This window comes from Papaver somniferum, chromosome 9 (assembly GCF_003573695.1).
Source record: "Papaver somniferum cultivar HN1 chromosome 9, ASM357369v1, whole genome shotgun sequence".
NCBI classification, from domain to species: Eukaryota; Viridiplantae; Streptophyta; class Magnoliopsida; order Ranunculales; family Papaveraceae; genus Papaver; species Papaver somniferum.
This window is the reverse complement of record NC_039366.1, coordinates 68001400-68062347: the sequence shown is the minus strand read 5'-3', so window position 1 is coordinate 68062347 and position 60948 is coordinate 68001400. Positions and strand designations below refer to the sequence as shown.

General features: G+C 40.7%; 3 protein-coding genes and 1 non-coding gene across 4 annotated transcripts; 2 read left to right on the top strand and 2 right to left on the bottom strand.

The window, feature by feature from the left end:
* Positions 1-4099: 4099 nt before the first annotated feature.
* LOC113312082 (heat shock factor protein HSF8-like) lies at positions 4100-5554 on the top strand. The gene is made up of 2 exons (XM_026560848.1): positions 4100-4324; positions 4460-5554. The coding sequence occupies exons 1-2, from the start codon at positions 4100-4102 to the stop codon at positions 5552-5554; spliced, it is 1320 nt and encodes a 439-aa protein (XP_026416633.1).
* Positions 5555-5974: 420 nt separating this feature from the next.
* On the bottom strand, positions 5975-8681 carry LOC113314199 (polyubiquitin-like). The gene is made up of 2 exons (XM_026562978.1): positions 8438-8681; positions 5975-7776 (listed from the first exon to the last, which is right to left on the bottom strand). The coding sequence occupies exon 2, from the start codon at positions 7774-7776 to the stop codon at positions 6175-6177; it is 1602 nt and encodes a 533-aa protein (XP_026418763.1). The 5' UTR covers positions 8438-8681; the 3' UTR covers positions 5975-6174.
* Positions 8682-12002: 3321 nt separating this feature from the next.
* On the top strand, positions 12003-12683 carry LOC113312080. Its single transcript, XM_026560847.1, has one exon. The coding sequence runs from the start codon at positions 12003-12005 to the stop codon at positions 12681-12683; it is 681 nt and encodes a 226-aa protein (XP_026416632.1).
* A 15810-nt stretch (positions 12684-28493) lies between these two features.
* Positions 28494-28710, bottom strand: LOC113314673. Its single transcript, XR_003342551.1, has one exon. It is a non-coding gene; the product is annotated as a small nucleolar RNA U3 (small nucleolar RNA).
* Positions 28711-60948: the final 32238 nt, after the last annotated feature.

The following is a 60948-nucleotide window of genomic DNA, read 5'->3' as shown; positions in this document are numbered from 1 at the left end:
GACACTTTGGTTGTGATATGATGTTTTGTTTTGAAAGAACTCAAATGGACATCCTTTTATTTGAGTTAACAAGAAAATGGGAATCACAAAGATTGAAAGAATGCAAACGGCATCTCTCACAAGCAACTCTTTTTAAAGTACCTGAAACACCACCTCCCCTTGCATTATGCTTTTAAATTAATGAAGCATGTAACTTATTTTATAAACTCATTCTTTAGTAAAAAGGATTGAGACCATCCTAAGATGCAAATGGTAAACAACCCATTTTTTCAAAAGAAACAAGGTTATATTTGTGGACATATCCATAAAGAATGCGGTCCATTCAAGTGATTTATGGCTCTGGTGGATAATTCGAAGTGTTGAATTAATTATTGTTCACAAGAAATTATGCATTCTTGAAACAATTCTAGCACATATTATACAATTTAAGGTCTCACCAACCTTGTTATTGTTAGATATTTTACATCAAAAGGACTTGATGGATATTGCATGTTTAATAGGATCATTGTAGAGTATCATATACCCATGGTTTCGCAGAGGCTACCATCATAGGTTATATATGGTGTCTAAGGATAGGTTATGCGCAACAACCTTCCTACAAATGCTTGGGGGATATGCAATATTATACGCATATTCACTTATTCGTTTTAGAACCCATAATTAGTCAACCATTTTTCCGTACCAGTTGGTAACTGGTTATAAGCATGACATTTGTGTTCTTACGCATTTTTGGTTGCACTATATATGTGCCATTACGAGTCCACATCGTACTATGATGGGTCAAAAAAATGATTAAGTAATTTTGTTGGATATTTATTCTCAACAATTATCCGCATTTTAAAACCTTTGGCAGGAGATCTCTTACCGCTAGATTTGCGGGTTATCAATTTAATGAGACAGTCTTCCCATCGTTAGGGGGAGATAAGAAAAAGTATTTTATAAGGGAACGACATGAATTGTCGTGGTGTGTTCCCACTGTGTCTCATATTAATTCATGTACTCCACAAATGTAAATGTGAAGTGATAAAGAATATTCGATTTTCAGAATGTACACTGATGTTGCTAAAGTAATGAGATCACACATACCAGCTGCAAACCTACCTGCAAAGTTACAAATCCTCAATACGGGATATACACCATAGACTAAGGTCGTGGCTCCATAAAGGAAGTTGGAGAGACCACTTGGTTCGATCAATCCTCACCTAGAAAGGAAGTAGGTAAGTAAGACACAATTTATTTATATCATCAGAAATCATCTCATAAGATTGTCTCTGAATATGTCCATGAATCAAACTGGAGGACGCTCCGAAGTTTTAAATGATTCTAGAGAACAATGAAATCCTGACGGATTATGAGAATGCATATGAGTCAATGGAACGATCATACGTGCACAATGATAATATAATCCATAAATAGTTGCTCCAGAAGTAGAGTACAATGAGATCAAACTATGCTTTATTTTGATTAATTTCAAATAAATAACATATTTGGCCTACGCAATCCAGGTAGAACTTAGTTCTTTGACAAATATATAGGTATTTGGTGTGGTAGTGCTAACCAACCTAGTGTAAAGCCTGTGGGACATATGTGGTTATTTGTCACAATGAGAAGAATGAGGTCTTAAAGTATAAAGAATCACCTTGTGGCGCGAGGTTTCAAAAGAACATCATAATGTTCAGTTAATTAGTTTGCTTGGTAGTTTCAAAAGAACTTGAAACATAGTAGATGTGGTTATATCTCTGGAGATTTAGACTCAAAGATATTTGCAAAAGTGCATGATGGCCTTTAGCTTCCCAAGTCGAATGACTCTAAACCACGGAGTGTGTTTGCAGTTATACTAGGAACACTCACTTATTGATTTAAACAATTAGGCGGATGTGGTATACCCGTCTAAATGACTATTTGATTGGGAATGGATAAACAAGTAAGGTTTTGTACCATGCGTATTAAATAAGTTCCTGATTCAGAATTATAGCTATCTATGTCGACGGTATGGACATGATAAGTACTCTTAATGGAATAAGAGATCTTATAAGCTATTTAAAATCTGAATTTGAGATGAAAATCCCGGGAAATATCGATCTTATCTATGTTCTAAACTAGAAGACCGAGTTTGTGGTATATTATTCCACCAGTTTGCATATGTCCATTGTCAGGCAATTTAACAAGGACGTGCATGCTTCTAGCACTCTCATGATTAGTCGAGTTTCAAATGTACATAAATGACCAATTCGACTAAAGGAAGATGACGAAGTTGTGTCGGGAGATGGACTTTCCTTATCTAAGCATAATAGATACATTATTGTACTTAGCATAATGTACTCGACCAAATGTTACATCCTCAATTAACTTGTTAGCTAGATATAGCTCAGCACCAATGCAACGTCATTGGAATGGTATAGTGAATGTAATCATGTGCTTAAAAGTAACCATTGATATAAATTTGTTTTATCCATACAAAGACATAAAAAGGAATGCTAATGAAAGTGCAATCCAAAGGTTGTTGATTATAAAGGAACAATAATCTCTTCTCCAACGAAAGTAATCAGGGGGAGATACGGTAGACTATTTTCTAGGTCATTACCAATATTCAGTTTCGAAAAGTACATGACTAAAGGAATAGCCTGGAACAACTCTGAAAGTAATCAGGGGGATATGCCGACATCATGGGTCGGGAGGATCCAAGGATATGATGTCGACATAATATACTTTGGAATTGAATCTGTGTTGTACTCTTTTTACCTTCGATCGAGAATAGTTTTTCCCAAAGGGTTTTGTTACTCGACAAGGTTTTTAGCGAGACAATACTAAAAACATCTAATGGTGTGTAAAACTCTTTTCCTTCACCGATTACTTTTTCCTACAGGGCTTTGTTGCTCGACAAGGTTTTTAATGAGACAACAACAAACACCGGCAAGTAATTTCCCAACTAAGGTTATTGTCTTTCCCAAGAGGATTTTCTGCCTTAAGAGTTATGTAGCAACTAGTCAACTTCAACGGAGCAAAGTGATCATCTGCAACGGATCACCTTTACTTGGATCTGTCACGTTGTACTATTTTTCCTTCATCAAGGTTTTATCCCAATGGGTTTCCTTGTCAAGGTTTTAATGAGGCAACATATATGCATCCAACTATGTTCTAAGTTTACTTAATATTGTACTCTTTTTCTTTAGTTCAGGTTTTGTCCCTTTGGGTTAGCCTGACGAAGTTTTAACGAGACAATTAACTTAGACTCGTAGATCTTTGAAGATCGTATTGCATGTGATGAACTACATGCAAAGTACGAGACAACATGTGAAGTGCTACATGTGAAGAGTTGTACCAAGGTTTTCCCCACTTGGATTTTCCTTATCAAAGTTTTAATGAGGCGGCACAAGTCACCAAGGAGAGGACAACATTTGAAGAACTATATTCGAAGCACTTTATGTAAAGCACTGTATACAGAGTTGTAGGGCTTACAACCCACGATGTGCGGCCCAACTAGGAACCTAGGGTTTCCCTTTACATATGTATAAAGGATATTGTATCCATGTAACCCTATTATTCTGATCAATAGAAACCTCTCTTTGTCTCTTTACTTTCTCCATATTTTCCACTGCAACATATTCAAAGATATCTAAGTAATTTATTACCTATAAGTTACCCCTTATCACCCCATCCTAGGTATGATAATCAATTTGTATGTCTCAAATTTTTGGAATATGCTTCAAAATACGATTCATGAAAAATAGGTTTTCCAAATTTTGACCCTAACTTAAGCCAGGGGAAGCATGTGCATAGATCCTCCCATGGATGTCTGCTCTCCTTACGTGAAACGTTGAGACTTGAGAGATCCTATAAAACTTGGTCTGATAAGCCACAAGTTAGTTGCTCAAATTTTGGTCACGAGACCTAAGGGGCCATCGAATTGGCCAAACTTGCAGATCTTTTATAACGGGCCCGGGCCACTACCCGCTAACCGCCTAAGTATTAACACATTCCTTAATCATACAATTTCCTAATCGGGGGAAGAGGATTCCTGTACATATAAAAGAATATATATATATATATATAGGTAATACTTGGGTTTGATTTGATGGAAGGATTTCAAAATAATACAATGATGCCACAAATTTCAGATAAACTGAATCAGAATTCACCAATAGAATTTGTGAGTAAAACATATGATATTGTGGATGATCCATCTACAGATGCTATTATTTCTTGGACTGAAAGTAACAACAGTTTTGTTATTTGGCAACCTTCGGAGTTAGAAAAGCATATTTTGCGTATGCGTTTTAAGCATAAAAATCTTTCCAGCTTTGTCAGGCAGTTGAATAATTATGTAAGCCTCTTTCTCTCTTTCCTATTAATCTCCCCTTATTTCCCTAGCGTTTTTTGTTCTAATTATTGATTTTTAGGTTTTAATTTTTTTTCTCTGCATACATTAATTGTGTCAAACAAACCTTCGTTGGGGCAGGGGTTCAAAAAGGTTGACCATGACAGGTGTGAGTATGCACACAAAGATTTTTTAAGAGGTCAAAAACACTTGTTGACGAGAATCAGGAGGCAAGAATCCGGCAAAGTGGAGAAGCAGCAACAACAACCTCAAGGACAGAGTTCATCGGTTAGCGCATGTGTTGAAGTGGGGAAATTTGGACTAGAAGAAGAGATAGAGAGACTTCAGAGGGACAAAAATGTTCTTATGCAGGAAGTTGTTAGGCTGAGGCAGCAACAACAATCAACTGATCTTCAGTTGCAAACTTTAGGGCAGCGGCTGCAAGGTATGGAGCAGCAGCAACAACAAATGATGTCGTTTTTCGTGAAGGCCGTGCAGAGTCCAGGTTTCTTAGCCCAGTTGGTGCAGCAACATAATGAAAATAACAGACGGATTGCTGGAGTTAATAAGAAGCGAAGATTTCCTAACCTTGAGGACGGTCATTCTACTCCTGCTTCTGATGGACAGATCATTAAATATCAGCCGATATTGAATGAGGCAACACAAGCAATGTTGACGCAGCCGAACCTTGCTTCGCCATCTCACAGATTAGATGAAGATACCAATGGAGATAGTATTTCCATCGATGATATACCTTCACCATCCAGTACACAATTAGACAGCGTGAGTACATCAAATCTGATATCTAATGTCACCCTTTTGGGGGTCGCTCCAACCTCTGGACATTCACTTTTATCAGTCCCATCAGGGTATTCAGGAATGCGTCTCTCAGCGGAGTTTCAATCTTCTGGTGATGTAACAGATACGTTAATAACAACAACAGCAAGTCCGTTGCCAGACATGAGTTTCTTTGACGCACTGGAAAAGGACCTCATGCAGGACATGGGACTGGAAAACGAAGGCACTGAAATTCCTGGTGCAGGTTTTGTGGGTCATGGGACAGGAAACGGGGATGTGTATAATGATTCATTGGGGGCAGATGACACGATCTCCCCGTTCGGAAGTGGACAGTTCTCACCTGATATTGATGTGGATATGTTGGTCGACGGGTACACCACTAAGCCTCCTGGCACAAATGGTTCTTTTTGGGAACAATTTCTGACGGCATCAGCATAATATGGATCCGTTTACACAACAAATGGGGCTTCTTACTTCGGAAATTGATGTTGCAGCCTGAATAATTAACTGAGCTCGCTACCACTGAAATGTTAAATTGTCAATTGTATTCTTTTTAGTTACAGTCATGTCTTCTGAAGGTGGAGAGCTACTAACTTACAAATTCTGATTTTTTTTTTTTTTTTTTTTTACAATAGATCTAATATTCATGTCTTCTGAATTTGCTTATAAGTGATCTATTAATACTGTGGTTGAAATTGTATGATTACAAGAAGTCTTGCTTTTTTTCTTTTCAACTTTCTGAATTTTAACCATCTCCCTACAGTTGGGCAGACTTGAATGCATTTTTTCACTTAAAACCAAGAGCCAGAACCAGACATAAATCTGGACAAAGAAATATACTAGTGTAAAGATGACTGGAGGAAGGACAAGTTAAGGTAATATAAGCAATATACTTTCTTCTCAAATTTATTCATGCACTGATAAGATAAGATGACAACTGCATAAAGCAAAAGATGACTGGAGGAACAAAAGATAAGTTTCTCACAGACAGAAAACAGAAAACACACCAACAGATGCTAAACAATCTTCTCCGAAACCAATGACATCAACAGAAACGTTCAATTACCACCACGGAGACGAAGGACAAGGTGAAGGGTAGATTCCTTCTGAATGTTGTAATCAGCAAGAGTGCGACCATCCTCGAGCTGCTTTCCGGCGAAAATCAACCTTTGCTGATCTGGAGGAATTCCCTCCTTGTCCTGGATTTTGGCCTTGACATTATCGATAGTGTCAGAGCTCTCCACCTCCAAGGTGATTGTCTTCCCAGTCAAGGTCTTCACGAAGATTTGCATACCACCACGAAGACGCAAGACAAGGTGAAGTGTGGATTCCTTTTGTATGTTGTAGTCAGCGAGGGTACGCCCATCTTCCAATTGTTTCCCTGCAAAAATCAACCTCTGCTGATCTGGTGGAATACCTTCTTTGTCCTGAATCTTAGCTTTAACATTGTCAATGGTATCTGAACTCTCAACTTCTAAAGTGATGGTCTTCCCAGTAAGGGTCTTCACAAAAATTTGCATACCACCTCTGAGACGAAGCACCAAATGGAGAGTGGACTCCTTCTGGATATTGTAGTCGGCAAGGGTCCGACCATCTTCCAATTGCTTTCCGGCGAAGATCAAACGTTGCTGGTCCGGAGGAATACCTTCCTTGTCCTGAATCTTGGCTTTTACATTGTCAATGGTATCTGAACTCTCAACTTCCAAGGTAATCGTCTTTCCAGTAAGGGTTTTCACGAAGATCTGCATACCACCTCTGAGTCGAAGAACCAAATGGAGAGTGGATTCCTTCTGGATGTTATAGTCAGCGAGAGTACGGCCATCTTCCAATTGCTTTCCAGCAAAGATCAACCTCTGCTGGTCTGGAGGAATACCTTCCTTGTCCTGAATCTTGGCTTTTACATTGTCAATGGTATCTGAACTCTCAACTTCCAAGGTAATCGTCTTTCCAGTAAGGGTTTTCACGAAGATCTGCATACCACCTCTGAGTCGAAGAACCAAATGGAGAGTGGATTCCTTCTGGATGTTATAGTCAGCAAGAGTACGGCCATCTTCCAATTGCTTTCCAGCAAAGATCAACCTCTGCTGGTCTGGAGGAATACCTTCCTTGTCCTGAATCTTGGCTTTTACATTATCAATAGTATCGGAACTCTCAACTTCCAATGTAATGGTCTTGCCAGTCAGGGTTTTGACAAAAATCTGCATACCACCTCTGAGTCGAAGAACCAAATGGAGAGTGGATTCTTTCTGAATGTTATAGTCGGCAAGAGTACGCCCATCTTCCAATTGTTTTCCAGCAAATATCAACCTCTGCTGGTCTGGAGGAATACCTTCCTTGTCTTGGATCTTGGCCTTGACATTATCAATAGGATCGGAACTCTCCACTTCCAAAGTAATGGTCTTGCCAGTCAGGGTTTTGACAAAGATTTGCATGCCACCTCGTAGACGAAGGACAAGATGGAGAGTGGATTCCTTCTGAATATTGTAGTCAGCTAGAGTTCTTCCATCTTCCAACTGTTTCCCAGCAAATATTAAACGTTGTTGGTCTGGGGGGATTCCTTCCTTATCTTGAATCTTGGCCTTCACATTGTCAATGGTGTCTGAACTTTCAACCTCAAGGGTGATGGTCTTGCCAGTGAGGGTTTTCACAAAGATCTGCATCTGTAAATCAATTATAACAACAAACTCATCAGACGATGATAACTAGAAGTACAATAAACAGATAGGCATTCTAGAATTACATAAAAACCCAAGACAAAAGGCGCCCAACTGTCTTGTATGAGTAATATAAGCTTACACACAAGACCACAACAGAAGGGCATCCAAATTGACATTATTTCAAGCTCAGAATAGTTGAGCAACATCAAGCTTAACATACAGCATACTAGTCTATATATAACTCTTATGATACCATAAATTGAAGCAGCAGCAGATCCATAACCATTTAAAACCTAAATTAGCAGGAATTGACATACGGATGATCAAATAAGAATCCCAAGCCATACCAATCCAAGATTCCTAACAAACAATATACAAAAAAACAAAGATCCAACTAATTTGAAACATAAAAACACAATTCAAAATCTCCAAACTAATGTCGTCAAATATATACCCAAAACAACACAGTAACGACTAACCCAATCAAATCAAGACGATAAAAAAAAAAACCATTAACCACAGACACAGTCTAAGTCTATGCAGAATGATCTCATAAAAAAACATATCGACAAGAACAATCACTAACCCCTTAAAAAATCTTCATAACATAATTAAATCAAAGAGAAAATTGAGTAACAGGATCAAAGTTTAGAGATAAGATTACCTTGAGAGAGGAGGGTATTGAAGATACTTAGGTTAGATCACCGAATATGAATATTAAGATTGATTTTTCCGAAGAGATGAGATTGAGATTGGGAAAGACCGGAAGAGTCTATTTATGATCGTACCTAATACTCAAGACATCCTCGGTTCTACGCGGAAGAGGATAAATCACGAACCGCCTAAAGATAGTATTATTAAATTCTAGAATCGTCTCTTTTCTTCTTTTTAGCAAAGAAAAATAATAATTCTGGAATCTTCGCGATACCGATGGAAACGCAAGGACGAAAGACGTACAAAAGAGCATCTCCAACGTGGGTGCTACTAATCCTACGTGGAGTTTTTATTTAGATCCTTAGGTGCCACTTAGGAGCGGGTCGACTACGGATCACAATATCAAAATCCACCGTATGGTGGGTCGATTGTGGGTGACAGCTTCCCTCACCCGACCCAACCCACCCACCCACCTAAATATTTCTAAGTTAATTCTAGCCCTTAGATTACCTATCCTAGATGAACCACAACCGTTGAGGTAATGATATATAATGCTTATAAATGCTTTTCTGGCAGTAAGAGTCAGCTTATGGTGTTAATTTTCTACACTTTTAAGTAACTTCTTATGATGTTAATTGCCTACACTTGACTTGGAGTCAGCTTTTTGATAAAAGTTATTACATCCAATCTGTAAGAGTCTTTTTTTTTTCTTTTTTTCTGAAAGTTAAATAGATTTAAAGAGCAGAAAAAATTCACAGAGAGTTACTCAATCTGTAAGAGTCTTAGTTATTTGTATACAGGTATGCTTAACAGTAAACTGTAAGTCTGTAACTGTAATGTAATGTTCATTGTATTTTATTGAGGGTAACCACGACCCACCCGATCCAACCCGTCGTAATATGGATCGGGTGAAAACCGACCCATTGTAATATTGGGTTGATTGTGGGTGACAACTTCTGTTATCCACCATCAGTGGGTTGGGTGGTGGGTGAAGCCAAAACCGCCCCAGTCCAACCCATGTGCACCCCTAGAGATGACTTATGGTTAGTGTCTTGACTCCTGCGTGGGCAGATGATTCACCGGGCCGATCTAATTGTGGCTAATGTAATGGTTGGTTGCATGACTCTGACCATACGAATCTTCTTGAGGTTGCTAACAATATGTTAAATCAAAATGTGTGCAGATAATGAAAAGCAAAAATATGAGCACAAAGATTCGTAAGTATATAAAAGTACAACAGAAAATACATTAATCGATTGCATAGTTATACATACATAGAAATATTAAACTCAAGCATGCTTCAGAATCTTCAGATAACCCAAATACATACTACTGTGATACTCAAGAATTTGGGTGTCTCACTTGAGCTAATATTATTCTAGTACATGTAAGATAAACGAAAACTGCATAGTGTAGTACTGTGGTTGGCTTTTATTTTAATACATATAGATAGTTCAGCAGGTAAAATGCTTACAGTCGGGGCTATGTTCCAGTTCTAAATAATGGGATTGCGGTTGTGGGCACACGAACCACGAGGGTGTCCGAACGCTCACAATCAATCTTTAACATCTAAGGAGATTATGATGATGGTACCCTGGTGTTGATTCATTGGCTCAAAACCTTCGGGTTTATCATGGCCTCCTCCAACCACTCCAGGCGTGGCGTTTGTGCATGGGATATAAGTATTAAGGAAAACGAAACATATAAGCAAACACGTGCGGAGCTAAATGAATGTAAAGTGCTGAAATGTAAATAAGACCAAGGTTTACGTGGTTCAGCACTAAGGGCTACATCCACGGGATTTGTTGTTCTACTATGTTCTTCACGGTTACACGAATAGTTGAATGATTTCTGGGGTTTACATGTTTCTCTCCTCTAAGGGATTAACTTACCTTTACTATTTCTCTCTCTCTCTCTCTCTCCTTCCATTCCTGATGTTTTCGATCCTCTTTCCTCTTGGTGGAGATTGGGTATTTATAAGGTTAGAACGTGGGACCCATCTCTGAAGACCGTTGGAACCTTATCTTCTTGTGTCCTTGCGTCCATCACGCGGAGGTCTGCGTTTCCCCCTTGATCCCGCAGAGTCATCCTCGCTCGTTCCACAGGTTGGTCGACACGTACACTGCTCAGAGTGTTTAATGTGGGTAGTTGAGGGGTCTGCTCGTGTCAGACAAGTGTCTTCTGCCCCTGTCAGTCCGTGTCAGCTAACTTTCTCTCCACCGTTGATCTTAGCTCCTCTTTTGGGGATGAGATAAAGTAACTCCTCGAGGTTTATTTGGTGTTTCGTGACCCATCATGTTTTGATGTTTTTGGCCTGCATGCTTTCCACGTACCTCTTTATATACACGTGTCTGATAGTGAGATATATGTGTACACAATTTGCCCCTTTTCTTCAGGCTTGAATGACTAATGGGTGCCTTGAAGAAAAACTATCGTCGCATATTCTTCTCACTCCTAATAACTTCTCCTAGATACTTGGGCACGTCTTTTATTCGTGCATTAACTGCTTATGTAACGGGGTGTCCGAACGCTCACAATCAAGCGCCAAATTGTGGGCACACGAACCACGAGGGTGTCCGAACGCTCACAATCAATCTTTAACATCTAAGGAGATTATGATGATGGTACCCTGGTGTTGATTCATTGGCTCAAAACCTTCGGGTTTATCATGGCCTCCTCCAACCACTCCAGGCGTGGCGTTTGTGCATGGGATATAAGTATTAAGGAAAACGAAACATATAAGCAAACACGTGCGGAGCTAAATGAATGTAAAGTGCTGAAATGTAAATAAGACCAAGGTTTACGTGGTTCAGCACTAAGGCCTACATCCACGGGATTTGTTGTTCTACTATGTTCTTCACGGTTACACGAATAGTTGAATGATTTCTGGGGTTTACATGTTTCTCTCCTCTAAGGGATTAACTTACCTTTACTATTTCTCTCTCTCTCTCTCTCCTTCCCTTCCTGATGTTTTCGATCCTCTTTCCTCTTGGTGGAGATTGGGTATTTATAAGGTTAGAACGTGGGACCCATCTCTGAAGACCGTTGGAACCTTATCTTCTTGTGTCCTTGCGTCCATCACGCGGAGGTCTGCGTTTCCCCCTTGATCCCGCAGAGTCATCCTCGCTCGTTACACAGGTTGGTCGACACGTACACTGCTCAGAGTGTTTAATGTGGGTAGTTGAGGGGTCTGCTCGTGTCAGACAAGTGTCTTCTGCCCCTGTCAGTCCGTGTCAGCTAACTTTCTCTCCACCGTTGATCTTAGCTCCTCTTTTGGGGATGAGATAAAGTAACTCCTCGAGGTTTATTTGGTGTTTCGTGACCCATCATGTTTTGATGTTTTTGGCCTGCATGCTTTCCACGTACCTCTTTATATACACGTGTCTGATAGTGAGATATATGTGTACACAGCGGTGAAGTCAAATATTAAACGGTTTGTGAACCATATACAATCTTACTGCACCTTTTGTTGTGTTGCCGAGGAGTCCATTCTACACTTGTTGTTTGAATGTCCAAAAGCTATCTTGGTTTTCAATCAGGCAGGTTTAGAAATTAACGCTCAGTTATCTTTAGACATGGATAATAGTTTCATAATGAGAGTCTGCATCATTTGGAATTTGTGGAAATTAAGGAACGGGATGGTTTTCTCTAATGAAGTCTTTTCAGTTAACAATGTTCTGCACAAAGCATATCAGGACTTCAAGCTATGTTTGGACAATTCCGCAACAGATGATCATCAAATCAATGAATTATCGTCTTCAAATATTTTCTGGAGTCCACCGGAACCTCATTATGTAAAGATAAGTGTTGATGCAGCGTTTATACCAAACAATGGCGCAGCGGGAGCTGTTGCTCAGGATCACAATGGAAATTTTTTGGGATGTGCTACAATCACCTTTGATGCAACGTCATCATTACTTGCTGAAGCAATCGCTTGCAAATTGGGAATAGAAGCGGGAATCAAATTTGGCTTCAATAAAGTGGTGATTGAAGGTGATGCTTCAAATGTCACAAATGCAATTCTTGGAGCATCTAGAGATATCTCATGGAGCATCAGATCTGTTATTCTGAAAGTTAAAGATGCAATTCCTTCTTTTGTTGATATTAAATTTCAACGTGTTCCAAAAAATGCTAATTACTTGGCATACGAGTTGTGTCAGTATGCAATGCATGAAAATGTAAATAACTGGTGGAATGCTAATTCTCCACCCCTTTGTATCTCTGCAAACCTCAATCTTACCGAGGTAGTTGAATAAATTGGGAGCTCTGTTGAGCTCCTTTCTCCCTTCAAAAAAAAAAGTTACCCTTGATGCAGACACTAGTGCAAGAGTTGGCACAGCCGTGGAATTCCTCTCCTCCTATGGCTGAAACATCATTTTGAATACTATTACACTTAGTAGTCATGCAACTAGAGATGCAACCCCTTTCGGTAGCAGAACTGGCGGTGAAAAGAGCTGGAGATGGTTTCCCTTTGCATTGCGCCAAACAAACCCCTTTCTTGATTCCTGAACATACGATGTAAGCCACTTTAGGTTTAACACCCTTACAATTTTTCAGAAGGCAGTTGACGTAACACTTAGACTTCCCCGGTGGCTTGACGCTCGGAGGTTTGATGCCTGGAGGTTTGACACCTGATGGCTTGATGCCCGGTGGCTTGACAGGAAGCTTGCCTGGAGGCTTGACAAGCTTGGATGCAGCATGCTCAGCTAACAAGGCAATCACTATGACCATCACAACAAGTAAAGCTTTTCCCTTCATACAGTAAAACTTCTTTAAAATAATAGCCTTGGGACCGAGAAAAAATATTATTTTAGAGATATTATTATTTTGGCGAGAAGAATTTTAACCTGCGCAAGCGTAGTTGGGACTAAAGAATTTTATTATTTTAGAAAGATTATTATTTTAACGAGTATTATTTTAAGAAAGTTTTACTGTACTTTCTTCTTGACTTGTTTCAAAAAATTGAACTCTTGTGTTTTTTTTTGTGCCGATTAAGTCTAGCGAGCTGCCAAATTTATAGGAGAAAAATAATCCAAATATCCAAGAAGTTTGAATATGTGTTTATTGCACAAAACTGATCAAACTACACAACAAGGTCGATCAACGGACATGATGTATCTACTGGTCATGCATATGCAAGGTCCCAGAATTTGTGTAGTATGTACGAGTCAACATGACTTATACGTACAGTTATAAATGAAAGGGCCTGCACTTGTGACATGTATGTGTAACCATAAGCAAAACATATTTGGATGAACACCCTAAGTTTTTATGCTATCTTTTGATGGCTTCGATTCTTTTACACTTTTTTTGCTTGGCGATCCATAAGGTTTGAAAGAGGGTGTGTTAACTTTTACTCTCATCCCTCCCATCCCTCTCATTTCTACGATAATCTACTAGAACAGCAGAAGCCCTAATGCATAAAACAGGTGAATTAGGTTAAATTTTAAATTTACACATGTAAATATATAGAGTTGCCGAATTTAGAGGTTCGCAAAACTTGTTCCGAAAGTTGTGCAAAAAAAAATGGAAATAAATGAGATTGGACCTACTGGTTAAAGGCTTTATAGCTGCGTCCAACCAAAGAACAAGAGCACTCTTTTTGCTCCTTTTGAAAAGAAGGGATCATGAATAGAAAAACAATCTGCCATTACTCTAGTGGCAGAAATATACACAAACCTTTCATGTACGAACACGGACACCCGAGTCTTAACGACCATCTGCACAAACAGAAATACCATGTAGCTTCAGAGTAAAGCTTTTGTGTACTGACCCAAAACCTTCTTGGCGTAACTTATCCTTGAAATTCCAGGGATTCTATAAGTTTAGGTCGGGGCACGCTCACCTAAGGAAAGCGACTACAAGAGCTGTGAACACATAAATCTCGAAGCCATCCACGTGTTCACAAACAATATTCGCATACATTCTAATTCTGAAATTGTACGTCGTATATGTAAAGGGGATGATTATATCGATTCATCGACTCTAAGCCTTGGGGCTTGTCATTGTCTAGTTGAATATTATCATAAATAATGTTCGTATAAAAGGGGTAAACAGAGAATCAAACATAAATGTAAAGCACATGACGTTCAATGCAGAATGTAAAGTGCTGAAATATAAATGAGACAAAGATTTACGTGGTTCGGCACTAAGGCCTATATCCACGGGGCTGGTGTTTCACTATGTATTGAATGATTACAAAGATAGTCAAATGACTTTAGAGTACACATAGGTCTGCGGAAGTAGGGGGATCACTTACTCTTCCTATTTCTCTCTCATATATTCTCCTATCTTTTCTCTGGATTGGTCGACCCCTTCTCTCTTAGTGGAGAGGGGTATTTATAGGGTTGGAACGTGGGTCCTAATTCTGAGGTGCCGTTGTAATCTTATCTTCTTGTGCTTTGTGCCCATTACGCAGAGGTCTTCGGCATATGTCGCGTCATAAGCTTGAATACGAAGAGTTATCCTCGCTTCTTCCACGAGCTGATTGACACGTGTATATCTCTTTGGTATTTAATGCGGGTAGATGGATGATGCTCGTGTCAGACAAGTGTCTCTTAGTCTGGTCACATCTGTGTCAGTCAAACTCCCTCTCAGCCGTTGATCTGGGATCTTCCTCGGGATTGGGTGTACTAACACCCAAGGGGTATTATCTGGTGCTCCTCTAAGCCATCATACCTCTGTAATCCTCTGTCCCTGACCGCCAAATCTGCTGACCGGTGGCATCTTCTGATGAGATGCTTGTTTATCATGTTTTGATATCTTGTTTTGCATGCCTTCCACGTGTCTCTTCCTGTACACGTGGTGGATGATGAAAGATGTACATATAATTTGCCCCTCTTCTTCTGACTTGGGCGTATTTTGCAATTTAAAAGAAGAAAGGTCGTCCTACACGTTTTATCTCTCCTGAAATAACTTCCCCTATAAATACGGGCACGTTTCCCACTTTGCATTAACTTTCCCCATAATTGCTCCTTGGTATGAGGGACAGTTATTGTCTTCTCTAGCTTTATAAATAGGAAAGAGAATGTGAAAAAAAACTTTTATCCTCTTCTTGTCAGTGTTCATCCTTTCTTTGTTTTCTATTCTTGTTCTTTATTCATTTATTATCGTCGTTCTTGTGAGGAAGATAACAATATTCAATTTTCTGTCTCTTTCGCTCTCGACTGTTGTTTCCCTTGTATCACAGACAACTAGCTTTTGATATCTCCGGTCCTCCTATCTTTGATTGTGGTTGGTGCTTGTCGTCCTATTCTATACAGGTATGGGGTTTTTCATTAGCTGTTCATCATTGATTTATCTATGTATCTACCCGTTTGTCTCCTGCTGCTATATCCTTGGCTTTGTGATGAAGAACACACATGTCGAAGCATATATGCTTGCCCCTGTTCTTTGTTACAAAGTCTGTGAGTCTGTATCTAAGTATTATCCCTGGAGTTTGATGGGGTATTTCTGGTTATTTTTAGTTCTTAGGGTTTTTAATGTTTATCCGGATGAACCATCAATTATGGATTTTCTGATCTTTAGTGATCTCCTCGTATTCTTCTCTAAACTGTTTTTGTGTTTCCTTGTAGATATGTCTGATCGTCCGCGGGCTCCTTACCAAATCCCGCCGTTTAGTCCGCCAAGATCCCCTTCGCGTCGAGATTCTGACAGATCTCCACTTGGGGAAGGTCCTTACAAGTCTTCGCAATCAGATCATCGGGGTCATAGGGTTTCATCTTCCTCTGGTGCGAAGGATGTGCCTACTAAGAAAGGGGATTTGCCGAAGGGTCCTTCTGGATCTAGGTATGCTGTTAATCGCGCCCCTTCTCGTCCTCGTGAAGATTCTAGGAGTACGCAGGATCCTCCTCGTGATGACTCTAGGAGTACGTGGGCTCCTCCTCCTCGTACTGAAACACTGGATGTTCCGCCCCTTCGTTCAATGGCTCCTCCTTCAGTGCCTCCGCAGAAATCTTTGCCGCCTCCTCCCACGGTTTCTTTCAAAGGGAAGTACTACAAGGGTACTATGTCGAGAGCTGATACGTCTAAAAATCTTCCTTCTAAAAGGAAAGCTTCGGAATTGAGTCCTACTTCTGATTCCGCAGACGAAGAAGAAACTATCCCCGTGATATGCAGCATTTCAGTTGGTAAGGAGAAGGTCACTTTCAAGCATATTGATCTTGAGATGTTCAAGGAAAAACATGAGCTTCAAGCTTTTGAGGTTCGCTTCTATGCCCCTGACGATGATATCACTTATGAGCTCCTTGATAAGTATCAGTTTGATGAGTTTCATCTATTGACTACGGTTGGAGCCTTCGAGGCGGGTCTCATGTTTCCCCTATATAAGTTGGGTGACTCCTTTTATTATGACGTGCTGGTTAGTCGCGAAGGCTCTTCCACAAACACTCATAATCGTTCCGTGTCACAACTATCTGGGAATTATCTTCGTGCACTGAAGGAATGTTACCTGCGAAGCAAGGGAGAGACTATGATGACCTGCTATGTTCCAAATCCTGCTGAGAGTGAGTGGTACACTCCTCAGAATTTTAACAGTTCCTTTGGGGATTATGTCAACAGTAGAAACCGTAAGCCGTGGAGTGTTAGTCTTCGTAACATTGCTGCTCCTCGTGGTGAAATTCGTCTTTTGAGTGAGGTGAGTGATGCCAAGCTGAAGTATGTTCCTGGTACCGAGGGATCTGCTAAACGGAAACTCTTTCCTGCTCGTGAAAGGATTAAGCGTGACCATGATTATGAATGGCATGCTACTGTTATTGAGGTAGTTGGTCCTTGGGCTTATGGTTGGATTCCTGGTCCGCGCGGTTGGCGTCCTTCTGAAAACAGCAAGCCTCATGAAACTCCTCCAGCTCGTTATGGATATTTCTGTCCTTGGCGTCCGAATTTCGCGGGCATGAATTTTCCTTACGCTCTTGATGTCGTTGATGGAGATGAGGAGGAGGGCTCTGGTGCTACCCATCCACCGAAGAGTGCTGCTGCTGCCAAGGTATAGTTTCTTCTTATATTCTCTATTCTATTTGCCTCTTTTTCCTTGCTTGAAATAATTTTCATTTTTGAAGTGAAGGAAAAAATGAGCCTTTGTGGGGATGCGTACTGGTTTGTAGGTGTCGAAGAAGAAGAAACTTGGACCAAACAATCTTCTACTATGGTTACCGGCGAGGCTGAGGTTTATGAGGAGGTTACGAGTCCTGTAAACGAAGGGTATGCTGAGGATAAAGAAATGTCCGATGGAGAAGAGCGTACCGATACTTCTCATCCTGATGACGAAGGTAATAATGGTGAAGAAGAAGTTGCCGCGGGTGGTGATGGTGAAGAAGAAATTGCCGCGGGTGGTGATGGTGAGTTTGAGGGTAATATTCCCGTAGGTGGTACCGGCGGGGGTGGATCTGCCCCTGTTGGCGATAATATTGTTGGTGTGGGTACTCTGCCGTTATTTCCCCTGAGTTTTCTTTTGGGAGGATATATTCCGCGGGGGAATCCTTTGATGTGAATGCCGCCATGGGTCTTGCCGAAGACTTCTCATTGCTTTCCCCAAATGATGATTGGGATGTGCTTGGGGATATTGGTAAAGAAGATGCCACCGGTCAGCAGGCTGAAAACGCAGGTGGTCATACTGAGGCTGATGATGTCGAGACTTGTGCGAGTGAGGAGAGAACAACCAAAGGAAAGTCTGTGGTTGAATCTCCTTCAGAGGATTTCCCTTACTCGCTAATGCCTGAAGGCGAAGATGCCATTTTGGCTTGGATTAAGAAGAAAAATCTGATGTTCGTCCCAAACCCTTCCCCAGTGGTTCCTGGTGATAAGAATTCCGACGCTTATACTCGTCAGATGATGCAAGTGTCTTCTGAATCCCGCGTTGCTGAGATGTGGGAGAAGAATCTGAGAGCTTCGGAAGCTAACCTAGTGGTTGACCTTCCCTCCTCTGTTGTTGATATGATGACCATGGCTGATGGGTACCAATACGGTTTTCCCCAGCAGCGTGTCTTAGAGGTAAATCCTTATACTGATTCCCTCATGATATCCGAATATTGTATTCTTCGCGATATTCGATCCCTTGGGTATAATAATGTTTGTTGTTTGTGACGTAGCTGATGAGGAGCGAACATTGTAACCATGTTCTATACCAATTATTTAAAGCAAAGTCTTTAAAGTTGGAGGCTAAGCTTCGTCATAGAGAAGAAGAACTATCTGCGGCCGAAATGGAAATAAGTGAACTGAGGGGTCGCCTGAAGGAAAAGGAGCGGCTGGGTAATGCTGAGGAGAGTCTCCATTTAGAACTTTCTATAGTCCGCAATGAATTGGAGCAAGCTCGTAGAAATGTATCGTCCCTCACAGGTTCGTATTTTTTATTGGTCTTTCACTCCTCGTGATTCCCTATTTGTACTTTGGTGTTCTGTCTGAGGCTCCCCACCCTATCTTCAGTGGGTGGAGTCCCCGAGCTCATATGGCTTCGGAAAGAAAGGGAACGACAGAAATCCCGCATTGCAGAGTTGGTGGGAAAGTTGAAAAGCGAAGCCGTAAAGTGGAATGCTCGTGCTGATGAGCACAACGCCTTAACAGCTGAGTGGCGTGAAAAGCGAACACTGATGGTTGATATGCAAAATAAGTACAATCATGACCGTCGTCTGTTTAATCGTACACTGCTATGGACGCGTGGCAACCTGCGTGAAGCTCGAGGACATGCTTCGGACTTAGAGGCTAGAGTGCGCTTTTTGGAAGGAGAGTTACAACAGGATCGTTCTTTCTTAGGCCCCGGGGTTAGGGATAGTATGCTGCATCTTACCGAGGAAAGAGATAATGCTAGGGATGAGGTTGGTGCTCTTAATAAAGCCCTATCAGCGTCTCGAGCTGATGTTGCTCGCCAAGTGGAATCTGAAAGAGATCTTGAAGTGAATGTGTATCGACTCCATAAAAGGATGGGGGAGATGAATGATGAAGTCAACCATCTTCGTCACTTGGATTCAATGAAGCAGGTAGACTTAGACGCGAGTCAATTTTCTCTTACGAACCTTCAAAGGGATTATAAGAAACTATCCGACGAATATGACTTTCTTGATGAGGCTCGGGACGCAGTTGTTAATGAGTATGAAGAGGCTTCGGCTAATGTCGAAGGTATAACCTCGTTTTATCGAGTGTGATTATGTTATTTCTTCGTTTTAACCCCTTGGTATTTCTTGTTTTCAGCACTCGAGGGACAACTTCATGCAGCAAATGATGAGCTTAAAAAAGCTCAATCTGCCTTAGTGCAGCAGGAAGGACAAGCCAACTATTTCAAAGGGTTGGCCGTGTCTTGTGAGGAAGCAACAGAGATTGCCTCCAAAGAGGCGGAACTCCTATCTGCATTGTTGTCTTAGGCCAACCAGCGGACCGCTGTTATGACTTATAAAGCTCGATGTCAGTTGGCTGAAGAGACCAACAAAGTCCTATACAAGATTGAACTTGATCTTAAAGTCGAACATGGTCTTGTCAAGAATTATCCGCGTCGTCCCCTTCTCGCGCCTTTGCCCGGTTCTTCTGGGCCTTCTTCAGGTGGTAGCGTACCTTCATCTCGCAAAGACAACCCTGTTGATGGAGCTGTATCGTCCAAGTAGATTTCTTTTATTAGTCATAGAAAGTTGATCCTTGTTGATTATATAATTTCAGATCATTTTTTGATGTGTTTCTTGCTTTATCTTATTTGCTGAACTTGTAATCAACTCTTTATTAAATGGATCATCCTTTTGGCATACCTGCGTTATCAATTCATCTTTATTTTAAGTATTGTGAAGCGTTAAACTAGAAATAACTTGCTTTGTAAAAAGTTGAGAGTGTTTGGGTGCGACATCTAAGGTAAATACCTTCGTGATCGTCTTGAGACCTGTCACCCCGCTGGCGAATCCTGGGCTAGAGGATTCCCAAACGGTGGGGGCCGAGGCAGCATTCTAGGATATGTGATGCTTATTTGAAATATTTACATGCACCCATTCCGTCGACCCGCTGCCTTGAAATTGGTTGGGTATCTCTTTTTGCTGGGTGCCTTCCTCCTGGTCTTACACTCATAGACACTGATAGGGGAGCCCTGAGAGATTGTAGATTAAATACTTTCCCCAATATTGTTAATTTATTATGTAATGTACATGCGTTCACCCAGCGGGAATTTTGACCATTTCGTTTGCTTGAATATTTCCCAAAAAGTTTGTTTGATTGATAGGTTGAGGCCTGCTACTCCTCGTCGAGAGATAGAAACATGTAGAGCGGTTACGCTGCCTTCTTCTTCTGGTAGTCTTCACGCAGATGCAAAGCTACGCTGCTCCTATGGGTAGTACGGTTTGATCCATTTAGCATTCCAAGGGTGTCGGAGGACCTCGTCTTTCAGATTGCGAAGATAGTAGGAACTCCCGCAATATCGTGTATTATAAAAGGTCTTCCCCATGTAGGTGCTAACTTTCCCCATTTCTTCTCTCGTTGATACTGCGGGATTGTTCTTAACACATACTGCCCTTCTACAAAATTTCAAAGCTTAACCTTTTTGTTGTACTCTCTCGCTAATCTCCGTTGATAATTTTCCATCTTTTGCAATGCTGCTTACCTCCTTTCTTCCAGGTCGTCCAATCTCTCTAACATCATGTATGTTGTGAGATTTTTCTCCCATGCTTCAGTATTTGTGGTTGGCATGAGGATCTTTGTTGGGATGACTGCTTCAACTCCATAAGTGAGGAGAAATGGGGACTCCCCAGTGGCAAATCTTCGTGTTGTCCTGTATGCCCATAATACATTGTGTAGCTGTTCACACCATCGCCCCTTGTGTTCGTATAATAGCTTTTTGAGGATAAGGGAGAGGGTCTTGTTAGTAGATTCCGCTTGTCCGTTGCTTTGAGGGTATATGGGGGTGGACTTGTTTTTCCTTATTTTGAAAGTGTCGAAGAGCATGTCTATGTTTTTCCCCTGTAATTGTTTACCATTATCGGACACGATTTCCGCTGGTATGCGGAACCTGCAAATGATGTTTTGGAATATGAAATTAAACACGTCCACGTCTCTGATCCTGGCTAAGGCTAAGGCTTTGGCTTCCACCCATTTACTGAAGTAGTCCGTGGCTACTATCAAAAATCGTCTTTTCCTTGATCCTTCGATGAAAGGCCCAACGATATCTATGCCCCATTTTGCAAATGGCCACGGACTATCCACAGAATTCAACGTTGTTGCTGGTGCGTGTATCTTTTTGGCGAAACGCTGACATTCTTCACATCGTCGGGACATTCTTGCATCATCTTGTATCATTGTGGGCCAGTAATATCCTTGCATTTTTGCTTTGTCGGCTAGTGATCTCATGCCGCTATGATTCCATGCGTCACCATAATGGATGTCGTTTAGAATTCGATGCCCCTCTTTCCTGGATAAGCAACGTAGTAACGGTTCGAGGAAAGATTTCTTGTACAGGACCCCATCTCGAAGATCATATCTTCCTACTTTGGAGAGTATTTTCCTTGTTTTTTTTTCCGCGGGTAAGGTTCCATCCTTGAGAAACGCATGAATCATCATTCTCCAATCATCTTCGTTGCTAAAATCTTCGTCTTGATTTGCTCTTGACATGATATCTTCTTCGTCAAAATCGTTATGGATGTCTTCTCCCACCTGATCTTCGATATTTTCTTCCACTGTATCTTGATTTGTAGCAAAGGAAAATTGTGATGCAATCGAAGGCTCGTATACCCTTGTTATTTTGATAGCTTCGATATTCTTATCCTTCAGGATGGATGATATATATGCTAGGGCATCCGCGTGCCTGAGATCCCTTCTGCATAAGTGAAGGAACTTGATGTTCGGAATTTGTGATGCCAATGTTTGAACCAAGGCCATGTAAGCTGAGAGGGTGTCGTCGTACACATTGTATTCGAGCCCTATTTGCCGTATGAAAAGATGCGAATCACTTGTCAGTCTTACATCAGTTAACCCCATCTCTATTATCAAGCGGAGGGCATGTACGACTGCCTCGTATTCGACGATGTTGTTAGTATGCTCTTTGAATTCTAACCTGAGTGCTTGTACGATCCTTTCTCTAGTTGGGATGGTGATGACAATGCCTATTCCTGCCCCTTCCTTATTTTTGGAACCATCAACGAAGACTTCCCATCATCTTTGACTCGTGGGTTAGAGAACATCAACTGGATCCTTGCTTTCCTCGTCGGCTTCTGGTATGACCCTAATATCTTCATCGTTGTCCAGGGGGAGGTCTTCTAAGAAATCCGCCAATAATTTGGATTTTTGGGAGTGTTGAATTTCATGAATGATGTTGAATTGGTCCAGGTGGGTGTTCCACTTGGCTATTCTCCCTACTTTTCCCGCGCTTTTGAGGACTGCTTCCAGTGGTGCTTTGCATGGGACGCGGATGAAGTGAGTTAGGAAATAGGTTCTCAGCTTTTGAGTAGCCCATACTAATGCCAGGATGAGTTTTTCGATCTTCGTGTAATTCCTTTCCGTGGTATTGAGGGTCCTGCTGACATAATAGATAGGTTGTTCTATCTTCGTATTGGTTTTGACCAACACTGCGCTAACTGCGTCTTCTGTCGCTGCTATGTACAATGCCGAAACCTCATCAGGATCAGGCTTCTGTACGATTGGAATTGAAGCCAGGTATTCCTTGATTCTTTGGAAGGCTTCTTCGCATTCTACGGTCCATTCAAACTTACTCCCTTTTTTGAGAATATTGAAAAAATGTTTGCATTTGTCCGAGGATCGGGCAATAAATCTGCCCAAGGCTGCTAAGGATCCATTGAGCTTTTGCACTTCTTTTAAATTCTTCGGAGATGGCATTTCCACTATGGCCTGAATCTTCGCGGGGTCTACCTCAATACCCCTTTTTGTTACCAGATATCCGAGAAATTTCCCTGAGGTGACACCGAAGGTGCATTTTTCTGGATTTACTTTCATGTGATGTTTCCTCATTGCTTCAAAAATATCTCTCAGGTCCTGGTGGTGATCTTTGTGAAGCCTACTTTTGACGAGCATGTCATCAACGTACACTTCTAGGGTACTACCAATCCATGGCTTGAAGATAGCATCGACCATTCTCTGGTAAGTTGCCCCTGCGTTTCGAATCCCAAAGGGCATTCTAGTGTAGCAATAAAGGCCATGCGGGGTGTAGAATGTTGTGTGTTGTTGATCTTCTTCTGCCAGGGCTACTTGGTTGTAATCATAATATCCGTCCATGAATGACAACTCTTCGTACCCTTCCACTGCTTCAACCAGTTGATCTATGCTCGGTAGGGGATAGCTGTCTTTTGGACATGCCTTGTTGAGGTTAGTAAAGTCGATGCATATCCTAACCCCTCCATTTTTCTTAGGAACGATGACCATGTTCGAGATCCATGTAGGGTATTTGACTTCCTTGATGAAGCCTGCTTCTAGTAGTTTCCGAAGTTCTTTCTCTACTGCCTTATGATACTCTGGTGCAACCTTTCTTATTTTCTGCCTGAAAGGTGGCGTGCCTGGTTTGATGAGCAGCTCGTGTTGGATTATTTTTGGATCAATCCCCGGCATGTCTCCTAAATTCCAGGCGAATACATCCGCGTATTCTTTAAGTAATTTGGTTAAGGAATCTTCTCTTTCTTCGTCCATTATGGTCCCTACTTTGATCATCTTTGGGTTTTCTTCCGTTCTTATGTTGATTTGTTTTACGGGCTCCACTGGTGTGAACACCGGCTTCGGGTCCCCAAGGACTGAGACGTTCTTTAATTGCTATTTGGTATGTTTCTGTCCTTCGTTGGATGCTGAAGTACTTGCCCTGTGTTAAGGACATTATCATCTTTTGTCAAGCCCTTCCCTGCGGTTTCCTTGAGGAACATGTCTATGGCCTTTTCTTTCGCAGCTTCTTTATTTTTGATCCTTCGGGTTTTTCGCTGCTCTTCCTGTTCGTTGTTGATCCTGAGTGCCTGGAACTCTTTTGCAGAGACCCGGTCTCCCTTGATTTCCATTACTCCCTCGGGTGTAGGGAACCTGAGATACTGGTAGTAAGTTGCTTCCAATCCCTTGAGTTTATGTACCCACTTTCGTCCAATAATGGCGTTATAGAGGGATGGGGCGTCTACCACGCTGAATCGTGTTTCTACTTTCATGGGCCCGGCGTTCACCTGCAACACGATGTCTCCCAATGGCTTTGTGGGTACTCCTTTGAACCCGCAGATGGTGTAATAAGAGGTCATCAGCTGTTCATCATGGAGCTTCATCCGTTTGAAGGCGTCATAGAATAGAACGTTCATTGAGCTTCCCCCGTCGATGAGGATCTTTTTGAGGTTACATCCGGCCACTGGTAGTGTGAGGACTAAGGGATCGTTATGGTCTTCCATATCTTCTTCGATATCTTCAGTATCGAAGATGATAGGTGCATTCATCTACTCTTCGTGCTCGTCCACCTCTACACCATCAATCTTATATAATTCGCAGTGGTCTTCGAATTTCTTTCGTAGCCTCTTTCCTATTTGCGCTGTAAGTGAGGGCCCTACGGTTTCGGAACACGAGATGGTGTTGATTGTGCGGTTTCCCTCTGGAAGTTGGACTTGCTTGGTTCGTTTGGATCTGTCCTCGGTGACTTCCTTTCGTATGTATTGCTTGAGTTCTCCAGCATCAATCAATTTTTGGATCATTATTTTGAGGTTTTTGCATTTCTCGGTCTGGTGACCATTGAAGCAATGATACTCACAGTAATCTTTTGACTTCTCGGTCCTTGGGGGCTATTTTCCCTTAGACCACGGCCACTCCAAATTTTTCCTTCCTTTGATCTCTCGCAATATCCGAGCTTAGCTAGCATTAAGCTTCGTATAAACCTGATCTTCGAATTTTCGATCGTATTTTTGTCGTTCATCTCTTCGTTCCTTCCTATCTTCGTGCGATCGTTCCACTGAGCTATTTCTTTTGGCCCCGCTGGTTTGTTCTGCGGAATTGGTACGTTGAGACCTCTGCATTTATGCCCTCGGGTTCTCACGCTGGATTTCTTCAAGACGAGCATACTTCTCAATAATTATTCGAAGATCTCCTTCTGTTTTAGGTACACTTCAGTGGATCTCAACAAACAGTGGACTCATTTGGTCTAATCCCCACTTGTAGCAGTTGATGCTTACTACGGGATACACACTCCCTATGGCTTGGCAGATCTTATGCCATCTGTAGGTGTATTCTTTCGTGTTCTCCTTGTAACCAATTGTCAGAGAAAAAAGTTTATCCATTCCGGTGTTGACAGCTTTGTTGTACATGTAGGTTCTCAAGAATTTCTCTTCGAGTTGATCATAGGAGTTGATGGAATCAGGTGGCAGGTTGTCAAACCAATACAAAGCCGATCCCTTCAGACTTGATGGGAAATACCTACAGAGGACGGCGTCGTTTCGACTCCATCGGACTAAGATACGATTATAATACCGGATATGTGCCGCAAGATCACTGGATCCGTCATAGCATTCAAAAGTTGGGACAGGGCACATTAGCGGAATGGGGGTATTTTCCAGGCGATGAGTTAGGGGCGTGGAGTTAGCCTCTTTCATCACCTCTTCAAGCCTTCCTCAGCCTTGTCTGGATTTTAACTGCCTGATCTCAACCATCATCTCATCACGCAGCTCTTCCATTGCTCGGTAATGTCCCACTCTCTCGTGCTCAGTTGAGCGTTTCTTTCTTCGATCTTCACTGTCATAATAGTCTGAGTCTTTGGAGGCATAATCCGTATCGGATGCACTGCTTCCCCTAGCGGCATTTGCTAGGATGATTCTTCGGTCTCGATTAGGCTCTAGTGCCTTAGAATTTGCTTCGTCCAGTTGTTGGCTGGTCTTCGTGCTTTGGGAAATCCTATCTTTCAATTCTTGGTTCTCTCTGGCCAGAAGAGCTACGGCATCTGCGTAGACCTGCTGTCTCTTTTTCAATTCTTCAAGCTCTACCATCAGTCGGTGGGACTGGTTAGATCCCTGATTGGGAGTTATGGCTTGTACCCCTACGGCCATAGTTCCCCCTTCGTCTACTGTATGTATTAAGGGTGGTATAGGATCGGCTTCAATTGTTGGTATCTCCAAGTTTGGTCCCCTCGGTTGAGCTTCCACCCGCGACACTAAAACCACTGGTATAGTTTGATTCTGACCGTTGGTTGACGGCATTCCGAAGACTGGAGGATGTGCGGGCTGATGTGTCATAGATTCTGCCACCCATTCTCTTTGTTGATGGATTTGGTTTGAAACCAAAGTTTTGTTAGCTTCTGTAGCCTAGAGGGCCGCAACAGTTGCATTGTTCTTTGTGGATACTGCTTTGAGAGCCGCGGCTGCAATGGAGTTAGTGTTCATAGGTGAGGTGATTTCCGCAGCATCCTGCCTCTGAGTAGCTGTTTTAGCTTTGTCTCATTTCTGCTTGCTTCGGGTCATGACCGGGGTAGTCCTCGGTGTCTCCTTTGATGAGGCTTTGGTTTTTCATGCCTCTAGTATCTTTTCCATTTTTAGTCCTTTTCTTCATAGGGGAATAAATAAAGAGAACCAAAGATATCCACGAGGATCGGGTTAGTGCCATTCGTATCCGCATAATTTGTGGAATAAAAAGAAATGAGCTGCCCAAGGGCCTTAATAAAAGAGAAACATAAAGACTCCATCAGTATTGTTTTCGCAATCCAAATCCTCTAATAAACAATCATGGACCTTGTTTTCAGACTACTTTTGAAAAGGAAAACTCTTGAAAAGGCAGATCCGTAGCGAGAACTCATGAATCTGGATTATTAAGTCTTAGTTTTAAAAGAAAAACGCCTCACGTGCAAATCTGTGATAGATAGCCGTGGATTTGCCTGCTTTCAAATGGTATTTGTAAAAATGAAGACCATGAACCCAGAATAAAAAAGGTTTTGAAAGCACGCTGAACCCAGAATAGGGCACAACCATAATGCGCGTTTAAGGTAAAATCACAGGATAAGATAAATCTTTTACCGGGACAAAGTCCCTGTTTCTAGCGCCAGATTGTGAACACATAAATCTCGAAGCTATCCACGTGTTCACAAAAAATATTCACATACATTCTAATTCTGAAATTGTACGTCGTATATGTAAAGGGGATGATTATATCGATTCATCGACTCTAAGCCTTCGGGCTTGTCATTTTCTAGTCGAATATTATCATAAATAATGTTCGTATAAAAGGGGTAAACAGAGAATCAAACATAAATGTAAAGCACATGACGTTCAATGCAGAATGTAAAGTGCTGAAATATAAATGAGACAAAGATTTACTTGGTTCGGCACTAAGGCCTACATCCACGGGGATGGTGTTTCACTATGTATTGAATGATTACAAAGATAGTCAAATGACTTTAGAGTACACATAGGTCTGCGGAAGTAGGGGGATCACTTACTCTTCCTATTTCTCTCTCCTATATTCTCCTATCTTTTCTCTGGATTGGTCGACCCCTTCTCTTTTAGTGGAGAGGGTATTTATAGGGTTGGAACGTGGGTCCTACTTCTGAGGTGCCGTTGTAATCTTATCTTCTTGTGCTTTGTGCCCATTACGCAGAGGTCTTCGGCATATGCCACGGCCTAAGCTTGAATACGAAGGGTTATCCTCGCTTCTTCCACGAGCTGATTGACACGTGTATATCTCTTTGGTATTTAATGCGGGTAGATGGATGATACTCGTGTCAGACAAGTGTCTCTTAGTCTGGTCACATATGTGTCAGTCAAACTCCCTCTCAGCCGTTGATCTGGGATCTTCCTCGGGATTGGGTGTACTAACACCCAAGGGGTATCATCTGGTGCTCCTCTAAGCCATCATACCTCTGTAATCCTCTGTCCCTGACCGTCAGATCTGCTGACCGGTGGCATCTTCTGATGAGATGCTTGTTTATCATGTTTTGATATCTTGTTTTGCATGCCTTACACGTGTCTCTTCCTGTAAACGTGGTGGATGATGAAAGGTGTACATACAAGAGCATTACACTTTTGGGTATAGCAGCAAGGTCCAGGCCAGGGTCATTGCCATTTATAAATCTCGTTGAAATGGACAGTGACTGGAGAATAACATATAGGAACATACTATCCAAAAAAGATAAAAAAAAACTGATCTTAACAAAAATATTGTGGAGTCTGTCAGACAACCGCACGATCATCATAGCAGGCCAAGGCCAAGCTGAGAACAATCATCTACAGCTGCACGGTCTACATCATAGATCGGAAGCCATTAATCACGCTCTGATCGTGCGGTCCTGTTTCATCAACCATACTGAAGTTCCTGTATCCTTAGAACTCAAGGATACAGAGGTACGAGCCTATAGAACAGATCCTGTTCAAGTAAGGTCGTGTCCAGTTTCCAAATTCCACTCCCTATAAACCACTGTCCATTTCGCAGCCTTGTCGGTGTGGGACTAAGAAATGAAATGAGGAACTAGATGCTTCTGAATCCCCTTGGGAGGTAGAGCGAACAATATATATGCCTATACAAGGTCGCAGGTTCGAAACCTATATGAGACACGGAAATATAGATTTTAACAATGAGGGGATGAATGTATATATGTTATTCAGGTACTGAAGCTCTACTATATTCAGGTAGTAGTATTGACGAAGCTTTAGAGAAAATATTGTGTAAATCTCTACCATATATAATGATTATAAAATCTGTGTACAATACATTCATAAAAGCATAGCAGCAAAAGCCTAAAGAAAACCAGAAGAAAAATGCTGAAGATAGACACATTTCAAAATAAAACAAAGCATAGGATAGAAAAATTCTAAAACATAGCATTAGCAAAAACATACTACACTTTAGAATAGCAAAAACATCGCACAACATAAGAGGACATGGATATATACGACAAATGAACCTAAAAGCACAGCAAATTCTAAAGAAAAACAGATTGAAGAAAGCTGGAGAGGCATAACAGTGTTATTTCCTAGGTTGTTGTTTTTTTTCCACCTCATTCTTGACAAATACCAAGGACACACGAGTTTAACGAAGGGTCAAGGACATGTCCCATGAACAACACCACGCCACTAGTTTCCTCTCTTATTATGAACATGAAAGGATGATCCACAATAAAATCAACAGGAGGAGGAGTAGGTGGGGGACTACGGCGACAATATTCGCGGAGCATACTACGACTAGAAGCAGAAGTAACAGCTTGAGTTCCTTGTTCATCAACTTTGATATAGCACGCGGAAGCAAATAGAAAAAGGTAACAGAAACTAGGAGAATCCACTCCAAAGTGAAAAATCAACTCTCTAATACAAGAGAGGTCGCAAGATCATAAACTGATAATTCAAGATATAAATCAATGATAAGAGGTTTAATAACCAAAGATAAACTTACTTGACTGTTCGTTCCAAGGAACTCACGAAACAGCACCACCCTTTTGGAATGCAGGTTCTTCCGTAGCTTCGTACATATTATCTTGCATTCTCGAACCTGCTCTCGAAGTCCAACGATTTCTGGATCCATAACGATCACAACTCTCAAAGCCTCTAGTGTTGAATCTTTGTTGGTTCATATTCTGGAAACGACCATAACGTCGCCAATCTCCTTGACGATTATTCTCAGCATGGTCAGGTTTAACCAGCCTCAAATATTTCATTGACTCTTGTATATATTTCAAAACTTTTGTGTGAGATACCAACGTTTCCCCTATGCCAGCAATGATGTTGTCTTGTGCTTCAATCATCAACAACATCAGGTCTTTGGTGCCATTCTTCTCACCAACGTTTTCACCATTATTCCCATCGTTTGTCATCTTGATTGAGTAATCTATCTCAATAACTTTCATATCGAACTGTGGCTCTGAATCCACCTGATATAACACGTGGAAGCAAATAGAAAAAGGTAACAGAAACTAGGAGAATCCACTCCAAACTGAAAGATCAACTCTCTAATCCAAGAGAGGTCGCAAGATAATAAACTGATAATTCAAGATATAATCAATGATAAGAGGTTTAATAACCAAAGATAAACTTACTTGACTGTAAACTTCAATCGAGCTAATCCAAGCTACTTACAACGATAAAGCAATTGGTTATTTATAGCCCGAAGAACTGACCTGAACTACACTTTACGTGTAGTTTATCCTAGCTGACTTAAATCCCTAAATAACCTGCTGCAACAGAACAACTTCCTCTTCTTCGTACAACTTTCCATCTGTAGATTTTCATCTTCGACAAGTCCCACTGGTTGTCGCTTTGGGCATTCATTGGAGTGATGTCCAACCAGTCCACAACAATAACATTTATATCCAGAAGGTTTCACATAAGGATTGTTAACCTTTTTGATTGTAGAAGAGTCGATTGTAGGTATCTTAGTTGGCTGTGATGGTTGAAAATTAGACGGTATTGCTGACAATTCAGTTGGAGTCGCCTCAAGTGATGACTTGGTTCGCTTTGGCTCACTGGGCGTTTTTGTTCCCATCTTAGGATGCAACTCGATCCTTTGAGCTAGGCTTACAGCTTCAGTGACTGTTTGTATGGGATGGAGGTAAAGCTCCTCTTTGATTTCAGGATCCAATCCGCTTAAATAACGACTAACTTGTTGTGCCTCGGTCTCTGGAAGATTGACTCTCGAACCCAATCGGTAAAACTCCTCTGTATACTCGTTAATTTGTCTCCTTCTTTGTGAGTATTGTTGATAACTTTGGAAAAGCTTTTGTACATAGTCATTAGGGAGGAATCGATCTTTCATAAGACGTCGCATTTGACCCCAAGAAGTGACCATCGGTTCACCCCGAATTCTCCTATTGTGAACTGTTTGCCGCCACCAAGATGATGCTCCTCCTTTCTGCTTGTAAGACGCCAATTTTACCTATTGAGATTCAGGAAGCTTCATACATTCAAAGAAGTCTTCAATAGCAACAACATAATCTAAAAACCCTTCGATGTCGATCTTCCCATCATAGATCGGTATTTCCAGCTTCATCTTATAAGATGTCTTAGAATCACGTTCTTCATGTGTTGTATTGAAGTGAGAACCATCCTCGCAAAAGAATTCAGGTCTCCTCATCTTCCATCTCAAACGGGATAGTTCGTCCATGAAATTTTTATTCATGTCCAAATCTAAGACGACGTTGCACCATGTTAGGATTGTCTTGGGAAGTGTTATGGAAGTCTCTCCTTCCGTTCATCTGATCATATGTGGGCTTCTTCAGTACAACATCTTCTCCATCTTCAAAATCCATGAAACTGTCAGGAGCAAAATCAAACTCAGAAAACCCATAAAAATCATGAGTATTTTTTTTTCCGCAAACCATTATTGTTCTGTTCGTTCCAAGGAACTCTCGAAACAGCACCACCCTTTTGGAATCCAGGTTCTTGCGTAGCTTCGTACATATTAGCTTGAATTCTCGGACCTACTCTAGAAGTCCAACGATTTCTGGCTCCATAACGATCACAACTCTCAAAGCCTCTAGTGTTGAATCTTTGCTGGTTCATATTCTGGAAACAACCATAAGGTCGCCAATATCCTTGACGATTATTCTCAGCATGGTCAGGTTTAACCAGCCTCAAATCTTTCATTGACTCTTGTAGATCTTTCAAAACTTTTGTGTGAGATACCAACGTTTCCCCTATGCCAACAATGATGTTGTCTTGCGCTTCAATCATCAATAACATAAGGTCTTTGGCGCCATTCTTCTCACCAACGTTTTCACCATTATTCCCATCGTTTGTCATCTTGATTGAGTAATCTATCTCAATGACTTTCATATCGAACCGTGGCTCTGAATCCACCTGATATAGCACGCGGAAGCAAATAGAAAAAGGTAACAGAAACTAGGAGAATCCACTCCAAACTGAAAGATCAACTCTCTAATCCAAGAGAGGTCGCAAGATAATAAACTGATAACTAAAGATATAATCAATGATAAGAGGTTTAATAACCAAATATAAACTTACTTGACTGTAAACTTCAATCGAGCTAATCCAAGCTACTTACAACGATAAAGCAATTGGTTATTTATAGCCCGAAGAACTGACCTGAACTACACTTTACGTGTAGTTTATCCTAGCTGACTTAAATCCCTAAATAACCTGCTGCAACAGAATTATCACTTATCTATATATGGGGTTCCATATCTTATTTGACTCAACAAACTAACTGACTTAAGGAAATATGATCAAACTATAATAAATCCTGACTAAACATATTAAAAGAACAAAGCAATGGACCTGCACTTGACTAACAAGACTTGCATAATAAAAGGATTCAAATACATCCCGTATCAGGCTCCCCCGCCGCGATTAAACTCGCCTCGAGTTTGCCTTGAGTAGCGGTAGTGTTAATCATAACACCTTTGTTGGCAGCAAGAACAATAAGAGTCTTGTTTGGTAGCACGCATTCCTCCTCTCTGACTTGATTTTTCTTGGTTGGCAACAACAACACCTTTGTTCCCCTCCAATAAAACTCGTAGCTATTTTCCTTGCCACGGAAAAGAACATCAACATCAAATTGCCAAGGCCTTCCCAGGATGACACGACATGAATCCATGTCTATTACTTCACAAAGGATACTGTCACGGTAAACTCTTCCAAAAGCAATTGGAATTTCGCAAACCCTTTCAATTCTAGTTTCCAGCCCTGTCTTGATCCAACTAACATGATAAGGGTGTGGGTGTGGCTCTATTGGTAAACCAAGTTCAACGACACAAGATTTTCAGTACTACCACTATCAATAATAAAATCGCATACCTTTTCTAGGATAATGCCTTTGAACATGAAAAGTTTCTTCCTTTGAGATTCTTCATCTACTTTTGGAACAAGGAGTACTTTCCTATTCTTTCCTTCACACTGGACTACTTTTCTAACCATCATACAAGTTCCCTTGAAGTCATCAGCAAAAACACAATCAACAACTTCCTCTTCTTCGTACAACTTTCCATCTGTAGATTTTCATCTTCGACAAGTCCCACTGGTTGTCGCTTTGGGCATTCATTGGAGTGATGTCCAACCAGTCCACAACAATAACATTTATATCCAGAAGGTTTCACATAAGGATTGTTAACCTTTTTGATTGTAGAAGAGTCGATTGTAGGTATCTTAGTTGGCTGTGATGGTTGAAAATTAGACGGTATTGCTGACAATTCAGTTGGAGTCGCCTCAAGTGATGACTTGGTTCGCTTTGGCTCACTGGGCGTTTTTGTTCCCATCTTAGGATGCAACTCGATCCTTTGAGCTAGGCTTACAGCTTCAGTGACTGTTTGTATGGGATGGAGGTAAAGCTCCTCTTTGATTTCAGGATCCAATCCGCTTAAATAACGACTAACTTGTTGTGCCTCGGTCTCTGGAAGATTGACTCTCGAACCCAATCGGTAAAACTCCTCTGTATACTCGTTAATTTGTCTCCTTCTTTGTGAGTATTGTTGATAACTTTGGAAAAGCTTTTGTACATAGTCATTAGGGAGGAATCGATCTTTCATAAGACGTCGCATTTGACCCCAAGAAGTGACCATCGGTTCACCCCGAATTCTCCTATTGTGAACTGTTTGCCGCCACCAAGATGATGCTCCTCCTTTCTGCTTGTAAGACGCCAATTTTACCTATTGAGATTCAGGAAGCTTCATACATTCAAAGAAGTCTTCAATAGCAACAACATAATCTAAAAACCCTTCGATGTCGATCTTCCCATCATAGATCGGTATTTCCAGCTTCATCTTATAAGATGTCTTAGAATCACGTTCTTCATGTGTTGTATTGAAGTGAGAACCATCCTCGCAAAAGAATTCAGGTCTCCTCATCTTCCATCTCAAACGGGATAGTTCGTCCATGAAATTTTTATTCATGTCCAAATCTAAGACGACGTTGCACCATGTTAGGATTGTCTTGGGAAGTGTTATGGAAGTCTCTCCTTCCGTTCATCTGATCATATGTGGGCTTCTTCAGTACAACATCTTCTCCATCTTCAAAATCCATGAAACTGTCAGGAGCAAAATCAAACTCAGAAAACCCATAAAAATCATGAGTATTTTTTTTTCCGCAAACCATTATTGTTCTGTTCGTTCCAAGGAACTCTCGAAACAGCACCACCCTTTTGGAATCCAGGTTCTTGCGTAGCTTCGTACATATTAGCTTGAATTCTCGGACCTACTCTAGAAGTCCAACGATTTCTGGCTCCATAACGATCACAACTCTCAAAGCCTCTAGTGTTGAATCTTTGCTGGTTCATATTCTGGAAACAACCATAAGGTCGCCAATATCCTTGACGATTATTCTCAGCATGGTCAGGTTTAACCAGCCTCAAATCTTTCATTGACTCTTGTAGATCTTTCAAAACTTTTGTGTGAGATACCAACGTTTCCCCTATGCCAACAATGATGTTGTCTTGCGCTTCAATCATCAATAACATAAGGTCTTTGGCGCCATTCTTCTCACCAACGTTTTCACCATTATTCCCATCGTTTGTCATCTTGATTGAGTAATCTATCTCAATGACTTTCATATCGAACCGTGGCTCTGAATCCACCTGATATAGCACGCGGAAGCAAATAGAAAAAGGTAACAGAAACTAGGAGAATCCACTCCAAACTGAAAGATCAACTCTCTAATCCAAGAGAGGTCGCAAGATAATAAACTGATAACTAAAGATATAATCAATGATAAGAGGTTTAATAACCAAATATAAACTTACTTGACTGTAAACTTCAATCGAGCTAATCCAAGCTACTTACAACAATAGAGCAATCGGCTATTTATAGCCCGAAGAACTGACCTGAACTACACTTTACGTGTAGTTTATCCTAACTGACTTAAATCCGTAAATATCCTGCTGCAACAGAATTATCACTTATATATATATGGGGTTCCATATCTTATTTGACTCAACAAACTAACTGACTTAAGGAAATCTGATCAAACTATAATAAATCCTGACTAAACAGATTAAAAGAACAAAGCAATGGACCTGCACTTGACTAACAAGACTCACATAATAAAAGGCTTCAAATATGTCCCATATCAGGCTCCTCCGCCGCGACTAAACTCGCCTCGAGTTTGCCTTGAGTAGCGGCAGTGTTAAACGTAACACCTTTGTTGGCAGCAAGAACAATAAGAGTCTTGTTTGGTAGCACGCCTTTCTCCTCTCTGACTTGATTTTTCTTGGTTGGCAACAACAACACCTTTGTTCCCCTCCAATAAAACTCGTAGCTATTTTCCTTGCCACGGAAAAGAACATCAACATCAAATTGCCAAGGCCTTCCCAGGATGACACGACATGAATCCATGTCTATTACTTCACAAAGGATACTGTCACGGTAAACTCTTCCAAAAGCAATTGGAATTTCGCAAACCCTTTCAATTCTAGTTTCCAGCCCTGTCTTGATCCAACTAACACGATAAGGGTGTGGGTGTGGCTCTATTGGTAAACCAAGTTCAATGACACAAGATTTTCAGTACTACCACTATCAATAATAAAATCGCATACCTTTTCTAGGATAATGCCTTTGAACATGAAAAGTTTCTTCCTTTGAGATTCTTTATCTACTTTTGGAACAAGGAGTACTTTCCTATGATTTCCTTCACATTGGACTACTTTTCTAACCATCATACAAGTCCCCTTGAAGTCATCAGCAAAAACACAATCAACAACTTCCTCTTCTTCGTACAGCTTTCCATCTGTAGCTTTTCATCTTCGACAAGTCCCACTGGTCTTCGCTTTGGGCATTCATTGGAGTGATGTCCAACCAGTCCACAACGATAACATTTATCTCCATAAGGTTTCACATAAGGATTGTTAACCTTTTTGATTGTATAAGAGTCGATTGTAGGTATCTTAGTTGGCTGTGATGGCTGAAAATTGGACGGTGTTGCTGACAATTCAGTTGGAGTCGCCTCAAGTGATGACTTGGTTCTCTTTGGCTCACTGGGCGTTTTTGTTCCCATCTTAGGATGCAACTCGATCCTTTGAGCTAGGATTACATCTTCAGTGACTGTTTGTATGGGATGGAGGTAAAGCTCTTCTTTGATTTCAGGATCCAATCCGCTTAAATAACGACTAACTTGTTGTGCCTCGGTCTCTGGAAGATTTACTCTCGAAGCCAATCGATAAAACTCCTCTGTATGCTCGTCAATTGGTCTCCTTCTTTGTGAGCATTGTTGATAACTTTGGAAAAGCTTCTGTGCATAGTCATTAGGGAGGAATCGAGCTTTCATAAGACGTCGCATTTAACCCCAAGAAGTGACCATCGGTTCACCCCGAATTCTCCTATTGTGAACTGTCTGCCGCCACCAAGATGATTCTCCTCCTTTCATCTTGTAAGACGCCAATTTTACCTGTTGAGATTCAGGAATCTTCATATATTCAAAGAAGTCTTCAATAGCAGCAACATAATCTAAAAACCCTTCGATGTCGATCTTCCCATCATAGGTCGGTATTTCCAGCTTCATCTTATAAGATGACTTAGAATCACCTTCTTCATGTGTTGTATTGAAGTGAGAACCATCCTCGCAAAAGAATTCAGGTCCCATCTCCTCATCTTCCATCTCAAACGGGATAGTTCATCCATGAAATTTTGATTCATGTCCAAATCTAAGACGACGTTGCACCATGTTAGGATTGTCTTGGGCAGTGTTATGGAAGTCTCTCATTCCGTTCATCTGATCATGTGTGGGCTTCTTCAGTACAACATCTTCTCCATATTCAAAATCCATGAAACTGTCAGGAGCAAAATCAAACTCAGAAAACCCATAAAAATCACGAGTATTTTTTTCCCGCAAACCATTATTGTTCTGTTCGTTCCAAGGAATTCTCGAAACAACACCACCCTTTTGGAATCCAGGTTCTTCCGTAGCTTCGTACATATTAGCTTGCATTCTCGGACCTGCTCTCGAAGTCCAACGATTTCTGGCTCCATAATGATCACAACTCTCAAAGCCTCTAGTGTTGAATCTTTGCTGGTTCATATTCTGGAAACGACCATAAGGACGCCAATCTCCTTGACGATTATTCTCAGCATGGTCAGGTTTAACCAGCTTCAAATCTTTCATTGACTCTTGTAGATTTTTCAAAACTTTTGTGTGAGATACCAACGTTTCCCCTATGCCAGCAATGATGTTGTCTTGCGCTTCAATCATCAACAACATCAGGTCTTTGGCGCCATTCTTCTCACCAACATTTTCACCATTATTCCCATCGTTTGTCATCTTGATTGAGTAATCTATCTCAATGACTTTCATATCGAACCGTGGCTTTGAATCCACCTGACATAGTACGCGGAAGCAAATAAAAAAAGGTAACAGAAACTAGGAGAATCCACTTCAAACTGTAAATATCAACTCTCTAATCCAAGAGAGGTCGCAAGATAATAAACTGATAATTCAAGGTATAAATCAATGATAAGAGTTTTAATAACCAAAGATAAACTTACTTGACTGTAAACTTCAATCGAGCTAATCCAAGCTACTTACAACGATAAACAAATCGGCTATTTATAGCTCAAAGAACTGACCTGAACTACACTTTATGTGTAGTTTATCCTAACTGACTTAAATCCCTAAATATCCTGCTGCAACAGAATTATCACTTATCTATATATGGGGTTCTATATCTTATTTGACTCAGCAAACTAACTGACTTAAGGAAATCTGATCAAACTATAATAAATCCTAACTAAACAGATTAAAAGAACAAAGCAATGGACTTGTACTTGACTAACAAGACTCGCATAATAAAAAGCTTCAAATACGTCCCGTATCAAACTTCAACAAAACACTTGTGATAAACCTTTGAAACATGAAGCTTGTGTACATTACTAGGATTATCAATATTCACCATCTCAGTCAGATGTGCTTTGGATTCATCCAAAGGCAAAACCATACCTAACTCCTTGAGTACTCGTGATACTTCGAAATCAAAAAGGATATTGAACTTCGGAATCTTGAATTTCGTAGTTTGAACATACGGATGACAGACTGAGACATGTCGATCCAGAAAACCAGCTGAATCAGAACTCACCTTTTCTATAAGTTCACCAAGTCCATCTAGTTGGTCAGGTAAAATGATATACATATGAAAATGTGGATTAATATTACTCAGTTTGAACGGAAATTCAGTTTCTTGTGTTCTTTATTGGTATGGGAGTCGAAATACTTTGAAGTTATCAAAACAACTAATATATTGATAATTCTCAGTACTCGACATGAAGGGAATTTTTACTGAGCTATGGCCATCAAGGAGAAAGAACTTTGATTTCCTTGTAAGCGATGGCTCAAATTGATTGTGCTTCCATAATCCTTTGAAATAGAGTGCATTCGCTAATATAACCTTTGTATGTCCATCAACAGCTCCATTAGGAAGGATATCTTGTATTAATCCATTGGTTTCTTTCTTAACCCATCTGTTCACCCTCTTCAGCACCTTTTCGCTCTGAATACGTTACAGCAACAACAAATCAAAATAGTTGTTATAAATGATATATTATGGTCTGGTCTATATGCAGATCGAAACACAGAGAATGAATCAAAAGAGGAGTAAATGATATATTTGTATGGTATATATGCACTTACATTATTTCTGAAATCCATAGTCTTGGCTTTTGCTTTATAAATTCCCTTTGCAACTTCTTTGAACGAAGGTTTAAGAGGAGTAGATTTGTCGACCCAAACACCGCCAACGAAAGACAGCTGAGGTCCTTCAGTCTGGCCAAAAGAGTCGATAACTTCAGAAGTAACTGTATGCAGATGTTCGAGGCTTTCACAGTTGAGAAAACCTAATATTTCTTTTAGAGTTTCAGTTGTTGTTCCTGAAGCCAGTAACCCTAGAGAAGCGTCTATTGATAATGGAGAGAATACAAAGTTCTTGTTCTTCGACTCATTCAACCAGATGTCTCTTACAAGCTTTACACATGAATTGCAACTTCTATACTATCTTTTGATAGCTTCAATTTTTTTACACTTTTTCGTTTGGCGATCCATGAGTTTTGAAAGAGGGTTTGTTAACTTTCAGTTTTATTTCTCTCATATCTGCGGTCTAGAACAGCAGAAGCCCTAATGCATCAAACAGATGAATTACGTTAACTTTCAGAATTAACATGTAAATATATTGAGTATCCCAGTTTAGACGTTCGCAAAACTTGTTCCGAAATTTATGCAAAAAAGATGGAAAGGTTTGAGATTGGATCTTAGTGGAAGCTGCTTGAAGGCTTTAAAGTTGTGTCAAACATTCGTAACCTAATTGAATTGCAAAGAATAGCGTAATTGCAAACTTGGGAAGAACTTCGTAAGCCATGCCTGTTTCGTGTTTATTTTTGCTGACTCTGGGCTAGAATCTGAATCAGTCCCGAGTCAAATATGAAAGAAATGTCACGTCTGGCATTTTTACTTTTGACAAGTCTAGGTTCAGGTTTGAGTCGGATATTTAGTGTTTAATTTATGAGCCGTTCAGTTAGCTTAGAAAATATAGGTGATTCCGCCGTATGTTCCACGTTCTCCCCGGCAGCTTAAAAATCTTAATTGGTTACCCTGGCCTTGCTGCACACAATAGTGCAAGAATTGGCACAGCCGTGGAACTCCTCAGCCTACGACTGAAAGTCTGAAACATTTTTTTGTACTTTCGGTACCCCGTTCATGAACTTCTCGTATACCTCATGGGCTAAAGCCCATTTTGAATACTTCGTCACATCTAATACTCCTCAACCGTTAAATGAAATACTTATTACTAAACCAAAAACCTTCGAACAGTGAGCAAATAAAATTTTACTCCAATTAAATGACCATTGCTAAACCAAAAACCTTCGTCATAGGATATAAATGCCTACATTTAACCATCAAAAGCATTACCAAATACTGTATGGTTTAACACACTAGTAATTTAATACTGTAGTAAGTAGTGACTACTACTGACAAAATACTTTCGAGATTAGATTAGCTCAATCTCCTTAATCACGGGCGGATGGGCCTTTTATTTCAAGGAGTGAGTCACTAATAGTAGCAATTATTATATTCATGATTCTCTAGTGTACGACAGTTTCACACTAGCTTTTCTTGTTAGGGCTGTCAACGACTCTTAACGAAACGGATTTTGGCTCAGCCGCTACCGTTACGTTAAAAATTAAAGGATATCCGGTATCCGATAACTTGCAACGGAAACTCAAAAATTCCAGCCGACTCCGTTACGTTTAGATTACCGGATATCAGATTTTTTTCCGATAATTTCCGTTAAGAAACCTCACGGGCCACAGTTCCATTGCTGGAGAACTTAATTCTAATACACTACAGCCAAATTACCAATTATAAAATCAAGATTTCAAGAATTCGTAGTGCAAATTCACTACTTACCCACATAAGAAACCCCACCTCACTGTTCAATTCCAAGACCACTTCACCCTAAACATATTGCAGATCGACGACAGAACAAACGTGAAATCAATTCGATCAATTCACCCAATTTCGAATTTAGGGTTTGGTGAACTTCTTGGTAAACATTGATGTAGCTACGATTATTAAAAGGATTGATAACAGTTGTGAAAAGGAGGAGGTGGTGGTATAGATTTCTGGTATGAATATGTATATGAAACTCAAGGAGGTCTATAATGGTAGGGGGCAACGAAGGGGAAACCGGAGAGGAGCAACCGGAAAAGAGAAGAAAATTCGATGACTTTCCAAAATAAAACAATGATTAATATGTCATTGCCCTCTCGTTTACCCAATCTACCAAAATGCCATGAGCAGCCAAGCTAAAACTAAAAATCTGGGAAGGGGTATACTTGGAACGTAAAAATATGATAGGCTTATCGGTATCGGAACTTATCCTAACGGAAACTCGCTCAACCGGTTCCGTTACGGTAAGCCTAATAAGTTTCGTTAAAGTTTCCGTTGCAGTTTCCGAAAACGTTATATCGGATTCCGGATGTTCGGAAACGGATATCGGATATCCATTGAGATCCCTATTTCTCGTACTTATATCAAGTTATTATAAGTACCGTTTTCAAGGAAACTTTACTAGTACGTACTTACTTATGTATATGTACAGCTGCTTATATACTATGATGGTTCTTGCTTTCTTGACTTGTTGCACTTGGTTCGAGATTGGCACTTCTTGAACTTGGTTCGATTTAAAATATATGATTGCTGATGACCAAGGTAGTTAATATCGTGTATCGATCTCATATCGGTCGGGTCCGATACACCTATATAAAAGATAATATCGGTTTTTATCAGTGATACAACATTAGAACTAGAATTTCAAATAGTTATAAAACCATAGTAAAAAATAATAAGAATCATGCATATATCTCAAATTTTCAAAATACAAGGTTGTTTATTAGCTAGCATTGTTATTGTTGTCCTATTATGCCGGCAAATCTTTCTTATTATCCTTAACTTTTATCTTTTACATTTCCCTGCCTTGCAATCGAAAAATGGTTCCATCTTATATCCTACCATATAGTTGTTGATTTTATATCATAAATATATTAAGACTTTTTTAACTTCTACAATTGACGTTGTACTTGTCTGTAAATACTATATGCATGTTGATAGAAAATTTATTCCGTGAAACTGATATTATCGGTGTATAAGTAAAACCGATATATCGGTCCGTACCGGCCTGTATAACCGATAATATCGTTCCATCTTTGTATCGCCGATATTTTCAGTATCGTATAGGTATTTTTCGATATCCGGTAAAAACCTGTAATATCGGCCTGTACAACCGATATTAACTACCTTGTTGATGACTTATCACATGATGTGACTTGTGCATCATGTTCGCCTCAAAGGTGCTTAGAGCGTCAACAATTTTGAGAGCAAACTAAAGACTAAAATCAAAGGGTGAAACTAAATCGTTTTTTCAATTATAAAATCCTTCTGTGAAATATGTAAGATCAAAATCAGAAAGGGTTGAGATTTTATTAGTTTACAAGTTCAAACACTCCAAGTTTCTCTCTCCTCTTTTTCTCTGTATTGAATACTGATCCTCTAGAGTTTCCGGTAATCTCCTTCGACCAGCTTCTCATCTTCCTTTCCTTCTCCTCATCCCTTTAACCTCCTGACTTCTCCGTCGTCCAAGGACGGACACTGTGTAGTGTTTCCTCTCCCTTGGGGCCGGGATTTCCTGGGAGGTTAAGCTCTTGAATTCTTTGTCGTCCAAGGACGGAGCAAGTGGTGGTGGATGCTCATTCCCCTTGGGGCCGAGATTTCCAGGAAGCATGGGATCTTAGTTTCAGTCTTTCAAGTTTCTTGTGTGTGTTCTTTGAAGAAACTTGGCATTTCCAGTGAAGATTTTCCTTGTTTTGTTGGTATGGCTGCTCTAATGAGATTGAATCCTAGTCCCTTGCTACTTCTGTCATGCTTGGTGGGTATTTTTTCTCATAGGAGTTTTGATTTGAATCTGTGTTGTGGAGGCCTAGTCCCTTGCTACTTCGGTTATGCTTGGTGGGTTCTCTTCTGATTAGGTCTTGATCAGTTGTACTCAATTGGATTATCTCTCCTAAAGTTTTGCTTCGGATTGTCTTCCTTTCTGTTTTGTCTTTTCATTAATTATGAACTATGTCACAAAGAGTTTGGAGATCGAAAAGAAAATCCTTCATATGTTCAAGAATTGATGGTAATGGTTCTCGTATGAATCAAAGTTAACCTTTGAGTCTGTGTATGTGTTGATTGGATTTATGAAACACCGCCATTCAAGGAAATTTGTCAAATATGATATGGTCAGATGTGTAAAACAAGATGCTCGATGGTTCTTTGAGAGAACATCAAATGCAAAAGGAGAACTGATTAGAGAAACTAAATATCTTCACTCCAACAATAATGGTGGAAAGAAAAGCTGGTGCTTTCCAGCCGGGAAGAACAGATGAGGATGGGAGAGTCTAGCTTCTCTCCTCAGTTCTCTAGTTTCTCAAAATGCAGCTCAAAGACAAATAATACCTAAACCAAAAGAATTTCCTTGATTATTGGGAGATACAAGAGGCAGGAAATCTTCTCTGTCTTTTTCCAAAGCTCTATCTTCAACACCAGTAGTAGAAAAGGAAGAAAAACTCTCGAAGACCTTTCGAACTACTTGGAATCCTGGTTTTGAGAGACAGGAGATAATGGAGTTTGATGTCATTTGTTGTGTTTCTCCTTATAATCCAGGTTGGAGGAAGGTTGCTCAAGCTATACGTTCTAATCTCGGGTGGAATTAAAACATTAGCTTCAGGCCTACTGATCACAAACATGAAATATTTATTGCATAGAATGATTATCAAATGGATCAATTAATGAGCATTCAATGCTTTGTATCAGACAAAATCAAAATCTCATTCAAGAAGTGGTCAAAGGAAGCATTATCTCACCCAACATCTGAATTGTTCTCAAAAAAGCAATGCTGGATCAGGGTGAGAGGGCTACCCTTAGATCTTTGGACCGAAGACTCATTTATCAAGATTGGGAGAAAATGTGGTAAGCTCTTAGCAATATCCAAAGTAACTTCTTATTTTTCAACATCAGTGCAGCTACCATTTGTGTTGATGGAACAATTGAGAAAATCCCAACAACAATTCATATGAGCATTCTCGAAAGGGATCTCTTTTTTACAATCGAGATTATTCCAGCAGGAAACCTGGACAACATTCAAGTATCTTTGGTAAATAACAAAGATCAGTGCTCTCCCATAATTGATGATCCTCCATTGGTTTTTTCTTCTCCAGAGAAAGTTATCGGCAACGGAAAAGAACAACTTTGGGTGCTGGTATCAAAGTATCAAATACCATTCTCAACGGAAAAGCGTGGTGAGAATTCAAAAGGTTGGGAGGCTTCCACGTCTCAAGTACAGAAAAGTCAAGTATTTGAATTTCTTAACACTTGTAGATGAGAAAAAACGATTTGCTGGTTTTTAAGGGATTGAGGAGACGACCGTACGGAAGAGACTCCTCGAATCGAGCGAAATGTTAAACCTCACACAGATGCACCGCTGCAAAGGGGGTGCTTTAGATTCGAGAGATCAATCTGTAGTACTCCGGCCTAAATCAAGACAATGACCGTTCCAGAGTAAATTCGGTCACACGAGAGGATGGGTTGATCTGTAGGAGGGAAGCTGGAAAATATGTGGAATCAATGGTAATCATTGTGGGTGTGTGAATTCTGAATATGATAACCTCTGAATGATTGGAATTGCTTAATTGAGAGTAGTTGCTAAATCGATGAGTTGATGATCTTGTGTTGTCGATGAGACGTGAGATTGATGATAATGTTGATGCTTCAATCATGATTCAGAGACTTATTTATATTGCTGGAATTGTAGACACCATGATTCCATGAAGTGTGACAGTTGATGGAATCAAGGAGTGGGGAAGTGGAGATCGTGTTTGAAACCAGTTGCTCAACGTGTGGAGACTTGGTCGATTTTCCACCCACTACCTCGTGAATTCCTTCAACTGATTGCACGACTTGATCACATTCCATCGTGTGTTTGAACACACGTGTCGTAGACCGCCAGACCAAAACCCTAAGTGATATCCCCCCAAGTGACATGATTGACGTCTCGTGGTTTGTTAGTCAATTGATGACTTCGTGGTTTGATGGGACGATGAGTCCATGTAGTCGTTGAGTTGAACATGATGTTCTGAAACTCATGAATTGAACATGTCATGAGACAAAGGTATAGTTCTTACGATGAAGTGAGCAAGTATTTCTCATTCGATGGATCGTTGAATATTGATTGTTGAACCAATATTGAGAAAATATTCCTCATCTGAGCAAGTGCTGCTCATGTGATGAATTGTTGAATATTTGATCGTCTGAGCATGTGTTGCTCATCTGATGGATTATTGGCAGCGTACCAAAAATATTAATTAGAATATTGGTCGTTGAACCGAGCATAATTAATGAAATTAATGACCATGAGGCCGTCGTAAAATTATTAAGGTTGAAATCTGGAATGATGATCATTGGATTCAGAAACCCTAATTTGATCAATTGATGATCAATTCATGGTTGTCAGAATTTGAACCATGGGACGAAGGAGGGAGCGACTACATGGGACTGTGGATCAACCATGTAGTGTTCATATGCTCACGTGAGCAAATACGAAGAACTCCTGAAGAGTTGACGATTTGTTGGTGAAAGAATGATCAAATGTTGGTTTAATCATTTATTCGAAAATGCTCGTCTGAGCCTTAGGTGAGAAAACCTAATTAATTATGACGAGGAGAGGGACCGACCATGGAGTCATGAAACCGGCCCTGGGTTGTCACGTGACCGTCTGACGATCACTTCATGAAAATCCAAAGTGTTTGGAAGAGTTTTGGACCTAATAAGAGCAATTGTGCAAATTAGGTCAAAACTGTGAAAATTGATGGGACCGGCTTCCGTGAGCCAAAGAGCCAATCTTGGTCAGTCAAGATAGAGTGCTCATGTCCCCAAGGTGTCCGCCTCTCAGACCTGAGAATTTTGATATTTTCTGGGTGCAATTGAGCATCCATTCGAGAAAATATGCCAAAATTAGGGTTTCGACGAAACTGAGGAAAAACACCATGAGATGATGAAAAATAATTATAAAATAAGGAATGAGGAGGCGTGGGACCGCCGTGGTCAAGGCATGGTCGGCCGGTCGTGACCACGGTCCCGTTGTGCCTTTTCCTTAATTTTATAATATTTTGATGATTTTATGAAAAATTCATGAATTTTGAGAAATTTGATGAATTTTGGGAGTTTCCATGAATTGAAGGAGTTTTCATGAGTTCAAGGAAGCAAAAGATATTAAAATAATAAAACAAGGGCGTGTAGGACCGTGGAAGGCATGACTGGCCGGTCAGAGCCCGGTCCCACAAGTTTTCCTAATTTTATAATGATTTTATGAAAAATTCATGAATTTTGAGAAATTTGATGAAGGGAGTTTCCATGAACTGAATGAGTTTTCATGAGTTCAGGGAAGCAAAAATATTAAAATAATAAAAACAAGGGCGTGTGGGACCGTGGAGGCATGGCCGGCCGGTTGGACCCGGTCCCACGAGTTTTCATAATTTTTTAATATTTTTTAGGTATTTTTGATGATTTGAGGGAATTTTTCCTAATTTGAGAGAAATTACCATGAAATCAAGGAATTTGATGAATTCAAGGAAAACTAATAATAAAATAATAAAACAAAGGGGCGTGTGGGACCGGCTAGGGCATAGCCGGCCGGCCAAGGCCCGGTCCCACAAGTTTTCATAATTTATATTATTTTATTATTATTTGATGATTTGTGCAAAAATACCATGAAATCAAGGAGTTTTTTCATGAAATTAGAGAAATAATAATAATAATAATAAAATAATTAGAAACCGTGTTGTGGGGCCGGTTGGGACCTAGGCATGGCCGGTTGGCCAATAGTCACGCCCGACACTCCTTTCCTTAATTTTATATTATTTTTTATGGATTTATGGAAGTACCATGAAACCGAGGAGTTTTCTCGAGACGAAGGAGATTTGATAAAATGAGAGGATTTTCATCAAATCATGGAAAATAATAAAAATGCATTAAAAATATAAAACTGTCGTGGGACTGACCACGACACGGTCGGTCGGTCGTGTGTCCGTGCTTCCAGCACCCTGGTCAATATTTTTAATTATTTATTATTTTCTTCTCTATTTTGCATAGGTTCATCGTTTCGTTGTATTTTTGAAATACTCGTTCGTGCGGTGACTGTTAGTGTATCATCGTTGAATACATCTTCACCATTTGAATCGGGGCTTACTTAGAGGTAGCTCAGACACCCGGTTGTTGATTATTTATTACTAATTGTGGAATTCAGTGGAGAATAATTCACAAAACTAAGTAATAAGATGTTTATTATTAATTCATAGAATCAGCTGAGGATTCGACTACGAATTCAGAATAATAAAGTGAGCATTACCATTCCATGGGATCGTAGATTCGACCATATAATCAGAATAATTAAGGTTTATCTATTACCATTTATGAGACAAGTTGTGGATTCGATCATGAGATCGGAGTAATGCGATAATATAGTTATTGCTATTCTATTAGATCAAGCTGTGGATTCGATCATAGAATCGGAAGAATTGTTATTGTCATTCCATGGGACCAGTCGTGGATTCGACCATGGAATAAAAGTGATTGTAATTAGGAATAATTAACTTTGTGGCTCTATACTAGCAGAGCAAGATGTCTAGGAGCATTAATTATCCTGATACGAGCTTGCCGGTAAGTCATATCCTTTATATAGTCAGGGTAAACTTGTTGTTTGTTCCTGAAGACGTTATCGCTCTATACTAGCAGAGCAAGCTGTCTAGGAGCCGTCTATCTTGTGATGCTATATAGGAATAATCACTGAAAGTATTCAATATTCATGAGATATGCCGTTGTCCAGTCGTGAGACTACATATCTACATGTACTATGAGAGAAAGTACTCTACATTGAGAATTCGATGAGAGACCCGTGTCTCGATACTCACGTCTGATTGCTGAATCAGAGCTTTGTATAATTATGAGTTTACGAATTTAGACTTTGTCGAAAATCCACCATCTACATTAAGTCCCCTACTTACTGAGAAAAGCTGTGTTCCTCAGTCAGCATTAAATGGATATTTTACGGCCATAAATAATAATACCAGTAATTGAACTTAGTCGTAAGTTGAGACGTTACCGAATTTAAAGAGCATGAGCAAACCACGACTTGATGAAGGCTTCAATGTCATTATTGGAGCGTCTTTTGATGAACATAAATTGGTGTTGAACTGCTGGTTTGGACGACGAGTCCGTGGTCGGTTAGGATTTGCGGGTCGGGCCTAATAAGGAAATCCTTAGAAAATTAGGTTTTGGAAATAAAATTGATATAAAAGGGATTAATCCTTTTTTTTTAATTTTCCTTCACACACGGCCAACACCTTCATCACCTCTCCATCACCTTCACGTCAGCAGCGAGTGGAGGAATTTTTTTTGCCAGAGCTTCGCCGTCGTCCGACCGCCGCCGTTGCCGCCGGCCAACTTCCGGCCGATTGGCCCAGGTGCGTTTTTTTTTGTTTGCTGATGTTTATGATCCTCATGAGTTGTTCATGCTTTGATCATGATGAAGTTATATACATGTGTGTATATTAGTGTGAGTTTTATGAAAAAACTCTCGTTTTTGAAAATGTATGTTCGTTCGATCGTTAGTTTTGAAAACTAATTATAATCCCTGATTTAGGAGAGATTTTTTTTTTTAAATATGAACCTAGGTCCAGTGATAAAACTTAGTGTATGAACTTTCACGTATACCAAGGTTTCATCATAAAAGAAGTGAATTTTCATGAAATTGGAAAAATCCTTCGTTTTAAAGACAAATAATGATGACATGAAGGAAAATATGTATGATGAACTTGTGTCCAGTGATAAAATTTTGCTTATGAGCTTTCATGTAAATACAAAACTTTATCATATGTATGAGATGTGAGCTTTCACAATATTTTTTGAAATAAACCTTTGTTTTAAAGACAAATAACGACGATACGAAGGAAAAATAATTTTTTTTATATATGTATATGCAGCCGTGACATGTATTGTGAAAAATATGATGATATATTTTATTTTCATGAGTTTGTTTTCATTAAATAAAATCCTTGAGAGTTTATGTATGCAAGTTGCATTAATTGCTGTTTTTTCGAAAAATCAGAAACGTGGGTTTTGAGGAACCTTCGAAGATAGACAATATATTTATGATGAAATATTTTATTGTTGTAAACTTCATAGGTAAGTTGTGCGAATGTTCACATTATGAAAATTGTGTCCGTGATTTTATGAAAAATCAGTTTTGAAATTAACAAAGTTTCGTTCGTTTTTTGCAGTTTTCGAAGAGACGAACGATTTTGAGGTGTTAACTCTAGTATTACTATCACCATTGTTAGTGAAAGTATAAAAGGTAAGAGTTACCAGTTTTTGCTTGTATTTCCTTGATTTATATCTGGACGGAGTAGAATGTAGTGTGAACCTTTTCAGCTACTTAGCAAAGATGTCCAATTCCCAAGATGACGACGCCTTGAGGGAAGAGATGTGCGTTGATGATGGTATCTCCAGAGATGAGACATGCATGGATGAAACTTCCGCTGGGAGAGACGAAGACGAAATCCCTGGGATTAAGAATGTCCCGAACATAGATGATGCATTCTTTAAAAAAGATATCCCAGGAGCTGAGCAACATTTGAAATCCCCAGTGTATCGTCTTTTGATAAATCCCAAAACTGTTACTCAGAAGAAGTTGGTGACTCCTAAGACAGTGATTTGATTTTGTCTTGAACGAGGGGTCTTCGCCTCATCAATCATAGAGTTTAAGCTTTCTCGACGACCTTTGGAGAAATTTGCCGGCTGGGCGAGGCATATGTTGGGTCTTCCTCATGTGAGGACTATGCTCGACCAGGCGCAGGTGACGAGAGCTATTCAAGCTTCTGGAGAGTTGTTCATTTATCATGACGCAAGTGGTATTGTGGCTCTATTTGCTCGCTGGTGCATTCCCACTCACACCTTCATATGTAGATGGGGAGAGTTTACCATTACCTTGGAAGACGTGGCGGCTCTGATGCATCTCCCGATCACGGGCAATCTTCCTGGGGATCTTTCAGATGAGGAGACCGCCGTTTCTCGTGTCTTGACAGATGCAGTGGAGAAAGCGAATAAGACTGGTAGTAAAGGATGCTATGCTTCCTGGTTGACACACTGGTGGCCCAAAGACGAGGTTTTTGATAAACCCATCCACGGTATGTTACCCATTGCTTCTTTCTTATGTTTATGGTTGTCCAGAGACGTTTTTGAAGACAGTGGAAACTTGTTGAAGCCTTTTGTGATTCTCTTTGCTATTAAGATGGCTCAAGGTGACCAACTTCCGATAGGTAGTTTATTCTTAGGCTCCTTGTATTACAACCTGGACTCCTTGATTATAGACTCCAGAGTGTCGAACGGCTCTATGAAGATTGAGTGTTATGCCAACACGATGTTTCTCCAAGCTTTGATGTGGGAGCATTTTAAGAATTATGCACCTACTCCACGTAATGTTCTGCAAGGAACGAATACTGATGCGCGCCATACTTTTCCTGAGAAAGATAATGCTAGGATCATGCGTTGGTCCACCAAGCAGCCTCGTTCTAAAATACGTTTTATTGATGTGTTAGATGAAGAATCTGAGTTCAATTTTCGCCCGTGGGTGTCAGTCCCTGATTATGTTTCTCAGCCGATGACTTTCAATACTGGAGAAGGCACGATTTTGACGTCTGGTGCGCATATGAGTGATGGCGAAAGATCTTTCATGTTGAGTTGCACTCCTGGTCATTCACTATCAGTCACGTTTGGAGAGCTTTCAGTGGAGGAGTACAATATTGATAGAGCAGCTCGACAAATGGGTATGGATCAGTGTGTTCCAACCATACGGAGAAGGAATCCATCAGTTGAGTAACTCAGGACTCATTTGGATCATGCTCACGTGGAAGGGAGTAGCTACTGGTTTCCTGGTTCTGATAGATTCGCCTATGTAACCCCGGGTTATGTAGAATTCTGGGACCAGAAACTTGGGCTTTTGCGTGGCTTTGTAAGATTTCCCAGACCTCCATTCAAGGATCTTCCTTCGGCTGAGATGATTTCCAGTCGACCAAGATTGAAGTATCTTTCTGGTGATAAACGAAAGTCGTCTCCAGGATGCTCTCAGGTATGTTTCTTCATATAATCTTCATGAAATTATAAGAACTGTATTCTGATTATATTACTGGATTTCACCACAGGACGGTCGTAATATACGACCTCGAATCGGTGTAGATTTCTCAGAGACCGGGGCGGTTATTCATGGCGGAGAAGGCAGGCATAAAGGTTATAAGTTGTTACCTAATACCGTAAAGTCCCCAGTTGGTGCTTTGGTGAGTTTCCAATATTTCTCACCGTGACTTTCATTGCTATTAGCATTAGAATCATGAAGCCAACGTTGTTAATTTTGTTGCAGAATTTTACTCCATCAAGTCTTGAAGGTCTTCAATTTTCTGCTACTGAACAAGCAATTACTGATTTGAGTGACGAGGAAACTGTAAGTATTTCTTCACATGTTCAAATGTAGTGCTTCATGGATGAAAATATTGATTGTAAAGGTCGTGTACATGAGGATGTCGTCATGGATATGGAGAATTCTGGAACTCAATCATCCTCTGGGAAGGGGAATGGAGGTAATTCCCAAGATTCGGAACCGGATGGAAGTGATGTTCCTCTTGTCGTTGATGTGGACAATTCCAACCCCTTGGACACTTTGGAGACTTCTCAAGTAAGTATATATCCTGTATATTCTTCATAGAAGTATAAAAGTGTTGACTTGTGAATGAATGAATGAGAAACCATGTGAATATATGAAAACTTAGTCGAACTTCGTCGTCAGAAAATTCAGAACCCAGCTTTTAGTAAAAACGCCGTGGAATCTTCGTCCGAAGTCGGATTTTGATGATCTGCATGTGAAAATTCAAGCCCGGAAAATTTCCTAGCTTTAGCGAAGAAGATTTTTAAGTTTTGAGCACGTTCAGAGCTTGAAAAAGGCGAAATAGTAAACTTCCAGGAGACTTCCAGAACTTTTTCAGATTGCGCATTACTTGATATTTTGGCCACATCTACCCTCTCGTTCATCGGATTGTCATGAAATTTTGAAACGTCATAGAGGACATCCATACGAAGAGAATGGAATATGACCCATCCTAAGATTCCTTGTAGATTGCCCTCAGTCTGTCTCTTAGTACAGGGCAGAGTTCAGTTTCTTCGGACGGACTCATCGTAAAACGTGTTTTCATGACTTTCATGCTATTCGCTCATGTCATGAATGTAGTATGATGAACCTTGATGATGTTGCCTTGCTGGTATACTGTGTTTCATAATCTCCTTTGGATTCGTGACTCTAACCCCATGTAATCTTCGTATTAGGTGCTAAATACCGAAGTTGAGGATACTGGAGCCAACGATGATAACCCTAACCATTCCGGAGTTATTGATGAAGAGACAACCATCCCTGTATTTCAAGGCCATGAGAAGGTCGCTACTGCTGTTATGGAAACCCAGATGGTTGTTGCCTCAGTGATAGAAGAAACCGAGACAGCAGCGGAGAATACCGAAGGAACTGTTGCTTTAGTCGTGGGAGCCACTCCAGTGACCGAGAACCGTATAATAGTGTATGAATATCCAACTGCAGGGGTCGCTTTCGATCCTCCCTTTAACACTTCACTCCCGTATCATGAACTGGTCGGTGGATTCAGCGTTCCCATTGGATATGCACGCTTGTATGAGACGATATGGAAGAAGTTCGGCCATATGATCGTTGACAGGAACCCTGGGCGTGCTTATGCTTTAATCATGCAAGTAGGCGTTATCTTGCGTGTCGTGAGTGATATGCATACGAGACCCAGGAATACCGTGACTCCAGATATACTCTTTGATTGGGAGTTTAACTTGGAGAATTCAGAAAGACTTGGCCTCAACGTGAAATGGCTTCGTAAGCAAATAAACGTTATCAAGGATTCATGTGAGAAGAACATACCCTTTCCAACGATGTGTGAAGGAGAAGGAGGACAAGATTGCCAAGCTGACCGAGGAGTTGAACAAGGAGAGGGCGGCTTTGCAAATCTTGAAGGATGCTGATGAGCGAAAGCCTTTTCTTGATCTCTTGAACTTCTGAACTTCTGAGAGATGTGAGGTTTATACTTGGGTTTTTGATATTTAGATGGTTTTGGATTGACTGATGGTTGAGGATTTTCTTGTAGATTTGATAGAGATTTTCTTTTACGAAATATGAACTGAATTTTGATAAATTGCTGAATTCAAATACTGATTGCAAGTATTGCAAATGTTTTGGAGGAATTGAAATACAAATGAAAGAAAATCCTAAATGTTAAATCCCACACCATGAGTGCTTCAAACGCCCAATACCTTAAATGTCCAATAATTTCAGATAAACGCCTTGAGCCAATTTTCGTGAATTACTGGTAGGGTTCTGCCATCTGTGTTGGTCAATTTGTAGTATCCTCCGGCCACGGATTCAGCGACCATGAATGGTCCTTCCCAATTGGAGTTCCTTGTAGAATGAAGACCGCGCTGAACTGCTTTGAGAACCAGGTCCCCTTCATGAAACTTGTTAGGCTTGGTCGATCGTGCCTTGAATATCTTCCGCTGATTCGGAATTCCCTGTTTGATGGAATTCCTCGATTGTGGCCCGTATGGACACTCGCGCGGAAGAGAGTATCCAGCATAGTGTTGATCATGCTTAGCCAAGTCTTCAGCAATAAACCTCTCGATGGAGTGACCGATTTGAAGAAGTTCTGAACCCAACCATTGAGTGTAATATTGCTGAGGTGAAGTTACCCACTCGTAGCTTTTGATGACTGCTAAATTATTCATGGGGAGAAGTCCCTGGACCATAGTAGCGTATTTGAACATTGGTAATATTGGAGCAAGAGGAGGAATAAGACTTGCCTGAGCTCGAAACCTTCTGACAAAGGTGTGCGGATTATCTCCAAGTTCCTGCGTAAGTCCCATCAGAGTTTTTACTTCTTCCAGATGCTCAAACGGTGGTGCGTCCTCTGCTTCGTCTTCCGACTCGGAATCCTTGTCGATGACAGGATGTGTTGAAGGCATCGTTGTCCTTTCAGCATGAATCCAAGTTCTCCCAAGGACCATGTCGTATCCAGGGTCTTCCCGGATTATGAAAAACTTGGCCTCAGTGCAGATCGATCTTTCCGTAACTTTGAGAGTGATGAAGCCGTATGCGTTTCTGGAGATTCCTTCGTGGTCCCTGATTGCTATGGGAGCGTGGGTGGCTTCCCGTCGAGTAATACCAGCAGCTCTGAGAGTTTTCAAAGGGATGATGTTGACGGCGGTACCAACATCGATGAACGCCCTCTTGAACTCATTTCCTTTAATGTGCACTGTGGTGAGCAGTCCCCAGTCATACATTTCTGTGTCGGTGGCTGAAGGTCCGGTAGTCTCTTGGATCAGCGGACGTCTTCCGGACACGATGTGGTTCAGTGCAGCAAACATGTCTTTCCTTTGAGCTTTCGAAAGATACAACACTCGCAGACATGTTCGATCAGAGATTGGACCGTTTCCTTGACAGGAGGTTCGGAGATGGTAAAAGTTCTGACTGGGAGGGGTTTTTGTGCACCCCTCAGTCCCCAGGTTGAGCTCTCCTGATTCGACCTTTTCTTTGAATATGCGCTTCAAAATTTTGCAATCACTCGTGGGATGGCTGACGTATCTATGGAAGCGACAATACCGAGGATTTTCCATGGCCTCTTCAGTTGGTTCCTTCTTGACATAAGGCAATTTGATTGCGCCGTCTTGAATCCAGGCATCGAGTAGTTCATTAACTTCTTCCATTGAACAGGGAAAATCAGGTGCTTCTGGATCTTCCGTATGCTGAGGAGGGATTTTCGAATTCTCCTTCTTGTGTGTCTTTGAAGGGGTGGAGGAAGTCTGCTTGTGTTGTGGTTCTGCTTTTCGCTTACTCCCTTCCGCGACACATTTGTTGAAGGTTGCAGGTTATACTGCTTGTTGATCAGACGCCTGCTTCCTCGAGTGTCTTTTGAATCTTCAGTCTTTGTAGACTTTGCTCTTTCCAAAAGAGCGGGTGCAGTGGTTGCCGACCTCTTCGCAGCTTCGTGAAGCTCTGAGAAAGTCTGGAATCGAAGGTTTTCTAGCAAGGCCCTGTAGACCGGGAGCATGCCATTGATGCACAAGTCCACCAGTTGTTGCTCCGTGACGTTTGGGTCATGACAATCCAGGGCTTGGACTCTGAACCTTTTCACATAATCATTGGGATTTTCACTGACCCTCTGAAACATTCTTCCAAGGTCGGAGAGGGTGACTTGTTCTGACACGAAGAAGTATTTCCTGTAAAATGCGTTAACCATTTCTCCCCAATTGTTGATGGTCCCTGGTGTGATGTTGTTATACCAGGTGTATGCCCTGCCTTTCAGAGATTTTGAGAATTCCTTGAGACGGACGACATGATTATGTTCATGTTCTCCCAAGGCTTCGAGAAAACGAGAGACATGTTCCCGAGCATTGCCAGTTCCATCATACAAGGTGAAAGTTGGAGAAACGTAACCTTTGGGGAGTGGAATCCTCTGCGTAGCGGCAGGATAAGGAGGTTGATGACGATGGTCATGCGATCTTGCCTTTTCCATGGTTCTAAAGGTGCTCCAGATCCTCGCGAGTGATGAAATTCGTGATCCCTTCGCTGATGAGTTGTCTGCAGCAGTTTTGTGGACTTCGTCGTCTTCTACTGTATGGATTGGAATTACTTCAGGACCGTCGTCGAGGATTTCTCCTTCTCCTTTCCCTTCTCTTGAGTCTTCTCTGACATCTTGTCAGTAAGAGTTTTGAGATAATTACACAGCTCCTTCTGTGTAGCAGCCATGTCAGTCTGGTTCTTTGCAAGAGTCTCCTGCGCTTTGATAAGATCAGCAATGGTAGGCGGTGGATCTCCTCTGACTTCTTCAGGGTGTCGTCCGGACAGTGGATGACCTTCGGCGTGAGGAGGAGTAGTGTCACCACCATCAGTGTTGGAGGTCGGAATTGTCTCCGGGATATTCTGATTGTTGTTGTTGCTAGTGCTAGCACGGTTTGTGTTAGGATTCGTAACTGAACCTGACCTGAGATCAACCATCTTGTGAAATTGTGAGATTGCAACCGAGAGATGATCTCCCACTGTGGTCGCCAATCTGTAGATGGGGAAAAACGATTTGCTGGTTTTTAAGGAATTGAGGAGACGACCGTACGGAGGAGACTCCTCGAACCGAGCGAAATGTTAAACCTCACACAGATGCACCGCTGCAAAGGGGGTGCTTTAGATTCGAGAGATCAATCTGTAGTACTCCGGCCTAAATCAAGACAATGACCGTTCCAGAGTAAATTCGGTCACAAGAGAGGATGGGTTGATCTGTAGGAGGGAAGCTGAGAAATGTGTGGAATCAATGGTAATCAAAGATTGTGGGTGTGTGAATTCTGAATACGATAAGCTCTGAGTGATTGAAATTGCTCAATTGAGAGTAGTTGCTCAATTGATGAGTTGATGATCTCGTGTTGTCGATGAGACGTGAGATTGATGATATGTGATGATTCAATCATGATTCAGACTTATTTATATTGCTGGAATTGTAGACACCATGATTCCATGAAGTGTGACAGTTGATGGAATCAAGGAGTGGGGAAGTGGAGATCGTGTTTGAAACCTGCTCAACGTGTGGAGACTTGGTCGATTTTCCACCCACTACCTCGTGAATTCCTTCAACTGATTGCACGACTTGCTCACATTCCATCGTGTTTTGAACACACGTGCCGTAGACCGCCAGACCAAAACCCTAAGTGATATCCCCCAAGTGACACGATTGACGTCTCGTGGTTTGTTAGTCAATTGATGACTTCGTGGTTTGATGGGACGATGAGTCCATGTAGTCGTTGAGTTGAACATGATGTTCTGATGAATTGAACATGTCATGAGACAGAGGTATAGTTCTTACGATGAAGTGAGCAAGTATTGCTCATTCGATGGATCGTTGAATATTGATTGTTGAACCAATATTGAGCAAATATTATCATCTGAGCAAGTGTTGCTCATGTGATGAATTGTTGAATATTTGATCGTCTGAGCATGTGTTGCTCATCTGATGGATTATTGGCAGCGTACCAAAAATATTAATTAGAATACTGGTCGTTGAACCGAGCATAATTAATAAAATTAATGACCATGAGGGTCGTAAAATTATTAAGGTTGGAATCTGGAATGATGATCCTTGGATTCAGAAACCCTAATTTGATCAATTGATGATCAATTCATGGTTCGTCAGAATTTCAACCATGGGACGAAGGAGGGAGCGACTACATGGGACCGTGGATCAACCATGTAGTGTCCATATGCTCACGTGAGCAAATACGAAGAACTCCTGAAGAGTTGACGATTTGTTGGTGGAAGAATGATTAAATGCTGGTTAATCATTTATTCAAAAATGCTCGTCTGAGCCTTAGGTGAGAAAACCTAATTAATTATGACGAGGCGAGGGACCGACCATGGAGTCATGAAACCGGCCCTGGGTTGTCCGTGACCGCCTGACGATCACTTCATGAAAATCCAAAGTGTTTGGAGAGTTTTGGACCTAATACGAGCAATTGTGCAAATTAGGTCAAAACTGTGAAAATTGATGGGACCGGCTTCCGTGAGCCAAAGAGCCAATCTTGGTCGGTCAAGATAGCGTGCTCGTGTCCCCAAGGCCCGCGTCTCAGTCCTGAGAATTTTGATATTTTCTGGCGTGCAATTGAGCATCCATTCGAGAAAATATGCCAAAATTAGGGTTTCGACGAAACTGAGGAAAACACCATGAGATGATGAAAAATAATTATAAAATAAGGAATGAGGAGGCGTGGGACCGCCGTGGTCAAGGCATGGTCGGCCGGTCGTGACCACGGTCCCGTGGTGCCTTTTCCTTAATTTTATAATATTTTGATGATTTTATGAAAAATTCATGAATTTGAGAAATTGATGAATTTTGGGAGTTTCCATGAATTGAAGGAGTTTTCATGAGTTCAAGGAAGCAAAAATATTAAAATAATAAAACAAGGGCGTGTGGGACCGTGGAAGGCATGGACGGCCGGCAGGGCCCGGTCCCACGAGTTTCCCTAATTTTATAATGATTTTATGAAAATTCATGAATTTTGAGAAATTTGATGAATTTAGGGAGTTTCCATGAACTGAAGGAGTTTTCATGAGTTCAGGAAGCAAAAATATTAAAATAATAAAACAAGGGTGTGTGGGACCGTGGAGGCATGGCCCCGGCTTGGGCCCGGTCCCACGAGTTTTCATAATTTTTTTATTTTTTAGGTATTTTGATGATTTGAGGGAATTTTTCCTAATTTGAGAGAAATTTGAATTTTTCAAGGAATTTGATGAATTCAAGGAAAACTAATAATAAATAATAAAACAAAGGGGCGTGTGGGACCGGCTAGGGCATGGCCGACCGGCCAAGGCCCGGTCCCACAAGTTTTCATAATTTATATTATTTTATTATTATTTGATGATTTGTGCAAAAATACCATGAAATCAAGGAGTTTTTTCATGAAATTAGAGAAATAATAAAATAATAAGGAACCGTGGGTGTGGGGCCGGTTGGGACCAAGACATGGCCGGTTGGGACCAAGACATGGCCGGTTGGGACCAAGACATGGCCGGTTGGCCAATGGTCACGCCCCACGCTCCTTTCCTTAATTTTATATTACTTTTTATGGATTTATGAAGTACCATGAAACCGAGGAGTTTCCTCGAGACGAAGGAGATTTGATGAAAATCCTCTCATTTTATCAAATCATGGAAAATAATAAAAATGCATTAAAAATATAAAACTGGCGTGGGACTGACCACGACACGGTCGGTCGGTCGGTCGTGTGTCCGTGCTCCCAGCACCCTGGTCAATATTTTTAATTATTTATTATTTTCTTCTCTACTTTGCATAGGTTCATCGTTTCGTTGTATTTTTGAAATACTCTTTCGTGCGGTGACTGTTAGTGTATCATCGTTGAATACATCTTCACCATTTGAATCGGGGCTTACTTAGAGGTAGCTCAGACGCCCGGTTGTTGATTATTTATTACTAATTGTGGAATTCAGTGGAGAATAATTCACAAAACTGAGTAATAAGATGTTTATTATTAATTCATAGGATCAGCTGAGGATTCGACTACGAATTCAGAATAATAAAGTGAGCATTACCATTCCATGGGATCGTAGATTCGACCATAGAATCAGAGTAATTAAGGTTTATCTATTACCATTTATGAGACCAGTTGTGGATTCGATCATGAAATCAGAGTAATGAGATAATATAGTTATTGCTATTCTATGAGATCAAGCTGTGGATTCGATCATAGAATCAGAACAATTGTTATTGTCATTCCATGGGACCAGTCGTGGATTCGACCATGGAATAGGAGCGATTGTAATTAGGAATAATTAACGTTGTGGCTCTATACTAGCAGAGCAAGCTGTCTAGGAGCATTAAGTATCCTGATACGAGCTTGCCGGTAAGTCATATCATTTATATAGTCAGGGTAAACTTGTTGTTTGTTCCTGAAGACGTTATCGCTCTATACTAGCAGAGCAAGCTGTCTAGGACGTCCATCTCGTGATGCTATATAGAAATAATCACTGAAAGTATTCAGTATTCATGAGATATGCCGTTGTCCAGTCGTGAGACTATATATCTACATGTACTATGAGAGAAAGTACTCTCCGTTGAGAATTCGATGAGAAACCCGTGTCTCGATACTCACGTCTGATTGCTGAATCAGAGCTTCGTATAATTATAAGTTTACGAATTTAACCTTTGTCGAAAATCCACCATCTACAACACTATAAGATCTAAAAGTCTCGTTCGAAATTTTAGTTTAAGAAATGAAGTTACATTAAATGTTGATGGTGAAGCAGAGGGTACAAGCATCACACATCAAAAATACAGCCGGGCGACTTACATTGAAGAAGGCGTGTTGGTTCAGGAAAATGGGCAATAAAAGTCAGAGGACTATGATCACGTGGAGGCGGAAACAATGGAAGAAGTTGGTGACAATACACCCCTATACGTGTCAGATTCCGGGAGTGGGAAACGTGATATCAGAGTAGGACATTCTTCTCTACAAGGGTACAGATCATTAAATGCTCATAGTAATGACCTTGGGGAAGGAGAGAAGGATGGTTTGGTAAAATCGATGTTGGGATCTTTGGAACCACATTTCTCATGGAGAATGAATAAAAACAAAGTTTCAAACGTTTATAGACGCAAGAAAAAGAAGAAGTCAAAGGCAAAGAAAAGACGTTTCTATAGTACTTCACCAACAAGAGAAAGAAGATAAGCCTCGTGACATGATACAGTTTCACATGTCCAATTCAGAGAACTTAGTTGTGAATGGGCCTAACGAGTTTGAACCGGATACTGAAAACCTGGGTTCATATATTAATAACAGGTGCGCATCAGATGAATCTCCGACTTCGAATCCAATTTCTGATACGCTGTTGGTCACAAATCCACAATTGCTAGAGTCTTTTAGGGTGGAAGGTGGTGATAATTCGAATCACGCGAATGAAGATCAAGGAGATTCAATTGAGAATTGGGAATAACCACTTACTTTGGATTGTCAGCAAAAAGTTGTATCATCTGAAGAGATGAAATCTCTAGGGGTTCATTCTGATAGTGTAGTGGATGGCTCAGAAAGAAGGAGAGAAGAAGTAAGTGATTCAATCGAAGATTGGGATGATAAAAAAGAAGAATTACTCTCAAATCAACAAGAAGACTCAAGGATTTTACTGTAATCTTGTCAACTTTTAGGTCCTACTGCCAAAGGGAAAGAGAAAGAGTTAGAGGTAATTGTTAATAATATTGTGATTAGTAATTCACAAAATTCAGTGAGTACTTCAAATTTTAGGGAAAATATGAATGACAATGATGAACCAGTTCTAGGGTCGATAGAAACAAGGAAAAAGGAAAAATTGGACGTCGCTTCAAAAAAGAAAAGCAGAAAAGAAAAGGAACAAATCCGCTTAGCATGGAATGGGAAATCTATGGATTCATCTCAAGGAAAAAGTAGAAGAAAATGAGCATCAAAAGGGATTGAAAGTTCTAATGGATAAGAA

What these genes read in the sequence shown, in the direction of transcription:
- LOC113312080 (XM_026560847.1), top strand. Translation starts at nt 12,003, where the DNA reads ATGGATAATAGTTTCATAATGAGAGTCTGCATCATTTGGAATTTGTGG.
- LOC113312082 (XM_026560848.1), top strand. Translation starts at nt 4,100, where the DNA reads ATGATGCCACAAATTTCAGATAAACTGAATCAGAATTCACCAATAGAA. An exon ending in TCAGGCAGTTGAATAATTAT is followed by an intron (nt 4,325 to 4,459) that starts GTAAGCCTCTTT and finishes TCGTTGGGGCAG; the next exon opens with GGGTTCAAAAAGGTTGACCA.
- LOC113314199 (XM_026562978.1), bottom strand. Translation starts at nt 7,776, where the DNA reads ATGCAGATCTTTGTGAAAACCCTCACTGGCAAGACCATCACCCTTGAG.